The following is a 72,089-nucleotide window of genomic DNA, read 5'->3' as shown; positions in this document are numbered from 1 at the left end:
TTTTTGACTTGGCAAGGCTTGGAGAAGCTCTTCAGGCAGAGTTTATCTGCTGGGCGCTGGCAGTCGGCCGACACTGCTGGTGTGCCGAGGGCTACAGGGAGGTTGAATACTGCATCCTCAGTCAACGACGGACCTGTCACTTACAGTGAGCTATCTGCAGGGATTTAGAGAGGGGGAGAGAGAAAAATGGAGAGAGAAAGAGAGGAGGAGAGAGTGCACCAACTATTTATAGCCTCTCAAAGGCTTCCTGTTACTGTTCAGCAAAGCAGGAAGGAGGGGCAACCTCCCAGAGAGGGAGAGCAAGGCATAGAAGGGTAATGAGAAATAGAAAGAGACTCACCCTTCCACTTTCATCCGCACAGGAAAACATGCCTACCCATCATCAGTCAGCAATAGTCTTCTACTAAAGGGGTTTATTGTACGCAGCCACAGTGTACAACTTCAACTATCATCTCTCAAAGAAAACATCAATATATTTAGCAATACGGCAAAATTCGTAATAAGTCAAATCAAAGGAACCCATTTCAGACAAGGCCAGGTCAGCAAAATGAACCTATGATTCTACCACAGAACCTACCCCGTGAATCTGACACTGGCTAATGCTTTGCATGCATTCAAATGTTTAGAGGAGTGAAGTGAGGTCTAAATACTTTTATCAGGCAAGGACAAACCCTGAGCGTACTGTGTTCAGAGGAACAAAGAGAGAGAAAGCAAGGGGAAGGGAGATTAAGGGCCGAAGGGCCCCTGCAAAGCTGTGACAAGCTGCGATGCTCGCAATCACCATTATGCAAATCCTAGCAGCCCATCAAGTCCAAGGATGATTCTCCCCTCCGAGTGACAGGTAAGATCAGGTGTAAAGAGACACTGGGAGTGAGGTAATGTCTCATTAAAGATCACCATGAGCATCCTTCAACAAAGAGCCATCCACAACACCCTTGCGTAGACTGTGCCCAAAATGCTCTTGGGTAAACAGTATCCACAACATCCACAACATACTCTGAAACCAGAAAATCTCTTCCACACTCTCGCTCTGCCTTTCTCAGAAAGAAGCCTTAGTTTGATGACCTCGTTAGTTCAAGCACTTAATCCGCTAATGCCCAGATAAAACTAAATGAGAGAGGATGGGAGGAGGGTAGCGGGAGGAAGGGAGGGGTGAGAATGCGAGTAGAGTAGGAGGGAAGAGACAGAAGATGGCTAACACACTGCAGAGCCATGAGGAAATTCTGGCCACACGCTTGAGCCCAGATTCAACAGCCCATGGAATATGAGATGGCATTGCATACAGTAAACCCCCCGACCACAAATTCTTAAAAAATTTAAAAAAAAAAACTACCAGTGGGGTTAACAATCACAAGATGTTTGGTAATTTGATCTAACATCAAGTTATTACAGAGGATTTCAAATTCCAAGAGGAGATCCCAAATGTTAGGCCTAAATACAAGGCCCATACTCAAGTCAAGAAATTGCGAATTACCTAGCTCAAGTATGGTTACTCTTGGTTTCCCTAAAACCTCTGCCAGGTTGAGCTGATAACCATTCCATAGCCTCTGATGTTTGACTGCAAGCTCTGAAATTCTGGTTAAGGTCATAATCACCTGTGAACTCCAGAAGTAATTCTAGAGCTTAGCCATGAAATACTGCAATCTGCAAGCACTCTCTTGGCTCAGAACAAAACCCAATTTCCTCCTGTGAGGCAGATCCTTAAAAGGAAAAGGGGTTTAATCAGAGAATTCGGCAACTGCACCATTTCATCCCGAGCCAAGGGATCAATTTGCAGGGCAGAGAGACAAAAGGAAAAGAACCCAGAGTGCCTTCTTGCACTCAGAGAAGAGGTGAACCACAGATTACAGAGAGGGGGAGAGAGAAAGAGTGAGAGAGTCTGGCTCGCCTCCAGAACAGGCTTGAGGACTTTGATGTGGCCTTTCCTAAGCTAAGGGGTCAGTATTTGTTGCACCCCCTGTTGTTACTTCAAAAACAGTCACACATTGTGCTATGAAAAACGTCTGTTCCTTCTGAGGCTGATCACATCACTGTTTAAGTTGTCAGCTGTGCTAAGTGCTAAACAGTAACCAAGAGATAAAGATATGGACTTCGCTAATAATGGCAGGTCTATCACTTATCAAGGAAATTGTCTGTTCCTTAATTTCTGTAAGGTTTTAGCTCATTCACTACTTGGCTCATTACTACTACTCCCTTAAGAGAAAGAGCTTCACCAATCTGAACTGCATAAACTTCCAACCTTCCTTCCGGATCAGGCATTAGGGCAAGAAATGGAAAGCATCTTATTCCATCCCTCAGACATTTTCTTGCTCATTATCTCTTTCCTAACTGCAAAGATGTCAGTGCATATCCGGTAAAAGTCTTTAATATCTCTCTCATCTGTGTGATTAACAAAGAAGAGCTACTACTTTGGCCTGCCACTCCAGATGAGGGCTGATAAAATATTCACACATTCAAGCATTTCTCTTACCGCACAATGAACAGAATTTGAGCAGCCGAATGTATCAGGTGTATATGTGTCTAAACATCTCCATTTTCACCAAGCTGAGACAGGCAGATCTACAGGACTTTGATGAATAGCTGGATTTATTCTGACAGTTCCTCAGAGAAGGGTGCAGCACGAGGACAGTTTCGAATATGAATTACCAGCATGCTGATCCGATCTCAGCGGCAGCCAGAGAGAGACAGCAGAGACAGCAGGGCCTGAATACCAACACACGCTTCCTGGATCAGGACAAGGACTTGATTACTGATGCCTGTCAGAAGGAGTGGAAAAGTCCTTAAGTGTACTCTGGAGGGAAGCCTGCAGGCAAGCACTCCAGGAGCGAGAGAGAGAGCTGCTTTCAATCAATTCTGACTCTCAGAGAGAGAGAGGGGGAGAGAAAGAGGGCAAGAGAGTGAAGACTTCAATCAATCTGGATTGAAAAAAAAAAACCAAGAGCTGGCCAAAAACACTCAGGGAATGCAAACGTTGCTGGGGTTCAGCATCCAAACAGCGCTGACCTACAGGACCACAAATAAGACAAGTTAATTCAGGCACAAATGATGACAGGTGGCCCATCTTTTGGGGCTCAGCACCTTTACAGTGCCAGGAATGGTAGGAAAAACGATTATGGTTTTAACCACAAGGCTCTCTGGGTATCTAATAAGGACAAATCCTCCTCAAACCAACCAGCAGAGCCCGATGACATGTAAGAATGTCAAAAATGATGTGGGAGGCAGTGCCTCTGGTTTATCAGAACACATGAGGGGTAAAGATGTGGGAATATTTGCTTTCCAACCCAAGGTGGAAGCAGCTTTGTGGTGATTTGTGGGGTCAAACCCTCCCCTCTTCTGCCAGGCGTGAAACCTTTGCTGAGTGCTGGAAACTCTTCTCTGCAGCTCTGCAGAATTCTGGAGAAAACCTGAGGTTGTTCATTTGAAACTTTTAAAGGATAGAGTAAGAATTCATTAGTGCTTTTTGTTCCGTTATGAGGGGAATAAATTGGGCCAAATGCAGTTGACCCTGATGCACAATGTGAGAAGGCCACATAAAACCTTTTCAAGTCAAGTTACTTAAAGAATGTCTACATTTCTTAGCAGAAATATGGAATACATTATGCAGGTTCTTCTGGTTCAGTTCAGCATAACTGCAAAGTGCATCCTCTTTGTTCACCTTCACTCCTTTCAGAATCTCGTCTCCGTCTACTGGTAACCATAGTTACAAATGCCCGGCAGACATTTGATATAAAGCTCTCATCCGTGGCTCTTCTGGCACTCCTTTTACTGTGGTACTTTTTGGAATTAAACATTGAGCAGATACCCGGTTGAGAACAGGGTCCTCTTCACAAAGACCCAATAGAGCGTCTACAGATGGATGGCCGAGCATGTGACAAGGTACCGCTGGCGGAGCCCGTCTGGCTCGCCGCTTCCAGGAAGCCAGATTCCAGGGCGCTAATCCAGAGAGACTCAGAGGCCCAGAAATGCCATCAGGTCCCTTGGCAGAGAACACATGCCCGCTTTGTGTCCCAGGCTGCTGTCGATGGAGGGCTGCAGGAACGCAAGCCCCTGAACAGTTCCCCAAGTGGGAACCAAAGCACTCCTTGTTTAATCCTCAGCGTAAAAGCCGTCAAGTAGGTGGAGTGGAGAGGTTGAGGAATCAGAATGCAGAGACGCCGGCCGAGTTGGGAAAAGAGAGGGGAGGTTGACGGCAATCACACGGGTCTCTGAATAGTTCCGAGGGGTTCAGGGTGAGGCTTTTCATAGCCGTTCAGTTCTTGAGCTCAAATTCTGAATCAATCACACATTCTGCTTTTCTCAAACTCACTTGGGCTGTAACAAATCTTCTTTTCAAAGCGGTGGCTTCTGTCACACCGCATTTTGTTGCGACTGTTCACAATGGATGTGTTTTCTTCAGAAACAGGCAAAGACTATCGCTTTGTTTCACAGTTAGGGTGTAAGCCAAGGAACTACACGGACACGCAGGTTTGGGAGATAAACCGTGAACTGAAAACACATTCCTCAGTTGAGCAGTCACTGCGTGCAACGGCTCTCACAGCGACGCAGTTCACAGAACGCTTGACATTCTCTAACACACAGTGCGCAGGAGGCCAGGGGGCCCCTTCATGCTAACACCTCATAAATCCCTTCATTCCTCCCCTCGACTGCACCTTCAGGGCCCTACGGACACAAGGACAATTAAGTAAGAGAGAGAGGAACAGATAGCATTGAGGAACAGCCAGAACTTTCAGATTTGTGCAACGCAGTCATACTGAAAGTTCTTTTTCCACCTTTCAATAGACAAACTCATGCATTTCATAAGAACAGCACTTTCAGCTGCACGGCTGCAAAATGCAGAGCAGCAAACAGGTTAACCAAAGGTCTGGCAGAAATGACATGCAAACCTAAAACCAAAAACAGGTCACTGACATAAATGAGGAGTTCAAAGATGGGTTAAAAACCAAAAGGTTGAAACAGTACTTCAGCAGTGATGACAGGACTGTGGTGCATTACCATATTCAGCATTTCCAAGAACAGCAAGGTACTATATGGTACACGTTCAAAAAATGTGATGCTATGGTACATTTTGACACTCAGTGTAGAAATATAACATGAAATAGGGGGAGGACAATGGTTCTCAACACAAAATGTGTATCTGGCCTTTGAGAGAAAAAGAGAATGCAACTAAAATGGATTTACCCTACTGTTTGCAGTCTCTTAAACGCACAAGGAAGAGAAAAAAACAAGAACTTTAAAGATTTAAATAAAAACTAAATGAAATCTAAAAGCAACCAGGGTTTAAAAAAGAAAAAAACAACTCAGACAAAGAAGAACAATGGTTTTAGACAAAGCTCTTCCACATCCCTCGAGAATTCAAATAGCATTTCTCAAAACTTTTAGTTTGTCTGCCGGTAAAGTTTGGGTCCTGTCAGGAGAGATGAGGTGAGAGCAGCAACAAACTCTCCGAGAGCCTGAACCGAACTGGCACCTGCCTTTAAACATTTATGCCTGATGCATTTTTAAAACGCAACATAAAAAAGGCATGACTCTGTTGTTTTCTCTGCACCATCCTTCGCAGCTTGCTCACACACACAACCGTCTGCATTCTAGAGCAGTGACAAAAAAAAACCCACCACACACTTGGATAAATGGTGTCTTGTCTTACTAAAACCAAAACTCTTTAGCAACAGGGACATTCAGACTGACAGAAATTAAATCTCTGTTGGTTGGTTAATACTCAAAACACAACTCTAAGGCAACTCTAATAGAAAATGAATGCCTTTACATTGCTTTGTGGCTGCAAATTGTGCAAACGCCCTTTAGAAGACCCTGTTTCCTAGAAAAAAAACACATTATTCCTTCCTTTTCAGAGACCCGGTAGCGGTAGACTTTGAGACCAATGTTGTAATCTCATTAAAGCAGCCTTCTCTCCAAGTCCAACCTCATCAGGCCGAGACAGACACCGGTGTAGCGGCGCCTCGCCGGACGGCTGTTAACCTGACAGCGCACCTGTCAGTGTAGCTGTCGGAGAGAAAGCAAAGTTTTTCCACAGTCAATCACCGGACCGGGCAGATACATCAGAACCAGAGGGAAATATGACACCAGCCGAGCTCATTACCAGTGCGAGGTGTGTGCGTGTTGTAAATGAGAACATGGGCAGTGGCAGCCAGAGCTTTTTAGCCATGAGTTCACCAGACACTTTTTAATGCCGAAAACGGGGTTCAATTCAGACGCTTATTAGCAGGCAATTAGCATAGTGTCTGTTAGCAAACAATTGCTTAACACAATGGCGAGTGATAATCTTAAATTAAATTTGAGTTCTTAAAGAGAGAATTAAAAAAATAAATAAATAAAAAAGTGTGTGATCTCAGGCTCTGAGAATGAATTGGCTTATAAAAAGATGACTACCCACAAACCCCTAGCGGTTTTCAGAGCTCTTACACAGCTGTGAATTTATTTAAAAATAGCTCAGATTTGAGCAGGGCATTAAGTGTGATATCCTCCTCCTAAAAGGCACCGATTGTTCTCTGATAAATAATCTGATGTCAGATTCAGTTTGTAGACCAAACACAAAGGGGGCGGAAGTAAATTCAAGCAAATCTGCACAACAAGGCTCGCCGTTCATGAAGACACGGATAAATGGAATTTTTACAGAGCATGAGAGATGGATTTTCTTAATGCTTTTCAGATGTTTGTATGGAGAATAAACAGAGCTGAAGGAACCGTAAACAAAAATATGTTTCTGCTGAATGAAGTAACAAAAGATGAAGTTAGGTAAACATGACTTTTCACACTAAGAGCAATGCAGCAAAAAAATAGACTTTCACATTTCAGGGTAAAAAAGCAAAAGGCAAGAAAAAAAAAAAAACACATGAAGCCAATGCATCTGGCTTCTCTTTTTGTTCACTCAAAAAAAAGCAAGCAAGCAGGGGGGCCAGTCTGGACTTATCCAATAGGCTTGCATGCAATGCAATGGCCTCCTCGGTCTGAGCGTGTGACAGCCTGCGGTGAAGCTGGATCGGGCCTGCAGCGGCTGGATTGCAGAGGAAGGAGAGCGAGAGTGAGGTAAACAGATGAATAAAACATTGTGGTTTTGTGCAGTCCTGACCTCGGTTAACACCACGCTGTTTACACACAAGAGCAGTGTGAACCGGTGAGGGGAGTGGCACACATTCACACAAAAGCACAAAGACGTCGAGCATGAAACAGATATGCTCATGTTCTCCTTTCAGCGCACAATCAATGGATTGACTAACAAAGTTCCTCTGTCTTGACCCATTTATAGACCGTCGCCTGTTCTAATACGAGCGTGCAAACCGGAGCCCATGAGAAAAGACATTTCACGGGGTTATCGGGGACACGAGATTGCTTAAACCCTGAGAAGTCAGTACGAGTAAAATCAGGACATGTTCTCCAACATTTTATTACAAGGAAACATCTGAAGAGGTAGGAAAATGTGAGGATTACAAAAAAAATTAAAACTGCAACTCAGTGAAATAGTAGTTTAAAACTTTGCACTCTGGAATGGTTTTTAAAAAAGCGCAGCATTGCCGTCAAATACAAAAGCTGCCATGCCAACCTACTACTGTAAACAAAAGCTTGCAACGCTTGCCCCGCCTCTGTGGCCTTCTGATTCATCCACTGTTTTGGAATTGACATTGACGTGAGACGCTGTGTGTCAAAGTTTAAATTCCGTTAACTTGACACGGCGTCTTAAACGTGCCACTCACGTGCAAAACGCTGCAAAAAAAAAAAAAAAAAAAAAAAAAAAAAAAAAAAAAATGCGAGCGATACGGTCATACACATCCGTATAGCGCTGACTATACATGCTGTTAATTGGAAAATATAAACAGGATTAAAAAAACTGAATAACCAACATGGTAAAATTACGCTGTTTCTGAATCAGTGTCTGCTAGGACTGCGACGATAAATCGATGCGTCGCAATTCGTGGATTGATTCTGAGAGTTTCCGAATGCATCGTGATTCTCTCTGGAATCGATTCCGAGCTTAGTTTTTAATAGCAGATGGCACTCTAATCTAGTTTTTAACCGTACACTCAAATGTTCACGAATATGTAACAAAACTGGACTGTCAGAAATATGGTTAACTTAGAATATATTTATTTTTACATTTTGTGACAATTTCTTCATTTAGTGTCTGCTAGGGCTGTGACGATAAAATGATGCTTCACAATTCGTGGACCAATTCTGAGATTTTCCAAATGTGTCGTGATTCTCTCTGGAATAAATTCTGAGCTTAGTTTTTAAAGGAGAAGTCCACTTCTAGAACAACAACTCTCAAATAATTCACTCAACCCCTTTTCATCCAAGATGTTCATGTCTTGCTGTCTTCAGTCGTAAAGAAATTATGGTTTTTGAGGAAAACATTTCAGGATTTTTTTTTTTTTTCATATAATGGACTTTAATTGTGCCCCGATTTTGAACTTCCAAAATATAGTTTAAATGCAGCTTCAAAGGTCTCTAAACGATCCCAGCCGAGGAAGAAGGGTCTTATCTAGCGAAACGATCGGTCATTTTTTTTGGAAAATAAAAATGTGTAAACTTTTTAAGCAGGTTCTGGTATGCACATTCACGATGCTACGCATTGAATCATGTCGAAAGGTCAGGCCGAATGTAGGCGGAACTACAGACCCAGTATTTACAAAGCGAACTCGCAAAGACTAAGAAAGTGCAAGTAAGTCAAACGCTGTTTACAAACAAAAAGGTACAACGTGTTGGACGATTCTGAAGTTGCAGGAGAAAATAAGATGGAGTTTTTCACCATACTCTACCTTTTTTGAGCTGGAGGTCACAGACAATGAACTTAGATGTGATTCGTAGTAGTGATGAGGAGTTCAGATCATTTTACCGTCTCGTTCAGCAAAATGAACAAATCTTTTTTCGAGTCATTTTGTTCATTTTAGCAAGATCAGCATCACGTGACAGCCCCATAAGATGAACGAACGACTCGAAAAACCTGAAGACTCGAAACAGGTGAACTAATTCCAGTACAGAACCTAATAGGATGTTGCGCATATGCAACTGAACTAATCACTCCCCAAGATGACTCGTTCTTCACGAGTCACATTAAAGATTCGCTCAAAATGAATGAATCGTTCAAGAACGACCCGTGGACGCACATCTGAGAGCCTATGCTACGCAAGCTTTTGTGCTTAAAAAGTATACAAATGTTTTTTTTTTTTTGAAGACCCTTCTTCCTCGTCTGGGATCGTTTAGAGCCTTTGAAGCTGCATTTTGGAAATTCAAATCAGGGGCACAATTTAAGTCCATTATATGGAGAAAAATCCCAAAATGTTTTCCTCAAAAACCATAATTTCTTTACGACTGAAGACGACAGAAAGACATGAACATCTTTATGTCAAGGGGGTGAGTAAATTATTTGTAAATTGTTGTTCTGAAAGTGGACTTCTCCTTTAACAGCAGATGCCGCCCTAATCTAATTTTTAAACTACAAACTCAAACGTTTTTTTACAATTTTTTTTTACAAATGTAACAATGTCTCAGTAAAAAATAGATAAATATGCAGTTGTAAGTGTTATTGTCTAAGGTTAAAGGTTTACATTTTCTTATTTTCTTTTTTGTTTTCATGGTGTGACTTTTGGTGAATTATATTAAATTGTATCTATCAATATCTTTGGTCGCAGTGAACATCTCACACCATTAACGTTATTTTAAAATATAAGATATTTTCCTTTTACAATCAGATGTGAAGGGCCGCTCACCAGATAATAATCAATAAACCCAATCTACACCGGAAGAGATATTCTATCAACAAAGCTATCTCTGCCATCACAAAGCTTGTAATGTAGATATGTTCACTGATAAGAACTGCACCACATGCACTGTTCATTTCTGGCATATAACCACATGTTTCTTGGAAAAACAAACACAACAAACAAAGATCAGCCTGTTGTTGTGGTTTGCGTTCAATCAAAGGATGTCTGGCTGGTTCGAGCAGAACTAGTGCACTGAGAGAAAACAATGAAAATTTAAGTACGTTTTAGCACTGCCGTTCAATTGAAAGTTTAAATGCCTTCGACGTGGATGCAAGTCAGTTCGTTTTCTGAACGCTACAGTTTTGCCTCCTGAGTTCTTACCCTCCTAGCTGGCGGTGTTTGTTGTCTGGATGTCCTTTGCTTTCATAACTGCAGCTCAGACGAGTCTTTCTGTTTGAGCCGTAGACGGGACAGCATGGGCGTTTCCTGGCTCGCTAACCCAGGGGCCTAAAATACCCAGGGGCAGCGTTCACAAATTGTGCGGTGAGAGAGTTTAACAGCCTCTCCGTTCAAGAGCCGAGACGCTGTGCCAAAGTTACATGAGGGGTGAGAGAAAGGGGAGGAACTACAGGAGGGGGAGAAAAAAAAAAACGCCAATGTGAGAGACAGGGAAAGAAATGAGATGAGAAAAGGTCACTGCCGACACTCATGTAAACACCAGCAAAGGATTTACAGTGTGGCAAGAAAGCTCTCGTTGCGGAAAAGACACAAAGAGACTTGGAGCCTCGGCCCAGGAGGAGCAAGAGACCCAAAACGAGGAGACATTCCAGGAAAAGACAGACCTCCCCTCCTTTCTCAACTGGAAAAGCTTTGTTTTAATGGAGTACAGGCTTCCTGGCCACTGTCAACTCGGGAACGGACGGGGATGAGAAAAGGGAGGTTGCTGATCTCAGAAACAAGCCGTGAATGGGTGTCTTTCACACTGTCCTGCTCTCTTTTTAGCCATGTTTCAACACATTCAGCTTATAATTTGCCATATTTCTGGGCCAACTTGCGTGCAAGAAATGACATTTTATGTAAAATGTAAAATAGGCTATAATGTCATTGCCCCGCCCACACGGTCTTGCTGACATCATCAAGAGAAAAAAGTTGTTGCAGAGTAGGAGAAAGTGAATTTATTTTGCCAAATATTATGCCCAATTTTTATTCTTCAGATCGGAGTTGCTCAAACTAGGGTTTGCAAACCCCTGGTGGTTCAGGAGGGAACTGCAAGTGGTTCACAAGTTGATGCAAAGCTAATTCATTAAATCGTCAAAATGTAAAACTGAAATGAATCATTTTACAATAAAAACTTTTGCAGAAGTGGAAAAAGTGAGTTTATTTAATGAAATATTATGAAAACACATTTTTATTCTTCAGATCAGGGTTTCTGAAACTAGGGTTCGCAAACCCTAGTGGTTCATGAGGGAACTGCAAGTGGTCGCGATTTGATGAATAGGTAATTAAATTATCGTAAAATTGAATACTATAACACAAAATGGCTTTTGACATTTAACTTTAATATTTTGGCATATGTCTGAGTCTAACAGAATAGTAAACAAAAAATAACGAAAAATGTGAAAAGATGTCACTGCCCCGCCCACGTGGCCTTGCTTACATCAGGAGAGAAAAACTGTTAAAGAAGCGGAGAAAGTGAATTTATTTTGTGAAATATTATGAAAACAAACATTATTATTCAGATCAGGGTTTCCAAAACTAGGGTTCACACACCCCTAGTGGTTCATGAGGGAACTGCAAGTGGTCGCGATTTGATGAATAGGTAATTAAATTATCGTAAAATTGAATACGATAACACAAAATGGCTTTTGACATATTTAACTTCAACGTTTTGGCATATTTCTGAGCCTAACAGAATAGTAAACAAAAAATAACGAAAAATGTGGAAAGATGTCACTGCCCCGCCCACACGGCCTTTTATCCAATGTTGTTAAAAGTAGGAAGCATTTTGACACATTTAACAAATAATTAGGCAAATTCTTTCGTCAAATTAAATATTTAGCAAGAAATAATGACAAGAGGGTTACGAGTTATTAAATGCAGGAAATGAAATCACTGCTCCGCCCACACGGCCTTGCTTACATCATCAGGAGAGAAAAGCTGTTGCAGAGGCTGAGAAAGTGAACTTATTTCGTAAAAACAAACAGTTTTATTCTTTAGATCAGGGTTTCTGAACATAGGGTTCGCAAAACCCTAGCGGTTCAGGAGGGAACTGCAAGTGGTTCGCGAGTTGATTAATAGGTAATTAATGAAATCGTCAAATTGTAAAATTGCATACGATAACACAAAATGGTCTGACACATTTAACGTCAATATTTTGGCATATTTCTAAATCTAACTGAATACTAAACAAAAAATAATGAAAAATAGGGAAAGATGTCACTGCCCCGCCCACAAGGCCTTGCTTACATTAACAGGAGAGAAAAGCTGTTTCAGAGGCTTAAAAAGTGAATTTATTTCATAAAAACTAAGTTTTATTCGTTAAATCAGGGTTTCTGAAAATTGGGTTCGCAAACCCCTAGTGGTTCAGGAGGGAACTGCAAGGGGTGTGTGAGTTGATGTAAAGCTAATTAATTAAATACCAAAAATGTAGTAATAAATACATTTTAAAATAAAATTAACTTGCACTAAATAACTTTCGTTGTTTATAACTTTCGCATGTCATGTGACTGATTAGATAACTGAATGTCTTTCTAAATTATTGAAATATTAATTTAAATGAATATATTTTAGGCCAAAAGGGTTCGGCTAACAGAAAAAAAGTTTGGGAATCCCTGCGCACTAATGTATCGTTCACAACACCATATTTATAATGTTCTATTCAAACGAGATAACTCAAAGTGATGAAAAATACAAATAAAACCTCCAAAACTTAGCCTACTTGTGTCTTGATCCTCTCATGAGCCCTCTTCAAACATCAAACATGGCCGCCACCCTGGCTGAAGGCGCACGTGCAACAGCGCGCACACACAGATGCACACGCTAAAACACTGTCAACGGCAAAGAACAGAAAACTGAACGGCGTCCCTGTACTGAAAACCGCATTTCCTCGCGGCAGCATGGATCTTACCCTCCCCATGCGCGTTTGCTCCTCTGCCTGCGCCGGTGCTGCGCGTCTCTCCCCTCCCCCTCCGCTCTCCTCTCACTACTCACGCACAGAGACACGGAACGAGGCGCGTTGGAAATGCACTGGCTGACAGCGAAGGACAGCTGCTCTCTCTCGCTCGCTCGCTCGCTCTTCCCTTCCCCCACGGTGAGCCGCGCACACACACTCGTTCTTACGGCGCGCTAAGAGACAGAGCGAGCACATGAGGACGGGAGGGAGAGAAAGAAAGATGGAGAAAAACAGGAGGGAGGGGAGAGGCGGCCATGAAAGGGCTTTGTTTCACCATTTCTCTGATGGCTTTCGCAGGCCTCGCCACCATAGCATTCAAACGCTTGAGAACAAATTCAATAGATCGGAATGTGACAATGTGTTTATGTAATTTCAATATTGATATGAATAAACTAATTAAATGAAAACTCAAATCTCAAGGAAGCGAATGATTCTGGGTTCGCAATTCTGGTTCTTCTAGTACTTTTCAATGAGCAGTAATTGTATTATTAAGCATAGGTCTGTGACGGCGGCAGATTTTTTCCACCACGGTGATAATGGACCAACTACCGTCAGTGCTGCGGTGCTGAGATAGATAGATAGATAGATAGATAGGTAATTTTGAAACAAAAAATGAGGCTCAAAAATTAACAAGTCGGCACCCATAGCTTTGTGGTTAGTGTGACGACATGGCGCGACTGCGCTCACGGCGACCCGAGTTCGAATCCCGCCTCGAGGTCCTTTGCCGATCCTCCTCCCCTCTCTCCTCCCAGTACTTTCCTGTCAGTTCTTCACTGTCCTTTCACAATAAATATGTAAAAAGCCTATAAAAATAACTTTAAAAAAAATTATTAACAAACATGCGTATTTATTTCAGCCTACAAAACACTAAATATCAAAGAAATCATACCGTTAAATAAGAAAGTAGCCAAAATAAGAACGATAAATATTAAACAAACATTTGTTGCATAAATTCGTAACAACCTCGTCCAACCCTTGTCCGACGGCTCATCAAAATTACCGGCCCGAGTCCGACTGGAGCCCGAGTCTTTTCTCTCTCTTTCCCATTACACTGTTGCATCCACTGTTGAGGAAAGTTACCTTGAAAAGTAATGCATTACAATTTTGCGTTACTCCCTGAAAAAGTAACTAATTATGTTACTTTTTATGGAAAGTAATGTGTTACATTACTTTTGTGTTACTTGTTAAATCTGGGCAGGGCTTGCTTCTTTGATTTTAATATAAAACAATTCTAATGTAAAAGCCTTTTTACACCAAAAGTGAAATGAATTCACCTCAGGCTGAAAGAAAACATTTTTACATTTATGCAGATCACCACTCTTCAGCTATAAAAAAAAAATGAAGCACAAATGTTAGTTTATCTAAAGTAATTTTTGCTTATTAGTATGGTTGAATTGCATCATCGAAGGTCAGCAGCAAAGACACTGGGTAATAAAATGGGACTGTATACAAAGTATATTTGAATACAGTACCATCATGTTTACTCCCAATTTCCCGACAGGAGACTTGTCAATCAGTAAATGGGGGAAAAAGTAACAGGAGTAACTTATTTGAAAAAGTAACTATTTTCTTAAAAAAATCAAAAGTAATGTGTTACTTTACTAGTTACTTGAAAAAAAGTAATATTATTACTTAACTTGCGTTACTGGTTGCATCCATTAAAATAGCTCAGTTTTGTTTTTAACAGGAATGTGGTTATATTTCTTTTCGTTTCTTTATAAAGTCCATTTACAAATATGTTTGGAACATTTTTTGTTTGTAAATTAAGATTTTTGCTTTTTAAAGTAACGACCAAGCGGCCAGAGGCAGACAGTGAGTTGATCACAGCCTATGTTTGATCAATTTTGCCTTCTCAAATCATCACGACTTGCCTAAAATAAAATCTTCATATATCAAGCATATCACAATGTTATTTTAAATGTTTAACTTAGATAAATCCACGCTATACAATCGTTTGTTGGAGAATGAAAGCTAAATGCGCATTGCAGGACATGGAGGCGCCAGCGCAATCGCTTGCAAAAAATTAAAATACGCCATAATCTTTGCTGATAAAGGTAAGCGTAATATGTCATCTGGAACTATAAAGGGTCTAATTTTATTTGCATGCACTCACGATATCAACAAAATGTTGTGCTTTTGTAAAAATAAAGAAAAACAAGTTGCGCTTTCTGATGTCTCGGTGTTGAACAGAGACAAAAATGAAACGAAACTCAGTGAAAACTTGCCCTACAGTCAGGATAAATATATCTATAGAAAGCTTTAAATTATTACTTTACTACTTTAAAACAAAAAAATTAAAATCGCAAAACAAAAACTCTTTCATTATAATATTCGTAGAGATGCATTTCTCTCTAAAGGCACATCAAATGAGCAGATGGCGAGTCAGGATCGTCATCTTTGTGACACTGGTTTAGAAAACACTAGTTTATTAATAATTCATTCAAGTAACTCCTTATTTCTCCCCAACACATTCATGGTAATTACTTTTCCTGGAGTTTTGCAAGCTTTAGCCTATTGTGTGCTGATGTAAACAAATATCACAATCATTCACTAGCTGTATTTATGAAGTAAATTAAAGGCGACTTGATTTAGATGGTCAAAGAAATGACGGAATTATAAATATAATAGCATTAAACCAAAATTGCAAATTAATAAATAAAACAATAAAACAAAAATGCTAAAACAATTCCATATGATTTTGTTTAAATAAAGATAAGCATGAAAACTAATAACACATTTCATTTTTCATGCATTTTTTTCATTTAAACAAAACAATCAATGATAATCTATGGTTTAAAATGCAACATTTTATCTATTCTTATATATTTTTTATATTTTATATTTTTCATTGAACAAATCTCGTTCAGAGTAAGACCAGTTCTCAATTCGAAAAGGAATTTTACAACTATTACTCATAATTCCAGTTCCTTAAAAGATTAAGGAAATTACTAAATTTATGATTATTTTAGTATTTCTGAAGGAGCAATCATCTATAGTCAGCATTACACAAAACAACACTTTTTGTTAAATTCAATTAAAAGTACCATTTAAAAAAAAAAAAAAAAAAAAAAAAAAAAAAAAAAAACTCTAAAACTGAAGATTCAGTGATTCTTTTGGACTGACTTTTAACAAAATGCCAAGCTGTCATTGAAAACAAATAAAAAAAAAAATCATTTTAAAAGTGTGATTTGGTCATGTATAAGCCAGTGGCTGTGCTGTTGGATTAATGGTTGACAAAAACCAAAGTTATTAAAAAATAATTCACTAGCTGTTTTTATTAAATTATTTAAAGGTGACTTGGTTCAGATGGTGAAAAGAAATAACATTTCTAAAATAAATAAATAAATGATAAAACTAAAACAAAAATGCAAGGTAATAATTAAAACAATAAAATAAAAATACTAAAACAATTCTATGCTATTTTGTTGTTTTTTTTTAAAAAAAGAAAAAAAACCTACGATATTTAAAATGATTTCATTTTTCGTGCATTTTTTAAATTTAAACAAAAGTCATATGTAATAAATGGTAATCTATTGTTTTAAATGCAACAATTTATACATTTTTCTATATTTTTCATATTTAAATAAATAAAAATAATAAAATTAAATTTAAAAAAAGTAGTAAAAGTAATAATTAAAACCATAAAATAAAAATACAAAAACAATTCTATACTATTTTTCACATTTATTTTTTTAAAAATTAAACTTTTTTAATTTAATTTTTTTAATTTAAAAGGAATTTTACAATTACTCACAATTCTAGTTCTTTAAATGATTAAACAGTACTAAAATTATTATTTTACTACTTTTGAATGAACAATTGGCTATATAATTAGCATCACACAAAACACTTTCTGTCTGTAAAATTTGAGAAAAAAAAAATAATAATAAAATAAAATCAAAAATGTAGTAAAAGTAATTATTAAAACAATAAAATAAAAATACAAAAACAATTCTATACTATTTTCACATTTAATTTTCCATGAATTTTTAAAAATTTAAACTTTTTAATTTAAAAGAAATTTTACAATTATTACTCAATTCCAATTCCTTAAATAATTAAACAAAGTACTAAAAATAATTGGCTATATAATTGGCATTACACAAAAACAACACTTTCTGTCCATAAAATCTGAAAAAGATTCACTTGAAAGTACCATTTATTAAAACAAAACTCTAAAACTAACAACTCTTGATAACATTTAAGCTTGAATCTTTTCTTTTGGATTGATTTTGGACAAAATGCATTGAAAAAAAAATTATAAACAGTCAAAACAAACAAACAGTAAACAAAACAAGTTATAAAACAAGTTATAAATAAGACTATTTCTCAACTCCTAACTCTACCTCTCTTATGCTGAACTGGAATCAGTGACGTGGTTCAAATCACTCAGCATGAGTAATAGCAACAGTGACTGTTGCCTTAGCAAACAGCGCTTAATTATAAAGAAAAAAAGATGACTTGACTGTCAGAGTTAAAGCAGTAAAACAGAGAGAGCGAGTGAGACAGAGGGGAAAGGCCATCACGATTCAGCGGTTCCCTCCTCCCCGTCTTTATCTCCCGCTGGATTTATTGGTGAGGATGTAGCAATTACGCCCAGGCGAAACAAGCAGCCCAACGTGAATTTTTCAAAGGAGTGCAGAGAGTCTGCTAAAAAGAGACACGCCATCGCATAACGATAAACCTAATCCTGCCGTCGGCAGGATTACGCCAAAACTACAGCCTCACGAACCAGCGATACAGAGATCGCCTCCGGGAACACGTTTCCACCAAATAATAAAACCTTAAGAAGTGTTAAGAGGGGGAAAAAATAACCTGGGTATTTACTAGCACAAGATCAGCCCTCAGACAGGGAGAAAAAGAGAAACTATAAATCAATCTGTGTTCCTGTCAGCATCCCTTAAAATGGAGCATGGCGTGCCAGAGCGCGTGGGTTGACGGATCGCTACCGAAATACTGTGACGCTTCTGTCGACGAGGTTTAAAATAGGTGCACGGCACGTCACGCTACGCTAATCATAACGCATCGGGCGTTTATGCCAAAAGCTGGTGTGTTTTGATAAGGTTCTAGGAAACAAAAACACCTGCCAAGAAGAGCTCGAAGAACAGCTTAATGCGTCTCCGGGGATTACGAATGTGCACTCCTGAACGCTTAAAACCCCGAGGGACAGGACTTAAAAAAAGTCACCTTTAAAGCAAACAATCAGAGAAAAGCTTGTATGGTTTTACAACATACCTAAGTTGAAAGCCTTAAATTAATTACAAGCACAACTAATCCGTCTAGCGCCGAGTAATAGAACCGTTGTGGTTTAACTAGATTTCATTACACTTCGTTATACAAAAAACACATCAACGTTAAATACTGATGTAAACGAGAAGAGTAAAATGCACTTGCATCACGTTGCGTCACACCCAGATCTTTAAATCTGGATTATCTTGAGATGGTTTATTCAGTGGTCGTCTAGCAAATCCAATAACATCGACCAGCGAGGGTGTGAACCCGCGGCCGGTCTGTTTTTGACTCAAGATGTTGTAAAATACAGTTTATGGGCAGCAAAGATCCCGATATTAAACATTCGCACTGCTGATGAAATCCTTAAGGATTTCCTGGACTGCCATCTGACGAAGCAATAAACTTAGCAAGAGTTACGACCGTGAGCTCTGGTCTCGCTGTCGTGCGGTCCGAGAGCGACTTCCATCTACGATGAGCGATCGGCTCTATATTTAGGGTCGGAATGCAGACTGCGGAATCAAAGCGGGTATAACGAATGACGCTGTGGGATGCAGACGAGCAAATGGTTTGGGTGTCAACAGTAGACATATGTTCTTTACAACATGTTCAACGTGAAACGGCATTCACAACTCATTTAACGGTTGTAATGTGAGACGCTTCTGAAACTGGATCTTCAATGAAGGGGAAAAACAGAGCATGACTTGATTTGTCAGATGATGAAAAATATATATACAGAAATAATAAATAAATTAATAATAATAATAATAATAATAATAATAATAAAAATAATACAACAACAAAACAACAACAATAATGCCAGGAATGCCATTCCAAAAAAACAACAACAAAAAAAACAAATGAATAAGATAAATAAATTGAAAAAATAAATAATGCCAGGAATGTCATTACACCATTAACTAATTAAAAAAATAAAATAATAATAATAATAATAATAATAATAATAATAATAATAATAATAATAATAATGATGCCAGGAATGCCATACCCCCCCGAGAAAAGGGGGAAAAAATGTATTAATATAAAAAAAAAAGAAAACAGCGAGGAATGCAAAAAAAAGAAAAGAAAAGAAAAACAAATACATAAAAAAATTAATACATATATATATATATATATATATATATATATATATATATATATATATATATATATATATATATATATATATATATATATATAAAAAAAAAATTAGGGATACACAAAATGTTATAGCAAATAACCGATAAATGTTACAAATCAAATTTAATTATGTACCATTTTGTCAAAATAAATAAAATAAAATAAAATAAATTAATAAAATAATTATTAGGGCTACACCAAATGTTATGGCAAATAACCGATAAATGTTACAAATTTAATTATGTACCATTTTGTCAAAATAAAATAAAATAAAATAAAATAAAATAATAAAAAAATAATTAGGGATAAACCAAATGTTTTGGCAAATAACCAATAAATGTTACAAATTAAATTCTGTACTATTCTGTCAATAAAATAAAATAAAATAAAACATAGGCATCACAATATTATAATATACTGAATGAAAATTTTACAATAATTTTTAGATGTGCTAAAGATTTAACTGGTATAAAATACTGTTAATATAATAATAATAATAATAATAATAATAATAATAAATTAAAAAAATATTTTTTGGCATTATATGATGGCAAATATTGGTTGGTATATTTAATATCAGCCATAGATAAATATATATTGGCTGATATCCAATTTGGCACCGATATATGTGACCCTGAAATCTAAATATTGAGAAAATCACCTTGGAAGTTGTCCAAATGAAGTTCTTAGCAATGCATATTACTAATCAAAAATTAGGCTTTGATATATTTGTGGAAGGAAATGTACAAAATATCTTCATGGAATATGATGTTTACTTAATAACCTAATGATTTTTGGCAGAAAAGAAAATTTGATAATTCCAACCCATACAGTGTATTTTTGGCTACTTCTACAAATATACCCGTGCTACTTGGCGACTGGTTTGTGGTACAGGGTCACATATTGTGCAACCGAAATATTATGAGAAGAGGAAAAAAACAAGTTACAAAAATCACAAGACTATTGAAACTAAATTATCTCCTTAAAGTTTAAATACAACAAATCATAACCTAGCATAACAAAAGTGTCATTCTGTTCGGTGTGCTGCACTTACGCAACCCATCATCATAGATTGCGGTTCAGTCCATGACTGGAAACGCCTTGTTAAAGGAGGTCGCTTCCCCTTGTCAAATGACTGCAGAGAGAGGTTAAATTAACCAGTGTTATTCTCAGGGTGATAACGACTGCATGCTCAGTGTTAGTGGATACACTAGTCTGGCAGGGGCACGCAGCAGGTACCGTCGCTCCTGCATTCCTGCACGGCCACACAAGGTGGGAAAACCAGCCTTGCCTGCCGTCGGACGGCTCGAGCCCACGGTGCCCCGCCTGCACCACGGGATGTGGAAACGTGAAACCACTTTAGAGACGGTTGAAAAGCTGGTCTGGTCCACCTCCCTGACACTCGATAGCATCCCCTCCTCACACCTCGAGATCTGGTTGTTAAGAGGAAAGAGGAAGAGGTATTTTGTGTTTTGTTTGAGCTGTTGTCGTCCCTCCTCCTGAGGCCCCAAGCGAACCCCCTGTGCTTGTTTAAGGAATGTACCAGAAGACAATAGTGGCAGTCAGAGGAAGTCATGAATGGGAGCCATTGGTCGCGGAGCACTGTAGGGCCAACAGAAAGCTTTCTACCAGCGACAAAGTTCAGCATGGCTCTTCTAACCACCAGTACAGAATCAAGCAGGAAAACTACCTTCGACACAACGTTTTCATTTCAACTTAAGAATTAGGCCAGAATTGCAATTCACTACTATGAATTTGCTTTATTCAAAAAGCTACTTGCATTGCATTCATATGTATTTTGTCAGTTACTGCAATCCCTGAGAATCAAACCTATGACCTACTCTGCTGTTTGAGCTACAGGAATACAATGCAAGTCAATGCAAAGGTCAATGCTTAGTGAACACAATGCAATTTATATTAAGAGCATGTGTTTCATCAGTTCATGTATTGCCTGGGAATCAAACCCATGACCTTGGCGTTTGCTCTACTCTTGAGCTAGAGGAACAGAGTGCAATTGTCAACGCTTAGCTAACACAATGCAATTTACTACTAAGCATTTGGGTGTCGCTTTTATCCAAAGCAATTCCTTGGGAGTCGAACCCATGACCTTGTCCTTGACCACAGAAACACAATGCAAATGTTAATGCGTGGCTAACACAATGCAATTTTCTACTAGGCATTTGGTTGATGCTTTTATCCAAAGCAACTTACTACATTCACAGCATATGTTTGATCAGTTCATGTATTCCCTGGGAATTGAACCCATGACCTTGGCTACAGGAACACAATGCAAATCAATGCAAATGTCAATGCTTAACTAACACAATGCAATTTACTACAATGCACATGGCTGATGCTTTTATCTGAAACGACTTCAAGGCATGTGTTAATTTATTCCTAGGGAATCAAACCCATAACCTCTTTACTGTTCGAGCTACAGGAACACAATGCAGATCAAAACATGTCCAAGCTTTGTGAACACAATGCAATTTACTACTAAGCATTTGGTTGATGCTTTTACCCAAAGCAATTCCCTGGGAATCGAACCCATGATTTTGCTACAGGAACACAATGCAAATGTTAATGCGTAGCTAACACAACGCAATTTACTACTATGCATATTGCTGATACTTTTATCCAAAGCATTTTAAGTTGCAGTCAAGACATATGTTCATGCATTCCCAGGGAATCAAACCCATGACCTTGGCATTGCTCTGCTGTTCAAGCTATAGGAATACGATGCAAGTCAATGCAAAATGTCAATGCAATATGTCAATGCAATTTACTACTACGCATTTGGTTGATGCTTTTATCCAAAGCAATTCCCTGGAAAACGAACCCATGATCTTGGCTACAGGAACACAATGCAAATCAATGCAAATGTTAATGCTTAACTAACACAATGCAATTTACTACAATGCATATGGCTGATGTTTTTATCCAAAGTGACTTAACTTGAATTCAAGGCATTTGTTCATGCATTCCCAGAGAATGGAACCCATGACCTTGGCATTGCTCTACTGTTCGAGCTACAGGAACACAATGCAAGTCAATGCAAAATGTCAATGCTCAACAAGAACAATGCAATTTACTACTACACATTTGGCTGATGCTTTTATCCAAAGCAATTCCCTGGGAATCGAACACATGACTTTGGCATTGCTCTACTGCTCGAGCTATAGGAACACAGTGCAAGTTAAATCGAAATATCAATGTTTAACGAGCACAATGCAATTTACTACTAAGCATTTGGCTTGGTCAAAGCATACGTTTCATCGGTTAATGCATCTCCTGGGAATTAAACCCATGACCTTGGCTTCAGAAACACAATGCAAGTAAATTCAAATGTCAGTGCTTAGTTAACACAATTTACAATACAATTTACTACTATCCATTTGGCAGGCGATTTTATCCAAAGTGACTCAACGTATGCATTTCATTGGTTTTCAGCATTACCTGGGAATCAAACCCATGACCTTGGGGTTGCACTACTGTTTGAGTTACAGAAACAATGCTTTTGACATTCAGCGGAAACTTATCCAAAGCACCTTGCATTCAAGGCAGAGGTTTCATTAGTTCATGCATTCCCTGTGAATCGAACCCATAACCTTTGCATTGCTCTAATGTGTGAATACAATTCAAGTCAATGCAAATGTCAATACTTAACTAACAAAATACAATTTACTACTATCCATTTGGCAGCCAATTTTATCCAAAGCGACTTGCATTGCATTTAAGGTATGCATTTAATCAGATTTCAGCATTCCCTGGGAATTTAACCCATGACCTTGGTGTTGCTAGTGGCATGCTCTACTGTACACAGGAACACAATGAAAGTAGACAGCACTGTTGTTAACCTACAAAGGAAATGGCGTTTGCTGAAATTAGTTTTTAATTAAAAACAAAAAACAAAAAAAAAAAAAAAAAAAAAAAAAAAAAACACAAAAACAAGGTCAAATGGTTTTAAAACACTCATCTTCATTAAACCGTAGTCAACCAAAAAATCCTTTTCAAGGACTTTACAAAGAGATCACTACTAGTTCTGTCTAAAGAAAACCCCTTGTTGCTCTTTCCAGTAGCCTATATTTGGCAGCCTGTCACAATTGAAAGTAAGCAAGGGGTCCAAGTGTTACATTTCAATGGCTCCCCGGAGGCCCACTATGTAGGGAACACAATGCTGTGAGTATGAACAACTACTGACTGAGTCACTCGCAAGGAATTTCACAGATCTGTTGTAAGCAGATACGCCGGTTTATCCTCAGTTTGTAATGCACAAGGCTTAGTCAATGTTCAACTAAAAGCAGTGCAATATAATAAGTTCTTGGAATTTAATGACTTCAAAGACTACTAACACATTAGTCTTCGCTGATCTTTGTATCTCATATTTGGAAATGAAAGCATGCGTTAGTAGATGCTCCTGTGGGGAATATGCTAAACTCTACATTCTCCTAAGAACAATCTGTCGAGGCATGGATTCTTGTTTTAACATGAGAGATCAAGCTACAAATTAGACCAGCTGCCAAAACTCCTTAGGAACTAGTAGGCTGAGAATTGAGTGCAATGAATAATCGAGAAAACCCCTACAATCAGCCAACAACTCAATTGAAACAAGACTGAGCAACAAGAACTTAAATCAGTTGGAAAATAGCATGTAAATATAAGATATCTCACACTTAACCTGAGCTCCGTAACAAAACTAAGGCTTAACCAGTTGGCAAGATGGTTATTTGGTTAACAATAATTGATACAGCTGTTCTTTACACAATTCTGGAAGTACATAAAATTCTGGGTTGATGGTCTTGTATCTCTGGTCATCTGGACTCTGTCCTAAATCTCTTTTGGCAGCGCTATACGCATTACTAAATGGACATCGAGACCACCAAGCTAAGCATGCCCTGTTTTCCGCTCTTTAAAATGGACTAGTGCCAAAGGAAATGCAGCCGGCAAATTGGCGCACCAGGATATGCCAGGTACTACTAAGTCATTGGTTCATCTCTAACAGTTTGAACAGGATTAGCTTCCAGTTTCTACTGGATAATACAAGCACTGTCAACCAGATACTGTATAAAACCAAACTGAACACCAGACAATGCAATGCTTGCGTCCTATTGGTAGAGCAATGAAAACACCAGTGTACTCACCTTTTCGCTTTTCACTTTCTTCATGGTCCTGCAGTCATTATTTTCCACTTCTTCTGGTTCGCTCTTGATAGCCAAAGGTGTGACTATTCCAGTGGTATCAAGGGTAATATTCCCTAGTTGCTCAGCACCAACAAGGTCCGAATTTTGCGTCCCCTCAAACGGAGTATTGCGTGCCTGGCCTAACGGCATAACCTGTGCCGATGGGTCCTTTTCCGAGGGCACGTTCCCAGCTTGTACCCCTTCGTTTTTCTCCTTCTTGCTTTTCCCAGAACCCTCCTTGTCCTTTTTTCCACTCGGAACATTACGGGAGGCTTTGTTACTTTTATCGGAACCTTTCCCAGAAGGTAAAGTCGTGGAACCACTTCCCACGGTTGGCCCAGTGCCCTCGTTTTGGGTCCGTCCCTGGGCGTCCTTCTTGGCCCCATCAGGGGTCAAGGACTTGCTACTGTCCTTGGAATTCTTGCTACGCTTAGCTTTGGATTTGCTGTCCTTGATTGGCGGAGGAGGCACCGGATTAATAAACTTGATGTTGTCTGGCAATGCCGCTACGGCGCTCGAGGCAGCAGCCATTCCGTCCCCGTCCTTGGTGCCAGACATCTCAAGCTTGTCTTTCTCTAAGTCAGCGTCGAGGTCAATAATCAGGTTGCCTACACCAATATCCCACTCATCCCCGCTGTCATAAGTGTCCACCGCATTCGAGTCCACACCTTTCCCGCCTGCAGTGCCACTACTGAGGGACATCTTAGTGCCAGCGGCCCAAGCGTGCCACAGGGAGGTCTGACCTTCTCAGACGACTGAGGCGGTCGGGAAGCACATTTACACAAGCCTCAGGGTCCTGTTGGTTTCCCCTTCCCAGTAACCCACATTGTTGCCCTAGGGGGTAAAAACAACAAGAAAACATGTAAGAAATGAGGAAATGTCGTAAAATACAATGCTATAAGACCATCTTACAAGCATACTGCTCTTATAACACAGGTTTAGAAATGCTGACTTTAATTTTCAGTTTTCAAAGTGATTATTGTATTTCAATAACATTGAAACCCTAGGCCCTAAATATAAAACAGCTTTGCAAGCTGTACCACTGCACATGAATTACAAATACATGCTGAGTGATCTTTTTAGACTAGAAATCATATTTTAGATGACTCAGGACAAAAAAAATACAACTGAATCATGGTCACCATCAGTTCACAGTCAGAAAACAGATGTTGCATAACAACAAATGGAAACACTGCCATTCGTTATGACAGATTGACATCAAAGCTCAACGAATGACTGCAGAATGACTCAAAGGTGCAACTCATTTTGAGACTAAACAACATTGCTATTAATTTTCTCACAAGTGAATATTTAAAGGATGTGCAAAACTACATATTTTCAAAAACAACTAGTCATGGGTTGTCTGAATGACTGGTTGGTTTTAAGGTAGCACTACTATTTTGACTATTGCAAGGTCCACCAGTCAAAGCGACATGATCCTACACCAATCAAGGGATTGTTTTTTGAAACCAGCTGGACAGAGCACAAAAGATTAAATCAGAAAACTAGTATCTTTAAAACTAGTTTTTAAAGTTGAACTCTTTTTAACTTGATATGTCGTCAGTAAAAATTGAATGCAATACAATGCTCATGGCATTGAAATTAAATCTTGAATTTGAAAAGCATGCTTTAACATGATTTTAGCCTGTTGACAATGCATTTACAATTACTGTTGTAAAATAAAGCACATCATGCTGTCATCATGCAAAACCCTCAGCGACTCAGCTTTAAAAGAAATGAAAGAAAAAAAAACTAAAAATTAGTCAACTAGTGTTGTTGCATGACAACTCAACTACTCAGTCTGTAGACTTATCCCTAAAGGTTAACCACAGTGTCACACAAATACTCAAAACACATAAACGTCAGATGTCCAGCCCAGTTGGATTAAGCACAAATGATTTGATCCAAAGCCAAAGCAAACAAACATGATGCAGCAAAAAGTACTGCAGAAAAAGGCAAAATGCAAACCAATTCGCCAAATTGTATGCCAATTTCTTGTAAAATTGTAATTTACAAAATTTAAACTTGCTGTGGTTTGCATTTTGCCTGAAAGATAATGAACTTGTAAATGCAACATCTCAGACAGGATTTTAGCATTGTACAGTATTAACATGCAAAACTTTCATCTCAATTAATCCTCTTAAAACAAGAAAAAAAAAATACACTCATTATTTAACTAGTTGTTGTTAAACACATGATGCTGGTAAGCTTTTAGTCAATTTTGTTAAATGTTCATCAATATGCAGTTTACAAATTACTAATGTCACTATAATCACTTTCTATGGACATGAATTGCACAATCAACACATTCCAAATATCGCAGATCTTTGGTACCTTAAAATAGAAACAATAACTTTTTAATGTCGAAGATGCTTATAATCTGTTTTCCATTACAAATGCAGATAACTAGTTCTGCTAAAAAACTCCACATTATTCCTTTAGTCTATAACAGAAATAGAACACACAGACGCCGATTAAAGGTCAAAGTCATTGCCCATAATACTCGAAAGAGGTCACATAAAAGACTGCACGAACCACAAACTGGTTTAACTGCGCTACTACAATTTGGCGGTTGTCTAATAAAACTAAGCGCTACTTAAGTTGAAAAGGATGAGTCCGGCTTTGAGCTGTGTCTTAAATAGCCGAAGAGACAGATGGTTGAATGAGAGGACACTAATCAGTGGTTTGCTGTAATCCGTCAGTCCACCAGGGAACATGGAGTGTGTCCTGCAGGAAGCTTTCCAAACGTCTGCCGTTGGAACCCAAGATAAGATGGACTTCCACTATCACAGTCATTCATCAGTCCCCTGCTTTTTTTCTGCACTTTGAAGACCTTTAAGAGTAGAACTTCAGAAGACGCCTTTTTTTTTTTTTAATTATCGGCATCAGACATACTTTTTTTTAAATTAGTGGTTCGACCGATATATCGGCCTTGCCGATAGTTGCCATTTTTTAATTATCGGCATCGGCCATTTTTTTCAGAAGTGGGATGTTTATTTTGACAGTGCTGAACAAACAAGGGCCTGAAAGCACAAGTGCTCCCATTCTTCGTCCATAGAAATTCTACTAATTTAAAAAAAAAAAAAAAGGGCAAATATCGGCAAGGCTGACATATACTAAATTGTACATCAAGTAGCTCCACCTTTACTGAGGTAAAATGCTGTTATGATAGCTCAGAAATCATATCTGTTGACCATTACTTCAAATACTTTCTACCATTGGAGCTTGACGTTTCGAGTCAACTGGAAGTTGCTCATTCATCGTTTGCCTTTCTGAAGAGTAAAACACTTAAAACACTGATCAAATTTTGGGACAGGACCTTGTTTTTCTGACCGATGCGTTGTTTGGGAAATCCGTTGGGAAATAGGTCATTCAATTAGACACTCTGAGAGTAATGATAAATGCAGACAACAATGAAGATGCCACAAAAATTCAATCCTACTTTTATTTCTGAGCTACCATAACAGCATTTTAACTCATTAAAGGTGGAGCTACTAGATGTTTAAATTAGCGGTTTGACTGATATCTCAGCCTTGCTGACATCTGGTACTTTTTAATTATCGGCATCAACCAATAATTGCCTTCCACTGGAGTTTGACGTTTTGAGTCAACTAGAAGTCTTTCATTGATTGTTTGACTTCCTGAAGAGTTAAACACTCTTTCAAACATTGATCTGCTTATTTGAATGTCCTGACACATCAGCTTCAATGATGTAAGTTTTGGGGAATTCATTTCTGTTTTTCTGACCAACGCAGTGTTTGGGAAATCAGATAGGAAACAGGTCATTCAATCACTCCCCGAGACACTTTCAGAGTAGAACTTCAAAAGATGTCATTTTTTAAGGCGATAAATGCAGACAACAATAAAATGGCCCAACACAATTTCAATGTTATTTTAAATTATTTCTGAGCTACCAAAACAGCATTTTACCTTAGTAAAGGTGGAGCTACTTGATGTACAATTTCAACTGATATGTTGGCCTTGCCGATATTTGCCATTTTTTTTAATTATCGGCGTCAGCCAATAATTTTTTGCAAGCACCTAAGAGCACAGAGCTCCTATTCTTCATCCATATCCGTCAACCATTACTTCAAGTACTTTCTTCTATTGGAGTTTGATTTTTAAAATCAACTAGAAGTAGTTGCTCATGGATTGTTTGATTTCCTGAGAAGTAAAACACTCTGTCCTGACACATCAACTTCTGACTCAACCAATGATGCATGTTTTGGGGTGGGATTTTTTTTCCAATGGAATGTTTGGGGGAATGTTTCTCGAGGTACTTCAGAGTAGAACTTCAAAAGAATTTCATTTTTGAGTGTGATTAATGCAAACAACAACACTGAGATGCCAATAGCAATTTTATTTCAAAAGATTTCTGAGCCACAATAACAACATTTCACGTCATTAAAAATGGAGCTACTTGATCTTTAAATGAGTGGTTTGAGGATATATCGGCCTTGCTTTTAATTATCGACATCAGCCAATAATTTTTTTTGTTTTAGCCAGCGTGTTATACAGTGAGATTTTTACAGTGTGCAGGACTTTTACTTTGACAGTGATGAACATGCAAGCACCTGAGCGCACAGAACTCAAATTCTTCATCAATATCGGTTGACCGTCACTTAAAAAAAAAATAAAAAATTCTACCATTGGAGTTTGATGTTTAGAAGTTGCTTATTGCTTGTTGACTTCCTCAAGAGTTTAACACTCTTTCAAAACATTGATACTGACACATCAGCTTCTGACTCAATAATGTAAGTTTTGGGTGGGACTTTCTGTTTTACTGACTATTGTGGTATTTGGAAAATCCATTGGAAAATTCATCAGCCCTCTGTGTTTCTCAAGACGCTTTCAGAGTAGAACTTCAAACTACACCATTTTTGCAGGTGATAAACGCAGACAATGCCAATAGCAATGTTATTTTAAAAGATTTCTGAGCTTCCATAATGACATTTTAACAAATACTTTCTACTACTAAAGTTTAGAGCGATGTTTAGAGTCAACTAGAAGTCACTCACTGGTTGCAGTCATAAACTGCTTGCGTTTATCTACTTGTTTAAGACATGTCAACTTTTGACTCAACTAGTGACATGAGTTGATGGGACTTTGTTTTTCTGACCAATGTTTGGCGCATAAGCGGCAGTAGGGTTGATTGGAAAATCAGTCAAAAGTTTGAACAGTAATATTTTTTTAATGTTTTTTTTTTAAAGAAGTTTCTTCTGCTCACCAAGCCTGCATTTATTTGATCCAAAATACAGTAAAAACAGTAAAATTGTGAAATATTTTTACTATTTAAAATAACTGTTTTCCATTTGAATATATTTTAAAATACAATTTATTCCTGTGATTTCAATGCAGAATTTTTAGCATCATTACTCCAGTCTTCAGTGTCACATGATCATTCAAACATCATTGTAATATTCTGATTTGCTGCTCAAAAAGCATTTATTATTATTATTTATTTATACAGCTGAGTAGAATTTTTTCAGGCTTCTTTAATGAATAGAACATTTAGAAGAACAGCATTTATCTGAAATCGAAATCTTTTGTAACATTATAAATGTCTTTATCATCACTTTTGATCAATTTAAATCATCCTTGCTAAATAAGTATATTAATTTCTATAATTTCTTTTCCAAAAAAAACCCTGAATTATACTGACTCAAAGCTTTTAAATAGTATGGTGTATAATGTTACAAAAGCTTTTAATCTCAGATAAATGCTGATCTTTTGATCTTTCTATTCGTCAAAGAATCCTGAAAAAAAAGTACTAAACTGTTTTACATATTGATAATAATAAAAATGTTTGTTGAGCAGCAAATCAGTATATTAAAATAATTTCTGAAAGATCATGTGACACTGAAGACTGGAGTAACGATGCTGAAAATTTAGTTTTGATACATTCAAACAGAAAGCAGTTTAAATAGTAAAAATATTTCACAATATTACTGCTGTTTTATCTTTTAGATCAAATAAATGTGAGCAGAAAAGACTTACTGGTAGTGTATATTTTTTTAAAAATTCCCTGTGACAATTGTCAAACATATATCATCTTAAAATAAACCTGAAAGTAGAAGTCTGGAAGAACAGAAACAGAATAAAACCACAAGCTGAATTCTATTTCTTGCAGTTAAATCGCATAATTGGCTACTAGTTAGAACATGCACACCAGTGAGCTGCTGCATTAGTGCAACTCGCCCCAGGTTTCTGACGTTGCCAATAAATGTGAAAAGCCAAGCTTTACAAAACTCATTCATATCCCAACACGGCTGATGATGCAAGCGACTGTCACGGTTCTCACACACAACCTAATTAGGAACCGAATGACGAAAGTGTGCTCGGCACTATTGCTATAAAAGGGGATAAAAAGAAACCTTTTGTCTGTTCCCCATTCACACACCGAAGGCAAAGAGACAAAGCTTTTGATTCGAGCCAGACAAGGACGTGCCGCACATGCTCGAGTTTTGTTTTTGATGTCGTTTGATGGATAACCGATCAATATGCCAGAAGAAAAGCTGTTTATTGAGATGTGTAATTAAATTGCGCTTCCCCTCGTCTTTGGCCGAAGGTAAAGCGAGAACCCGAAAGCACCACGTCGGAGCGGCTCTGGAACAGGTTGTCCTTTTCATTACCCGACGCACAGGTACTGGTGCCCTTCCAGGGGCCGTAAATAACGGCGCTAAACTAATTTAGCTTTCCCTGCCACATGCCAGCAAGCAGCGTGAGCGCTCGAGGGAGGCGAGACGCCTTTCCACGCTCCCAACCCCACCCGACACGACACGGGCCTAATTAACACAGGCATCCACTGCGGACGCCTCGGCTTGATGGAAAAACGTGAGCTGAAACTCAAACGGTCGCTTGTGCAAACGGCTCGCAGAGATGACTGGATCGAGGATCGATACCTGTCTCGCCCCTGTTTGATGATGAAAAACGGATAAAAGAGGGAATACAATCTTGAAGAAAAACAACAACAACGAGACAACAAAGATGAAATGCAAAATCAACAGCCGTTACTCAAGAGAACCCTCTGACCTGATTGAAAAGCACTTGTGCCTTCGGTGCCAGTTTTAATTCCCTCTCGGCGATTGAGTAATTGAGATTCTCGAATAAAAAAGCGGTTTCAAAGGCCGCTGGAACTGACAGGCTCTCCGTCAGACTAAATCACAGCTCTTTCTGAAGAGCCCGGGCTCGGTGAAAGGGAGGGAAGCACTTCCCGCGGTTAGATTACACGCCGCATCAGATGAAAGCGCCGCCGCTCGCGTTTTCATCTTCCCCTCTTGGAATTCTCCCTCGCCTTCTTGTCTTTTTCTTTCGAGATCTGTAAGTAGACAAGTGCAGGATTTTATCTCAGAGATGACAGCCGCCCTTTCTCTCCGTTCCTATTAGGCCCCCGATCGGTAGGTTCTCTGCCAACCTCATAAGCCAATTCAAACAGAGGCCATCTCCAGCAGCCCACGAAGGGAACATCTGATCCAACCCAGAACAGCTGTCCTGGGCCGGTCTGGAGGAGTTGGGTTGCCCCGTTTAACCGCACGGTAAAGAGGGTGAAATCCTATCCGCACTTGACCTACTGCACTGCCCTTAACGCTAACTCACAGTGAGGCGTTTCGGCCCCAGGCGAGCCAGTCCGACTGATCGCACCGTCAAACACAAAGGCGAGGCTTGCAACATATTAATCAGGGATAATCTGCGGTTAATGCACACGAGCCTTGTAGAAACACTGAACTGCAAAAGAAAACAAAAAGTGTGACCAGCATTAATTAACCAAACGATTATTAATAATTAACCAAACAATGTGACTAAGTAGTTACAAACACTACATCATCCAGGCACGTTAACTGGTTGATATTTACCCATTTTGCGAGTATACTTTAGGACAAAACAGATCAAGTTTTGGGGAAAAAAATACAATTAATATGAATACTGTGTAAAATAGTGTATTTTTTATATTGCATTTTATATTGTTTTTAGAATAAAATAAGAAATACTTTTACACAATATTTTACACAGTGAAACAGTTTCTTAATTTTATGTTAGTAAAATGTATAAATTATAAAAAAAAAAAATGTTTTTCTAAAAACTATTAAATTCAATTAGACACTATTTTACAGTATTCAGTCAATATACAATAAGTAAATAAAAATAAAAAATATAAAAAATTATTCTAAAAACTATTACATGTTAGTTACTAATTTGCACAGTATTCAGTCAATATACAATAAAACACAACTAAATAACTTTTAAAAAGTCTGTTGACAAAGCTGTAGCCTATTATTTTAAAATTTTATATATAAAATCATTAAAATACTTTCATGTTTTACCCAAATTTTATATATAAGAATGTACAGAAGAACATTTTTACAAGTATTGAGAAATTACAAATATACAGAGAGAGGCAGATGGACAGAATGACAGAACAAATGATACAACTAACTAACGAACGAACAAACGGCCACAGAACGACAGAACAACAACAAACAACAGAACAAAAGAACGATACAACGATAGACAGATACATAGAACGACGGAACAAAGTAATGAACAAACGATAGAACATCAGAATGAACGACTGAACAACAGAACAAATGACAGAACAAACGACAGAACGACTTAAATGACATGACAGAACGACAACGATACAACAACGATAGAGCGACAAACTGAGAACAATAGAATGACACAACAATAGAACGACACACAGACAGATAGATAGATAGATAGATAGATAGATAGAACGATAAAGAACAATCGTTAGACAACGATAAAACGATAAAATGATAGAATGATAGAACGACAGAACGATAAAACAATAGAATGATAGGACAATAGAACGATAGATAAATTATAGGATGAAAGAACGATAGAAGAATGACAATGACAGATAGATAGACAGACAGATAGATAGATAGATAGATACAAATGATAGAACAATACAACGATGGTCAGAACGAACGACAGAAAAAGAACAGAAACGGCAATGATACAATGATAGATAGGCAGATAGATGGATAGACAGATAGATGATAGAACAATAGAACGATAAATAGATAGAATGAATGATAGAACGATATATGGATAGATACAGATAGAGCGACAAACTGATCGAACAATAGAATGATACAACGACAGATAGATAGGCAGATAGATAAGAACGATAGATTGAATGATAGAATGATAAAACACCAATAGAACAATAGATAGAACGACAGAACAACAAAACAATAGAACGATAGTTAGAACGACAGATAGAACGACAGAACAATAGATTAAAAATATAGGATGACAGAACGAAAGAACGACATGACAGATAGAATGAATGATAGAACAATAAACTGAATGATCATTAGAACAATAAAATGATAAAATGATAGAATGATAGAAAGAACGACAAAGCAATAAAACAATAGAATGACAGATAGAACAACAGAACGGCAGATGAAAAATTATTGGATGATAGAACGACACATAGAACGACAACGATAGATAGATAGATAGATAGATAGATAGATAGACAGAACAAAAACACTTGCTTATGATTCATGATGCAGTTAAAATGGATAAAAGTTGTTAACAACTACCAAACTTCTTCATATCCTCCTCTGAAACACCACAAATATTTTAAACATGAACAAAGCTCAGATCTGCTGGATAATCATACCACTAACCACAACGAAGACGTATGTATCATTTAATGCCTCTATGACAAGCCACCAGATGTCGAAGAAGTTAAGCAGCACCTCAACCTATAAACATTTTCCAGCTCTGCCAAACACAGCCAAGCCAAATACTCAATTACAGGGGCAGGAAAGGGGGCTTCTTAACGAGCTATTTCTAAGAGTCTGCCTACGGGGCCCGAGCGCTCGTTCCGCGCTAGCTGCCACACCGAGGTTCCACCGTGTAATTGGATTGTGTGCTTGAACTGCTGACTGAAATAGAAAAGTGCAGGAAGCTTCAGGTGATGGGAATCAAGCGTCCTGCGGGGTCAGCCAGACTCCATCTCAGCGAAATGTCAGGAGCGGCATCCGGTCTGGAAGCGCAGCGGGACTTCAATTTGCGGTCGTACGCGATGTACCGTTCCGCATTGCCCCCGAGCAGCCCGTGTGGGTTCAGACGTCTGCCAGGTCGTCGATTACGGTAAGCCGAGTGTATGTAGATGCGTGCCCCGACGACCCTGGCTGCAACAGACCTTTTGCTTGGGCGGCTCTCCAATCACAAACTCTTTTTGTCAGATAGCAAAGCTTTGATGCCGCTCTTGTGTGTGAAAAAGAAACATCTCTGGCCTTTCATCTCAATTCCCCTGTGCTCCAATAAAGCAGAGAGATGTTTCACTCCAAACTCACTCCAAAAGCCTGCGTGAACGGATAACTGATTTGGCACCTCGAATGACAGGTCCAGCAGTACATGAAATCTCTGGAAGAGAGCGCGGGGGCTTCGCGAGGGTTTACAGTCTTCATGTCACAGATAATTTCCAGCCTATTCAAAGAGAGGACAGAAATACTGTTTGCAGGGCACACAGAGTACCCGGGCTGAGGAGGCTGACAAGCTCCCAGATGGATTGAACAGGCTGCTGGAGGAGCGAGATCACGGTGCTACTATTCACAAGCGTGGTTTCCTGGCAAATTTAACAGCTTTCTCGTCCCAGAGAAAATCAAGAACAGTTCACGCAAACTTTCTGTCATCACCCTTAGGCCAGTTCAAACCCGGACGGACTTTCTTCCGTGGAACGTAAAAGGAGAAACTCTGATAAATGTTCACGCTGCTCTTTTCAGCACAATGCATTTCCTAAATTAAAAAAGGTTTTTTAGGAGTAAATAAAAAAAAAAAAAAAAAAAAAAAATTATATTCTCTCTCTCGCTCTCTCTCTCTATATATATATATAGAGAGAGAGAGAGAGAGAGAGAGAGAATATAGAATTTATTTTTTATTTTTATATATATGCCATATTATATAAAATATTTCCTTCTTTCCCTCACTCTAACATTAAAATAATAGTATTATTAAGTATTATTTTAGACTTTGTTGATATGGCATAAAATAAGCAAAATGATAAAACTAAAAGTACAATAATAAAAAAAAATAACATTTAAAAAAAATAACATTTAAAAAAAATATATATATATATATATATATATATATATATATATATATATATATATATATATATATATATATATATATATATATATATATATATATATATATACACACACACACACATATATATACTTTAATCAATCATATTCAAAGTAACAACAAAAATACAGTATAAAATGAAAGGTGTAACAAAATTACAAAAACTACTAAAAAAAAATCTTTCAGTTTCATATTTCCTAAATTCAAAAAAGTTTTCTAGTAAAAAAAAAAAGTGTTTATTATTTTATCTTATCCTCGCTAATATGGCATAAAATACTGCTAAAATAAATTGCAATATTTAAAAAAAATAATAATAATAAAAATAAAAAATTCTAATACACTGACAATTATAAAATCCTTCAGTTTAATACTTATTGAAATTGTACCATAAAAAAATAATTTATGTCTGTTGATATGATTGCTTGATTGACATATGCAAGGCGACAATACAAAATACAGTGCAAAATTAAACTAACAAAATTATAAAAATCTTTCAGTTTATTATTTCCTAAATTTGAACATTTTCCGGGGGAGAGTTTAAAATATTGCCAAAATAAAGAACAATTTATAAATTAATAAATAAATAAATATTACAATATATAAACAAATATTACAAATATAAAATTCTTCTGTTTAATTTTATAGAAATTGTAACATTAAAAAAAAAAAAACATTCATTTGTTTGTTTGATGCCATATCAGATATATTTAACTTCTAATAAAATCACAAAAATAATTATAAAATCTTTATTTTTTCTGTCTTTTCTTCACTCTAACATTTAAAAAAAAAAAAAAAAAACTTTTTTAATATATTTACTTATATTATAAATAAAATATATATTTTTCAGTATTTTGTTTGTTTAATGTCATGTCATTATCAAATATTCAAGGTAGCAATAAAAAGTAAATAAAGGCAGTATACTATTAAACTTTTGACAAAAAAAAAAAAAAAAAAAAAAAAAAATCTAACTGAAAAAAAATATATATTATTTTAGCCTTTGCTGATATGGCATAAAATCAAAAATATTTTTAAAATATTGTTATATAATATTATAAAAAGCACAATAAATTTAAAAAATATATATTTTATACATCTATTTTATATACATCATAAAAACATTTTTTTTAATTATTGTGCTTTTTAAATGTTAATTTATTAATTTATATTTAAGACATTCATACAAACTTCATGCAACTTCATACAAAATTACTTTAACTATATAAATTCCTTCAATTAAATATTTGATAGAAATTAAAAATGTTTAAAAAAATGTTTTTTTTTTTGTTTTTTTTAAATGAATACAAACATCTATTAATACACTGTTGCTTACCGTAACAACTGTACCATCAAAAGCAACGCCTTAGAAAATGATAAAATGACTTTCAAAAGTCAAAACCAATACACTACTAAGTCATCTGCCATAACTTAATGTACAGGACAGATGAAGTGCACAAACGTGTGGGAAGTTAAAGTGTGCAATCAATGCGTGACAATGGTCTATTGAAGTTGGAAACAAAACAATGATTTCATACCAAAGACGCCCCCGTTGGCAAAGTCCGAGTGTGCAGGCGTCACATTTGCAGTTCAGAGACAAAATAATGCACATCATAAGAGACCGTCTGTGTTTAAGCCCTTCACTCCACATTGAAAACCGTTAAGATATGGAACAAAAAGTGTTTCAAATTACAGAACAACACTTGTCACAACTTTGTTGTGGTAGCTGTTCATACCAACACGTTTAACGTGTTCATAAATAATGGTTGCATCTTTCATCGTGTGCAAAAAGTGACGACGCAAAGCTAATTTGAAGTCCCGTGTAGGTCCTAATTTGAAGTAATTTGAGAAAGGTGTAAAGTGCCAGAATTGATACAAAGGTAATTGCTGCAAAATAACCTCCGGCGAACTCAAGCCATTTGTTGCCAAGATGGCAATTAAAGACAGTTCACCAGCGGAGGTCTTAAGACAGCACGTCGACAGAAACCTACACCAAACACCACAGGAGAAGACTTGCGTAGACAGGCAACACAAATACACAAGCCTCGTCTGACTCAGACTTTCCAATCAGTCTTTGTTTTCTGAACACACATCATCAATCAATTCATTACCGCAATCAAGATGAGATCAGCTCAGGCCTTCAGGGTCAGATGCTTTCGCTATCAGCTAATTTCCAAATAAGGGTAGTTCACTGTAAAAACTCGCTGTAATTTAGCTTAATAGCAACCCTCATGCCCCAAACGTGCATTTGTGCTAGGATGAGTCAGGATGGTGGACTGGTGATGCTGACTTGTTTATAGCGTGCTGTAACAAGTGAAATGCTTGAAATGCAACATGCATTTTTACAGGTTATAATTAAGGTAGATTTTAACATTGGTTCGCAAATGCAACTCCTTAAAGCTGCAACCACCAAAAGCATTGACCAATTTGACAAGTTTTAAAGGACAAGTCCACTTCCAGATCAAAAATTGACAGGTAATGTACTCACCCCCTTGTCATCCAAGATGTTCATGTCTTTTTTTTTCTTCAGTTGAAAAGAAATTATGTTTTTTGAGTTAAACGTTTCAGGATTTTTCTCCATATAATGGACTGATATGGTGCCCCGATTTTGAACTTCCAAAATGCAGTTTAAATGTGGCTTCAAACAATCCCAAATGCGGTTGTAAACGATTCCAGCCGAGGAAGAAGGGTCTTATCTAGTGAAACGATCGAATATTTTAATTAAAAAAAAAAAAATAAATACAATTTAAATACTACTTAATCTCAAATGCACGTCCTGCCTTTCTCTTCCTGAAATCGGTGTATTCTGACTCAAGACAGTTAGGGTATGTCGAAAAACTGATCATATTTTCTCCCTCAACTTCAAAAATCATTTCAAAATCATCCTACAGCGCTGCACAGTCTTTGCAAAGTGAACATGCAAAAAAGATCAAACACCCTTAACAAAAAAGGTAAAACAGTGATATAGGACGATTTTGAAGTTGAGGGAGAACAGAAGTTTTTCGACATACCCTAACTGTCATGAACCGTCAATTGTTTTGCTAGATAAGACCCTTATTCCTCGGCTGGGATCGTGTATAGCCCCTTGAAGCTGCACTGAAACTGGAATTTTGACATTCAACCTCTTGATCCCCATTGAAGTCCACTATGTGGAGAAAAATTCTGGAATGTTTTCCTTAAAAACCTTAATTTCTTTGCACATTTGCTTTGTTGACCATGGGATAGTACTTCCGACTGTGTCATGCATGACCTTTCCAACTTGATTACGTAATGCGTGAAGTCCAGCTAGTGCAAGACGAGCATTTGTGGCTAACAAGCATATAAACATTTTTTCGTTTTTTTTTTTAGAAAATGGCCAATCGTTTCATTAGATAAGACGCTTATTTCTCGGCTGGGATTGTGCAGAGCCCTTCGAAGCTACATTGAAACTGCAGTTTGAACCTTAAAACCCATTGGCTACCATTTAAATCCACTATATGGAGAGAAATTCTGGAATGTTTTCCTCAAATCTCAAAAATTTCTTTGCACGCTCGCTTTGTAAACACTGGGTCAGTACTTCCACCTACGTCACGCGTGACCTTTCCAATGCAACTATGTAAAGCGTGTTTTAGTTCAGCTAGTGCAAGATGAGAATTTGTGGTTAAAAAGAATAGTTTTTTTTTAATGTTTTAGAAAATAATCAATCGTTTTGCTAGATTAGACGCTTATTCTTCGGCTGGGATCGTGTGGAGCCCTTTGAAGCTGCACTGAAACTGACGAAAGACATGAACATTTTGAGTGACATAGGGATGAGTAAACTATCAGGAAACTTTAATTCTGGAGTGAACTAATCCTTTAAGAGTTGTAGGATCCATTAGATCAGAGTATTTGGCTTTAAAAGCTGGCAAAATTGGTGAATTTAACTGCGCTTCAAAGTTAAAGCTCTTTATTGGCATTGATGGTTTTTATGGAGAACATCCATGGAATATTTCCATTGGAACAAAAGATCCTTCAGAGTGGAAAAATGTGGTTTAGATTATTAAAATGTTCTTTACTTCAAGAAAAAATGGCTCTTTTAAGAACTGTTCACTGAAAGGTTCTTTGGGGGACCCAGAATGATTCTTCTATGGCATCATTGCTCCAGCAACCCAAGAATAATCTAAAGAACATTTTTCTACTATGTAGAACCATTTGTGATTCAACTGATGTTAAAGGTTCTTCAAGGAACCACTGATACCAATAAAGAACCTGTTTTTAAGAGTGCAGTCTAAACCATACAAGATCAACTGGTTGTTGAAACAATCCACCGACTGGCAGATTTCAAAAATATGCAGTTTTGCATATGCCTAGCAGTTACTGTAAGGAAGCAATTGGGATTTGCCATGTGGGTCACGCCCAGTGTGGGGGCTGGGATGTGGAGTTGGGTTCAGATGTGGTTTCCAGAAGAATCTCAGGCACACAAAATCAGCACAAAACCAAAACCACAACAGACTGCCATCTGTTTTGATTAGGAGAATGTGTTATTTATGCAGGCTTTCCAGAGTCACGCATGTTTGAGTTCTGAAATACAGCCGCCAGACTTGTCGTGCATGGGCTACGATGGGCATTTGAGCTAAGGTAGACCAATGCTTCTTTGCATGCTCTAAAATAACCATAATCATCACACAATTAGAGACAAGAACTCTTTAACACATTTAGCTCCAACAAATTTGCTTTCAAAACGCGCCTGTGCAAAGCCACAATATGGGCGGCAGCTGTGTGTTCAATTGTGTTTGTCCAAGCCAATAAATTTATGATGAACACATGCTACAACTCAAGCCAAGGTTCCCCCAAGCAATTTCAACCCCTTCCACACACCGATTCGGCGGATCATGAGCAGAGCCCATTCCAAACTTCTCTCGTCATGCCTTCAAAAATTAAAACTACACTAATATCACGGGGGAAACTCCAAAAAGTGAGTTGTGAGGAACACACAAGCACCAGCTGCAAGGGTTTCAGCACTGCAGGTGCTGTGAAGCGTTACCTTTACAAGGTCATGTTTAATTCATGCCGCAGCTAAAGCAAGCACTTGAAGAAAGAGCACAAGGTTGGAAAAGAAACTGAGCATTTCCTGTGCGGTTCAGTGCAAACCAATGGAAAAACGGGTAGCGTGAATGTAATTTCAAATCTTGATAAATGTCAATTACAAACCACAAAAACTTATGTAATGCATTTTGTGCAAAGGTTTTGCCACAATTTGAGGTGTTATTTGGATTAATTCACAAAAATAAAGAAATAAATACTGCATGAAGATAATTAAGATTATCTTTAAGATACTGCAGTTACTTTACAGTTTAGCATTACGTTCATGTACACTGCTAGGGTAAGATTTATGTTTTTTAAAGGTCTCTTTTGATCACCAAGCCTGCAATTATTTGATCCAAATTACAACAAAAACTGTAAAATTTTAAAATATTTTTAATAGCTGGTTTCTATTTGAATATATTTTAAAATGTAATTTATTCCTGTGATTTCAAAGCTGAATTTTTAGCATCATTACTCCAGTCACATGATCCTTCAGAAATAATTCTAATATTCTGCTTTGCTGGTAAAAAAAAAAAAAAAAAAAAAAAAAAAAAAAACATTGTTATTATTATGTTGAAAACAGATGAGCAGAATTTTTTCAGGTTTCTTTGATGAATAGACAGTTCAGAAGAACAGCATTTGAAATAGAATTTTTAATAAAATTATTAAATGTCTTTATCATCACTTTTGTTCATTTTAAAGCATCCTTGCTAAAAAGTATTTCTATAATTTCTTAAAAAAAAAAAAAGCTTTTGAATGGTATAGTGTATAATGTTACAAAAGCTTTTTATTTCAGATAAATGCTGATCTTTGGATCTTTCTATCAATCAGAGAATCCTGAAAAGAATTTATTCAACTGTTTTAAATTTTGAAAATAATAATAATAATAATAATAATAATAATAATAATAATAATAATAATAATAATAAATAGCATATTAGAATGATTTCTGAAGAATCATGTGACACTAAAGACTGGAGTAATGATGCTGAAAATTCAGCTTTGATCACAGGAATAAATTACATTTTAAAATATATTAAAATAGAAAGCAGTTATTTTAAATAGCAAAAATATTTCACAATATTTCTGGTTTTGCCATATGTTGGATCAAATAAATGCAGGCTTGGTGAGCAGAAGAGATTTCTTTAAAAAACAAAAAATCTTTCGACTGGCATTGTACATTTTTCCTCTAAATTGTCATTACACTTAAGTGAAATATAATTTAGTCTACATAACATGGTAATCAAAATCAACATGTTTGAACTATTAAAGGAATAGTGCACCTAAAATGAAATTTGTCCATACTATGGAAATCAACGGCTATTGTCAACATTCTTAAAAATATGTAACAGAATTTTTATTTTTGGGTGAACTATCCCTTTAAATAATAAATTATAAATTATTATAAATTAAATTAAATTCAGTAGAACAAATAGTATTTGTTTTACTGAAAAATAAACCATTAATTAAGAATAATTTAGATCTATTAAGCAAAATACTACACTTCTTTTGATCTGCAGGTGAAATGTGAGCCAGATGTGTCATTGGATCAACAAGAAATGCCACTATGGTGAAACTCAAGAATAAGGGCTTGAAAACCGCATTCATGTTTGGAGCGATTAAGGAGCCGCGGGGCCCCAGCAGGAGTCAGGGGTCCACTGAGGAATGTCTTACACCAACATCCACCAAAAGAAACGCTCAAACAACCAATGAAAGTGTTTCCCCATCAAACAACACATCTACTGAACAATCTGGTTACACATGATTCACTTATGACAAACAACCAGTCTGTTAGCGAGAATGAGTTTTCTGTCTATTTTAGCTTGAATGTTTTTAGCGGCAGCATTTTGAAGGAGATGAACTTCTCTAAAACAGATTTAGTTACGGTTAGTGCATTTCTAAATGAATCCTTTTAAATTACAACAATATACACAATAAAACCGATTCAATAAGTAATTCAACAATAGCTTTTTTTTTTTTTTTTTTTTTTTTTTAAGATATCATGTTTTGATGTTTAAAATACAAATAACAACAAATGTATTTTAAAGACACCGAAATGCAACAGAAACACATGTTGTAAGAGTAGTCATTAAGTTCTGGTATAGTGGTTTCCATAAATGCTAACGCCAACCACAATTGCCAGTGTTTATATATTCATATTCTGAAGCTCTGATATTTTTAAAAAACCCTTTTCGCAGTAACACGAGGCAACCGCGCTGTAATAAATGGAGTTATCACCACAATCTTGCGAACTGTGCAATTCTTTCTGCCAATCGCCCACCCAAGGTCTCTAGTCTGAACAAAAGAAAAGAGACATTCTGGCTGACGGTTTATTAACCGGCTGGCACGGAGAGTGAAAACTGTTTTTCTGCAGTCGAACGAGGATATGTGAAAGGCTGGCAAACTAAATCCCAGCTGGATGGTGACAGGGGGCAATGAACCCAACAAAACAATGACTGCAGCTGCGCCGTGACGGATGTCTACCACCATCCCACTGACACCAGAATGGAAATATTATAAAAATGGCACCAAAAAAAAAATACATGACTTTCCTACGATCCATCCAGACGGGAGAATGAATCATCTATGAGAGCTGCATCGACTTGGCCCATCCACCAAGAGTCAGTAAAATGATCAAAACGGTGCCAATTTAAGTCATAAAGAAACTTGTGTTAAGTGGTTACAAACCTGTATGTTGTTAATTACCCTCTGCAAAACTAAAGATAACTTAAGAATCTTTACACACACCAATTTTCATACACCAATACCTCATTCAATCATCTAAATGAACAGAAACGTCATAAAAAGGTAATAAAACTGGCACATGCAACTTTCTCCAAGTCGTATTCGCAAATTGAGGGTGATTAAATAACATAAAACTGATTCTGGGTGTGCTAGCTCTTTAAAAGTAGTTGCATAAGAGTCTTCAACAGGAATATCAACAGTAAAAACAATTGCAGATGTACTTTCCAAGAATTGAAAGTGAGAAAACAGGAAGCACAGCTTGTTAGCCACAAACATTGAACTTGCACTGCTTGCTAAAGTTGAGAAAAGTCTGAAAAGCTCTTTTCGGTTTGGCGTATTTGGACCTGAAGCCAAAGCTGTTATAACTAATCAAAAGAACCCTTAGTCTTTATGCTGGAAATGCAAAATGAAATCCGTCAAAGCCTGTTTTCTAGCATGAGCCTGACTGGCATTTCAGAAGTAATTCCACAACCACGACTGATTTACATTCCAACCAATCTACGGGCCGGTCACGCGTAACTGAGATGGACAAGCCGATCTGGACACGGGCTGCTGCTGAGATGATCCTCTCAAAACAAGCTTCCTGTCCCTTTCATAACTGATAATGATATCATTTCTATACTTTTCATACACTCGTCATTTGCTGTTGATAAAAGACAAGTCTGAACTAATCAAAGTGATTCAGCTAACCACAAGGGCCAGGCCGGGCCTGAAAAAGCCATTCACAAAAAAAAAAAAAAACCCCACCATGCTTTACTTCCTGTCCATTCTAGAAGAAATATGGCACGACATCTGAGAAATACGGCGAGGGGAAAAGGAGGATTAGCCGTATTGAGCTGTTAGATGTCATCAAAGCTCCAACAAAAGTGCTGAGTGAATCCAAGGAACGTCTTTTTCAGAAAAGTCTCTCGTGAAGGACTGCTGTTCATTATCTCGCTCCCGGCAAGAAAGTCTCTGACCTTCTGCTGCCAGCGCTGGAGTTTCTCATCTGTTTGTGTTCTATCATGCCACTACAAAGAGATCTGCTCCTTAAAGCTGCTCTGTCAAGATACTCTGACAAACCGACAACAGATGACACATCCACTGTGAAAACACCACAAAGACAAATCACCAAGACATGCATAAAATACATTTCATACTGTAACCTTCATCTTTCATACTGAAAACTTCAACTGTTTCTAAAACACTTCTCTTTACGCCAGGGAATGAAAGGAAGAGGAATTTACTGAATTTAACACTAAGAAATTCAATATAGACAATGCATTCTGGGTAATTACATTTTCTTCCACCAAGTCATTTATTAAAAAGGATTAAATGCATATTTACATAGGTGGAATTTCATCTAGCAGCCTATCTGAATCATCTAGCTTCCAGCTTCTGAAGTTTTTTTCTTCACTTTCCTACACTGTTACAGTTGCTATCTGAAACTTCTCAGCTTAAGTTTAAATTTTCAAAAAAATTCAAAGTTTTTCCAAGACAAACGTAGCTTTTCTAAATGAAAAAAAAATACATATATGGTTCTGTACAACTATATAAAATACAGTAAAATTACTACCTGAAACGTTCAAGGTTTATTCAAGGTTTTTCAGGAAACATTTTGCTCTTCTAGATAAAAATAGCTGTTCTTAAATTCAGTAAAACTACCATCTAAAACTTCTAGGCCTCTTAAGTTTGTACATTCAAACTTTCAAACAAATTCAAATGTTTTCCCAAGACAATTTTTGATTTCTTAGATTAAAAAAAATAATAATAATACAGCTCTGTAAACTACAGTAATATTACTACCTGAAACCTCTAGGCTTGGTAATTTTTCTTCTTTAAAACTTTTAAACATACTCAAAGCTATTCAAGTCAAACTTTGCTTTTCTAGATAAAAATGACAGTTCTTAAATTCAGTAAAATACAGTAAACTTACTATCTAAAACTTTTAGGCATCTTACGTTTTTACATTAAAACAAATTCAAGGTTTTCCAAAGACAAATTTTGCTTTACTACTAAAAAAAAAAAAAAAAAGAGAAAGTTCTGTAAAATACGGTAAAACTACTATCAATATAGAAAACTTTGGGGCTTTTTCAGTTTTTACATGTAAACTTTCAAACAAATTCGAAGTTTTCCCAACACCTTTCCCACCTTTCCTAGAAAAAAAAAAAAAAATTACAGTTCTGTAAAATACAGTAAAACTATTAAAAAAAGCAGAGTTTTGTAAAATTCTGTACAATACAGTAAAATTACTATCTAAAACCTCTAGGCTTCTTAAGTTTTTTCTTTAAAACTTTCTAACTTATTCAAAGCTATGCAATACACACTTTGGTTTTCTAGATAAAAATGTCAGTTCTTATATTAAGTAAAAAAGAAAAAAAAAAAAAAAAAAAAAAAAAAAAACTATAAAATTAGTCTAAAACTTCTAGTCCTCTTAAGTTTGTACATTAAAACTTTCAATTTTGCTGTCCTAAATGAAAATTACAGTTCTGTAAAATACAGTAAAATTATCTGAAACTTCTGGGCTTCGTAACTAACATAACTAATCAAAATTTTCCCAGGACAAACTTCTAGAATCTAAAAAAATCTAGAAAAGCAAAGTTTGTCTTGGAAAAACTTTAAATTAGTTTGAAAGTTAGTTTGAAAGTCATATTTCAGTAATTTTATTGTATTTTACAACATTCTAATTTTAATCTAGAAGAAGAGTCCAGAGTTTTGTAAAATTCTGTAAAATACAATACAATAACATAATTTACAAATTACAATAACGCTTTCAAACAAATTCAAAGTTTTCCCAAAACAAATTTTGCTTTCCTAGATAAAAATTACAGTTCTGTGAAATACAGTAAAATTACTATTTGAAACCTCTGGGCTTCTTCATTTTTTTTCTTAACTTTCAAACTAATTAAAAGTTTTTCAAGACAAAGTTTGGTTTTCTAGGCAAAAATATAAATTTATATTTTATAGTTACAGTTAATTTGAAATTCCTTTAAATTTGAATTGCAATTCTGCATCTGGTTTGGAACATCAATTTAAATGAAGGAACTGAATTGGAATTTTAACGACACTGTCAATAAAACTGTAAATGGTGCACAAGCTCAGTGTAAAACACCCAGCACAAATACAGCTTCACCATATGAAAAACTTTTTAACACTCAAAACTGAAATAGATTATAGTCTTATTCTTGATGAAGTCTCTATAAACAAATCACAGATATACCATGGTAAACACTTACATTTATGCATGTAACAGACACATGCAAAGGGTCTAAGAAGAACAATACTCAAAAATCTTTACTGGTCGACAGATTTCTATCATTGTGCTTTTTATACAGTGATGCAAACCAGCCTTATTGGCTTTTATTGTTTTTGAATTTTTGAAAATTGGAATGTTAGCCAGTTATTCACAACAACAGAACATTTGGGGCATTCTTGAAACTAGCCATATGGAACAATTATGTTAAAGTTCTTGGAATGCTTTTACATTTTTGAACTTTGGAATGTTAGCCAGTTATCAAGTTAACAACAGAACTCTGGTGCATTCCTCAAACCAACCCTATGCAACAATAATTGAAACTTTTTTGAATTTTTTAACACTGGAATGTTAGTCAGTTGTCTACGACAATAGAAACGCTTCTTCAAAACAATCAAGTGTTTCTGTAACTCCACACAAAGTCCTGAAGGCAAGTCGACTAAAGAGGTTCCCACCAGCCGACCAGCTGTCCTCTGGATCTATTGGAGTCATCCCTTCAGAGACGACAGACACAAACAGGAAGATTCCTGTGTTCAACCAACAAGCTCCCAGCAGGCTTTGTTCAGTAGCCTCCACCCTCGCCTCTGCGTGACCCAGCTCAGAGGAAGCATATAATTGTCTTCCCCCCACAGGGGAATGTGCCAGGAGCTCATAACAATGACTGAGAGGGCATTTCACTCACACGTCTAATCTGACGCTAAAACAGCTTCAGATTCATGATGGAGAGTTGAGGTGGAAGGAAATTACAGGGCCAGACTGAGGACTGAGATGTTTTACATAATTTAAAATCAAGAACATTAAATGCAGAGACTTCATATCATAACTTTTATAGTTTGAGGTCCTGGAGCAAACAGGAAAAGAAATGAATGGATCATTTGTTGCCAAATCAGAAATAAATGCAGTAACGTTAATCAATGCAAAGGGTTCTGGGAAATCTGGTACCATTACAGAGCGGAAGGATTCATCAATTTCCACATGACCACAAGACATGCATATGCGCTCAACATCTGAAAACAAACCCTCAACACAGAGACAGCAGATAGATAAATCAAATATTCATGATATATTCACAAAGATTGTGCCTGTGATATTAAATTAACCCAAAAATATTGCAAATGTTTTATATAGACTTTTTTTTAAATGACTGGTTTAAATGCCTTTAAAGACAAATATGATTTGACTTGTGAAAAATGTGCCTTGAATTACTTTGTTTTGAAAATAAACACTATCTTTTGACGTAAACAAATTTAAATAGTTAATTTCAGTAAAAAATAAAATTCCCCTTAAAGGTTTGTTATATGCCTGTTTGTTATATGACATTTTACACTTTAAAATGTTTATATTTAATAAATATTTTAAAATTATTTGGAACAAAAGCAGAGGTTTTTTTTTTATTCTGTTAAATAGGCCTCTTAAGTTTTTATATTAAAAATTTCAAACAAATTTAATGTTTTCCCCACAACAATGTTTGTTTTCCTGGATAAAAATTACAGTTCTGTAAAATACATTAAAAATCACTACTTGAAACTTCTGGACTTCTTAAGTTTTTTTTTTTTTTTTTTTTTTTTATTTTTTTTTTTTTTCAGGACAAACTTTGCTTTTCTAGATAAAGTTCTGTAAAATTTTGTAAAATACAGTAAAATTACTATCTGAAACTTCTGGGCTTCTTAAGTGTTTTTTTATTTTAAATGTATAAACTAATTGAAAGTTTTTTTTTAGGACAAACTTTCTTTTCTAATTAAAAAATAGTTTAAAATAGTTTAAAATAAAAAACACTTAAGAAGCCCAGAAATTTCAGATAGTATTTTTACTGTATTTTACAAAATTTTTAGCTAGAAAAGCAAAGTTCGTCCTGAAAAGCTTTTAATTAATTTGAAAGCTAAAAAAAATAAAGTAAAAAAATAAAGTAAAATGATTAAAAAAAAAAAAAAAAAAAAAAAAAAAAAAAAAACTTAAGAACCCCAGACGTTTAAGGTAGTAATTTTACTGTATTTTACAGAACTGTAATTTTTATCTAGGAAAGCAAAATTCGCCTTGGGAAAATATTAAATTTGTTTGCAATTTTTAATATAAAAACTTAAGAGGCCTATTTTACAGAATTAAAAAAAAACTCTGCATTTTGTTCCAAATCATTTTAGCATATTTATTACATATAAAACATTTTAAATGTATTTTACAAAACTAAAAAAAAAAAAGTTTTGTAAAATTCTGTAAAATAGGCCTGTTTTTACAAAACGTCACTTTAAAGGTTTGTTCCATAAGTTCCTGAGACATTTAACACTCAAAATGTTTTATATTTAATAATTAATTTACAATTATTGGAAAGTAAATATAGTAATATTGTTGCAATTCAAATCAGTGATGCAGCAAAACCTCTGCAAATGAAAATTTTCGGTTTTCAGCTAAATGAAAATATAATTTTCGGATACCATTTGGGATTCTGTACTTTGGTAAAAAAAAAAGAATAATTTTTTTATAAATAAAAATAATAATTTCAGTGTACCACTAAAAAAAAAAAAAAAAAAAAAAAAAAAAAAAAACTGCTTACTGCTTGATTTCTTGCATTATCACCAAAAACAGATGTTATTATTGCCCAACTCTGTTCTGCTAAATATAATGTCATATTAAAAACGTCATCCAGAAATTAACATCAAGAATTTCTAGAAAGCTGCTTAAAAACAATGTGAAAGCACCAAAAAAAAAACTTGTGAAACATGTTTCTTAAACAACTTAATACTGTGAGGTAAACACATATTTTGAGATTTATAATGTTGTCAAAGGCTAAAAGCATAGATAAATAAATCATAGCTGCCTTAACACCACGCAGCCTCAACAGACTGCGAAAGAGAAAATCTCATCATGTTTCGTCTCTGAGTCAGGCAGGACTGTGAGGCAGTGGGGGAGGAGATGGATAAAAGGATCTTTATGGCAGCTTTGAGAGAAACAGAGAGGAAGGCTGAGAGCCAAACACAGATCCGCTGGAGCAGATTCACTCACGACGACACAGAGCGCAATGATCACGACATCATATAACTGTAACTATTCAGACAATAAACAATATGCACAGTGCTAACCAGGAATCCAAACTAAGCTGATTTCTGTGGGAAAACGAGTAGCTGATATGAAAAACAATTTCACATGACAGTTTTCAAAACAAAATCTTGCATAATTATTATATGAGCAAGTGAATAGGGAGGTAGAAACGCAACTCACTAAAAACAAGCAATAAAATTTCCATGAAAGTCGTTTCAATTTGTTTACCTCAAAAAACATTGAATATTTAAAAATGTTTTACTAAAATAAAAGAAATCATAATCATAATATAAGTGCAGCGTAATTTCTTTCAAGTTTACGAATTTGTTTAAATTGTTTGATTCAGTGAATTGAAAACTCACTTTAACGATTAATTTGTGTCATAACTCAAAAACATTTAACAATTAAAGGAGAAGTCCACTTCCAGAACAACAATTCACTAATAATTTACTCACCCCCTTGTCATCCAAGATGTTCATGCCTTTCTGTCTTCAGTCGTAAAGAAATTATGGTTTTTAAGGAAAACATTTCAGGATTTTTTTCTATATAATGGACTTCATTGGTGCCCTGATTTTCAGCTTCCAAAATGTAGTTTAAATGCAGCTTCAAAGGCTCTAAATGATCCCAGCCAAGGAAGAAGGGTCTTATCTAGCGAAACGATCGGTTATTTTTTTCTGAAAATAAAAATGTGTATACTTTTTAAGCACAAAAGCTTGTGTAGAACAGGTTCTGGCATGCGCATTCACAACGTTACGTACTATTGAATCATGTCGAAAGGTCACGAGGAACTACAGACCCAGTGTTTACAAAGTGAACGTGCAAAGACTAAGAAAGTGCAAGTAAGTCAAACGCTGTTTACAAACAGAGGTACAACAATGTCGGACGATTCTGAAGTTGTAGGAGAAAATAAGATGGATTTTTTCGCCATACTCTACCTGTTTGAGCCGGAGTACACAGACGATGAACTTAGACATGATTTGTAGCAGTGATGGGATGTTCGGATCATTTTACCGACTCGGACCTTTGAGTCTCGTTCAGCAAAATGAACTAATCTTTCCCCAAGTCATTTAGTTAATTTTAGCAAAATCAGCATCACGTGACAGCCCCATAAGATGAAGGAACAACTCGAAAAACCTGAAGACTCAAAACAGGTGAATTCCAGTACAGAACCTAATAGGATGTTGCGCATGTGCAACTTCAAAATATACTAATCGTTCAAGAACGACCCGTGAACGTGCATCCGAGAGCCTGTGCTACACAAGCTTTTGTGCTTAAAAAGTATACACATTTTTATTTTCTGAAAAAAAATGAGCGATTGTTTCATTAGATAACACCCTTCTTCCTCGGCTGGGATCATTTAGAGCCTTTGAAGCTGCATTTAAACTACATTTTGGAAGTTCAAAATTGGGGGCACAATTGAAGTCCACTATATGGAGAAAAATCCTGAAATGTTTTCCTCAAAAACCATAATTTCTTTACGACTGCAGACAGAAAAACTGGATAACAAGGGGATGAGTAAATTATTTGTGAATGGTTGTTCTGGAAGTGGACTTCTCCTTTAAAATGTTTTACTAAAATAAACAAAGGTAAATATTCTGAGTACGCCAGAATGCTCATACAAAACCAGCACAAAAACAAGAAAACACCATGACTACATGAATCACATAAATGTATGCATGTTGGTCATTTTGACTGAGTACTGGACCGATAAATCAACCAAGTACTCCAGCAATCAGAGGAGCCGGTGCGAGCACTGAGCGACAGAGTACCAAAGAAATGCAAACATCCTTTCAAGCCTTATAAAACAAGGTTGTATAATGTCATCCCTGAAGTAAAACCACCACAAACGTTGACGCAACCCAAAACCTAGTGAGCTGCCTACCTAAACAGCATTTAAAATGTGACATGCTATTTCAAAAACTGCAAATACACTTTATTTTGATACTAAGGTACCAAGGTACTAAGGTAAGATCACATATCTGTGAATGCAATCCCAGAATGCATTGCAACAAATGGTAAGTCCAAAATGGTGGAGAATGTTTACATGTGTTTATGTTAGTAATTGAAAACCTTGATTAAAAAAAAGTGCAATTTAATTAAAACAGATTATGTTGCCAAATGTATGTTCCATTATTTGTTTTTTGTCCTATGTATTTTTGTTTTTAATTAGATTACATGCAAAGTCAATGCATAGACACAAACAGACACAAATTATGCAAATTGGGCGACGCAAATGCCGTAAATGAGAAATATATATCTGCTGCGTCTTCTGTGCAAGTTAAAAAAATTCAACTCAAGCAGAAAATACACATGTAAAGAACTTATTGACAGTTCAGCTGTACCAGAAATTTTTTTTTATTGTTTTTGTTTTTATTTGCACGTGTGATGCTAAACACACACGTCCACTTCATTTAACATCCTAATGATTTTTGGCATAAACGAAATTGATGATTAATGATTTAATTAATAATGATATTTTCAAAATATTATATTTTAAAAAATATGTATAAAAAAAATCTAATATTAAATCACAGATCTCTGTCATTTTATTCAGTTTTTAATAATATTTTAGTGCATATTTATATATTTTTTATTCTTTTGCAAGCTCCATTTGTTACATTTATTTTCATTAATGAGTATAACTTTATTTCAGTTTTTGTTCTTTGATCATCCAATATCAATTTAAAATATCTATAAAGATTATTAATATTAAATAATTACTAAAAATATTTTAAATTAATATTAATTTTTTTTGTCATTTTATTTATTCTCTAATCATATTTTAATGCACATTCGCAGTTTCAGCTCCATATTTTAATCATTTGAATTTTATTATTTTTATCTTTACCCACAGTGTATTTTTGGCTATTGCTACAAATATACCCGTACTACTTAAGACTGGTTTTGTGGTCCAGGGTCATTTATTTATTTATATATATATAAAAAATATATATATGGTAAATCACTGGATAAAATATTCAACTTACAAAAAAGGCACATTTTTGTTTTTAAAACATATTGAAGTGGCTATCTGAAAGACGTCTTGATCATTCAGACGCTGCCTTAGAAGTCAGCTCTCTAGGTTTAGGAACAGAACTAACATGTCATCAGCATTCACAAGCAGCTGTGCACGATTCATGAAGTGCAGATGAAGTCCACGTTAAACTGTTTAGTCTAGTCCAGGAGGAAAGTCCTGCGAGGCCGCTAAAGTGATCCGAAATCTGTTCCTTCCATCCCTCGCTTCACCTCCGCACCTTTCCTTTCCACTTCCTCTCCCTCGCTGTCACTTTCCTGTCAGTCATCGGGTTCAGTTGGCGGTCAGTAGATGCGGCAGCAGAAACCCTCTCAATCTAATTTCCTCCAGCAGTCGCTCTCCGCTTCACCTAAATTACTCTCCGCTGAAAGCCAAATGAGAGTCTGAAGGGGGACGACATCATCTGGGTCCTTCTCGCTGCTCAAACATCCTTCTTTTCCATCTCATTTGCATGCCGCTCGAATTTCCTAAAAGCGACGCTCGGTATCCGCGCGTCGTGTTGTGGAAAGTCTTACGGTCGCAGAGGGAGTTCAGAAAACGTTCGCTCACAGGAACATATGCCAGATCACAACCGGTTTATTTACACTCTAATTAGAACGATCCCTCGAGGATGGAAGAAATCAGAAAACTCTTTGAGGAATGCTGTGAGTTTCGGATAAATCCCTCCAGCGAAAACATGCAACTTTGATAAAGTTTCTGTTCTGAAACAAGTGTTATTTTAGTGTCACTGATGTACTGTAGTAGTTTGTTAAAATCTTGAAAACACAATATTTAAAAAAATAATTTTAGTTACAGTTTTAGCAACTTTCTAGTTATTTAAAAATTTTTAAACGTCTATATGGTTAAGTTTTATTTTGGAGCTGCAAAACGATAAGTCATGATTAATCGTTTCAAAATAAAAGTTTATGTTTGCACACTATATGTGTGTGTACTGTGTATTACTTTATGTATTGTATGTAGACACATATATAATTTATATTATATACAAATATAAATATTTTATATAATATAAATCTAACATTTTTCCTTAATATATACATGTATGTTTGTATATTTACATATACATAATATATATATATACACAGAACACACACATATAGAAACTTATTTAGAATCGATTAATCGCGACTAATCGTTTTGCAGCTATTTTAGTTTACTTAGGACTTCTAGTTCATTTAGGACTTCAACTTATACTATACAAAAATAAAAAAAAAAAGTTGCTTTTTACTGTTTGTTTTATTTCAAGTAAGTTTTAACTGCTGAGCAATGAAAAAGAAAGAAAGAAAATAAATCTGTTTAATTAGTCAACCCAACATGATTTTTTGCATATATATATATATATATATATATATATATATATATATATATATATATATATACACACACACACATATATATGCATACAATACATGCAAATATTTGTGTGTATTTATATATACATAAGAAATATACACAGTACACACACATGTAGTATCCAAACATAAACTTATTTTGAATCGATTAATCACAAGTAATCATTTCTCAGCTCTATACGATAGTGCTGTCAAGCAATTAATTGCATCCAAAATAAAAGTTTCAGTATATATTTTAAAATATTTACATGCATATTCATATTCATATATTTGATATTACATATACATATTTTTAATACATAAACATAACATTTTTCTTAAATATATACTGTATGTTTGTATATTTATATATACACATAATAAATATATACAGTACACATACACAATGTAAACAAAACTTTTATTTCGGATGCAATTAATCGTGATTAATCGGTTGACAGCATTACTATACGAAAATTAGAAATGTTGCCTAGGTAAATATGAAACAAAATAAGTTGCTTTTTACTATTTGTTTTATATTAAGTAAGGACATTTTTTTAAGGTTTATTTTTAGTTAACAATACAGCTGGGCGATATAACGAAAAAAAAGGTATGAAAATAAAAAATAAAAGTTTCCGTGCAACCTAAAAACTTAACTAGGACATGCTTTACATATAATTCTCTTTATTAATCATCTGGTTAAAGAAAATTCTATAAAGCGCAAAAGTCGTTTTTTTTAAGTAAAAACTCCATTTCCGGTTGTTAATTGACGGTATATTTTTTGTTGAACTCATCTGTTTACATGAATTCACAGTATTTTTAAAATAAATGTTTAATAGCGAAAAGTGGTAATAAACTACATTACCCATAATGCCATACAGAAATTCCACCAATCAGAGCGTGGCAGTGAGCACAGAGCGCTACAGACTTTTAGCCCCGCCCACTCCTATGAAGCACTGTGAATAGAGTTGCTCACAAAATACTTAATATTTGAATATATTTTGCAACATAATATATTACTTCAATAACAACTTTAATAGTTTTATTTCTCTGTTTTGCAGTGCTTCAAGGGATTATAGTTCTTTCCCTCACTAAAACCGTTAAGTATCTTTGTCTTTGTCATATTTAAAAAAAAAAAACTTTCTGCTTTAAATTAAAGTTTGTAATGTTGTAATTCTCTCTGTAACTGTTGGGTTTGATTCATTGTTTATAATGTTTTAACGAAGAGTTTAAAATCCCTATTGGAAAAATGAATGGAAAAATACGGAACCAGAGCCGCTGAAAAAGTGCATTCTTTTCCAAGTACATCACATGAATTACTCAACACGGTGTAAAACATACAACAAACGACTTGCTGAATATTGTACAAACCTGACTTCAACATCCCATGTTCAGAAATGCCTAATACCTAATATGTAGACGTTTAGTTTTAGAGGTAAAAGACTAAGAATAACACCAGTAGTATGCCATTATTAACAGTAAACAAAAATACCAGCAGCTTCCAGTCTGTCAGCGTCATGCAAACATGAAATATCAGACATGCAGTAGTAGTTCTTCACAGGTTTTTGCATTCCACCGCTTTGCTTTTCTTTAGTTTTTCTAAGTAAACAAGCGTTTGACTGAACTGATGTGCAACCTCATCTTGCCCACACTTGTTGAGTTGAGCATGTGCTTCTCTAAGGTCCTGATCCCGGGCAGATAAGATCCAGACGAGGCCTATCTCAACATCAGTGCGGGAAAGAAAATAAACTATTTAGTCGAGCTGCCGCGGTGACTACTAAGTGCACGGTATGTCAGCGCGTGACAGCTTGAGTTAACATTTAAATTCAGCTCGCCGGTTCAATGACAGCTTGCGGCCTCGCTGGCCAAGCTGGCCTGATCGCGCCAGAGGCAAATCACGCCAACGTCTTGAGTCCTGCATACAAACGTGGCAGTCATCTGAAATCAAAGCACTTTAAGTGCTCCTGGCTCATTCCTGATCAGCAGTGCATTTTCAGCTCTAACTCTGACTAAATTAATATGCCATATTTTGCAATTTAGAAAAGTTTTTCCCTGAAGGAAAGTTCTGGAGTGACAAACAAACAGAACAAATCATCTGCTGATTTCATTATCGTTATCTTTTATCGTTATCTATCATTTTTAAGGATGACGTCATTGAACATTTGGCTTTTGTTAGTTAAAAAAAATAACAGTTCAATTTAAAAGAAATGGGAAAATTGAACATTCAAAAATATTCCAAATTGAACAAAATTTCAAAACATTCAAAAATTGAACATCCAAAATTCCAAAACATTTAAAATTCAAAAACATTCTAAATTTAAAAATTCAAAATTCAAAAACATTCTAATTTGAATGTTCAAAATTCAAAAACATTCAAAATTGAAATTATTTTAAAAATAAGTTCAGAAATCACAAGTTTAGTATTTTATCCAAAATATTAAGAATGTTTTCCCTGCAAAATTGTTTTTTGTTTTGTTTTTTTTATGAAGGATGATGCAATTAAGCATTAAATCGTCTTATTGCAACATTTACATTTTTTAAAAAAATGAGGAAAAAATTTGAAACAGCTGGAATTTAATAAATTGCCAGTTTTATGAGAAGTTTGACATGACAAATGAAAATTAATTCAAACAAAAGCAGTAAAATTATTTTAAAAGCAATTCACTTAATTGTGGTAAAAAAAAAAAACAACACCAACAAAAAAACCTTTTATTTTATCCAAGTTTAATATTTTATCCAAAATATTAAGGTAAAGACATAAGAATGTTCTCCATGCAAAAAAAGATTAGCAATTAATTCATTGGAAACTAAAACATGTTTTAGTGAAACATTTCAATAACAAAAATCTTTAAAAATACAAACATTATTAAAACATTCTATTAAAAATGTTTTAAAAATTAGAAATATTTATAATAAGTTTCCAAGTTTGACATGTCAAAAATGAACATTCATTCAAACAAAAGTAGTGAAATTATTTTAAATCAATTTGCTTAATTGTGGTTTAAAAAAAAAAATAAAGAAAAAAAATTATTTTATCCAAGTTTATATTTTATCCAAAATATTAAGATGAAGACATGAGAATGTTTCCCATGCAAAATAAAAGATTAGCAAATAATTAGTAACCAAAACATGTTTTAGTGAAACATTAATTAAAAAAAAAATTTAATTACAAACATCATTAAAACATTCTATTAAAAAAAATTAAAAATTTGAAATATTTGTAATAAGTTTCCATTCCATTCCAAATGAACATTCATTCAAACAAAAGTAGTGAAATTAAAAGGATCATTTTAAAAGACTGGCGATTAATTTAGTGACTAAAACTATTTCAATTAAACATAAAAAAAAAACTATTACAAATAGAAAAATAGAAAACAACTGTAATAAATTTCCATTTTTTTATATAAGTTTGACATGACAAAAATGAACATTAATTTAAACAAAAGTGATATTATGAAACTGTAATTTAAAAATAAAAAGGATCATTTAAAAAAAAACTGGCAATTAATTTAGTGACCAAAACAATTTCAATTTTTAAAAAAATAGAAACATTATTAAAGATAAAAATATCTGTAATTAATTTCCATTTTTTAATAAGTTTGACATGAAAAAAAAATGAACATTAAAAATCAAATTAAAACCAATTTGATTGTGGTTGGAAAAAAACAACAAAAAAAGTACATTACAAGTTTATTATTTTACCCAATATATTAAAATGAAGACATGAAAATATTTTCCATGCAAAACAAATGATTAGCAATTCATTTGTAATTTAGCAATTAAAGCATTTCAAAACATCAAAAACAAAATGGAAAAAAATAGAAACATCATAAAAACATTCTATTAAAATAGGAACATTTTTAAACATTTTAAAAATGAGCATACATTCAAACTGTAGTAAAATGATTTTAAATAATTTCACTTAACTGGTTTAAAAAAGCAAACATTTGTAAAGATTTAAAGATTTCTAAAGATTAAACAGATTTCTCTTTAAAAATATGCAAAATGTTAAGATTAAGATGAATGTACTGCACACAGAAATAACTATCATATAATCTCTCTTTCAACAAATCCCATAATAGTTTCCTTTCATCATTTTTAGAGACGATTTTTCCCAGTCATTCACTGCTAATCCATCGTTCAGATTTCTTCAAACAAACAGCACTTTTAGCCACCAAACAGCGCTGAGGTCTGAACGAGGATGAAAAGGCAGCAGAAAAACGCAGTACCTGACATGTTTTGACATCTCATGAATGCAGACGCAGTCATCTGTCACAGCGCTGGAAACCTCTGACAAACACACCCGCTGTCTACCGGCTAAATATTCCTGCACTTAGCAGGTGGCAGGTGCTCATTTCACATCTTGATTGGTTGACGGGCGTCCCGGGCGGCACCATCACACGAGCGTGAGATGTGTTAGTCTAGTGATTATGAACGGTGCACAGGGCCAACGGTGATCGCGTTCGGCAAGCAGAAATGCTGCTCTACCACAAATAAATTTCATCTACGAATAAATGTCAATAAAGATTAACACCGTCAAGTCAGACTCCAGTTGCTTGGAGAAAGAAAACAAGCGTGCAGCCGTGCAGAAATAGCGGCGTAATTAAATAAAGACGAAGCCGCTGCTGATGTTTGCGCGTCCCACACGTTCACACCGTATTTACAGCCCTGATTTTAGCACATTAACAGAACAACATCTCGGCACATCTGCCTGCAACTCAATATCTGCAACTGACGGAGGTACAATGAAAACAAACACAGGGCCACAAATTAGCACCATCTGCAAATGACAAGAAGACAAAACATCTCAGCGTACAAATTAAACACTCGTCAAGTGCCAAATGAGAATAAAACAAGCATAAAATGAGCTTTGGCCAATGCCAAAACCGATACCTAGAGATAAGGGTGGACGATGGCAGATTTTAATGCAATTTCAGCATCAAACGCATCATAAATTGCTGACATAAACACTTACATTGGACCGTATTTACTCAATTTACTACAAATTATTCAAAATCTGAAAATGTGCACTTTTAAGTCGCTTTGCATAAAAGCATCTGCTAAACGAATATTTGTAAATCAATAAATTTGGCAAAACACACAAAACAATCATATTTGAAACAGTAGCTGAAGAAACTCTGTAAGGCAAACATGACATTCTGGTCAAATATATTTATATTTATATGAAGATTTAGAGTCGATCTGAAGTAGGGTTGCCAGGTCTTCACAACAACTCGCCCAATTGCTATTCAAAACTATCCCCAAAAAAACAAATTGCATTCTGGGAGGTAAAATACAAGTTACAGTTCGCATTCCAGAGGATAAACAATGTTATTAGGTTCACTTCAACCCACGGTACCAGTGTTAAAGTAAAAGGACTTGGCAACACTGACTTGAAGCCTCTTCATTTATGGAGTTTAGCAAGAACTCAAGTGTCGTAAAGATCAACTGATACGTTGCAGTTAAACCCTAAAATCAATTCAAAATTAAATAACATGAAACCAAGAGCAACACAATAAAATACGCTTTTGTTTAAAAATAATTACATTTATTTGATTATACTAGTACAAACAATTTTTCTGATGGCGATAATCTCAAAACGATCACCTGAAAAGTTCTGCACAAGAGTTCTGTCATTTCATACACAGTAAAAATTTATGTTAAAATGCAAGCTGTCGAAATAATTGACATGTATAATTAAAATACAACAACATAACTTAAGTATTTTAAGCTAAGCAATACATAATGCCATCTGGTCAAACACATCTATTAGGGGGTCACCGATATGTGTTTTCAGGGCCAATGGCGATACCAATTATTACAGATCAAGTAGACAGATAACTGATATTTTGAAACGATATATATGTCTGGTGTAAAAATGAAAATGAATGTCAATATCAAGAATAACAAGGGCTCTGACAAAAACTCTTTAAATGCTTTTCAATTTTATTGGCAAATGAACGATAACCATAAAAATGCTTAATATCGGCACCGATAATCAGTCAAATCTTAATATCTAGTAACTTTGAAGCCTCTTCATTCCAGGAGGTTTAGCAAGAACTTAAGTGTCGTAAAGACCAAATGATACGTTGGAGCTTAACCCCAAAATTAATTAAAAATGGGCTTGAGAGATTCATCCCTTAAATAAAATGAAACCAAGAGCAATACGATAAAATACGCCAATGTTCAACAACTAATTACATTTATTTGATTATAACAGTACTTGCAACTAAATTTTTTACGATGGAGAAAATCTCAGAATAACCACATGAAAAGTTATTTTCAAGAGTTTCACCATTTTATTCAGTGATACACAAACGCTAATTAAGATTATGGGGGATTTTTTGCAGCATTACAATTTACAAGCTGAATTTCAAGAACATCTGTCAAAATAATTGACGTATAATTAAAATACAATGACAAAACTTAAGCATTTGAAGCTAAGCAATACTAAGCAATAATGCCATCTGTTCAATAATGCCATCTGTTCAAACATATCTATAGCTGGACATATCTGTTAGGGGTATACCGATAACCAATATTTTGAAGCTATATGCCTTGTGTAAAAATGAAAATTAATGTCAAAATTTAGAATAACAAAGGCTCTGACAAAAACATTCTTTAAATGCTTTTAAAAAAATTCTGCAAATCAGTTTTGAAAATGAACGATAACCATAAAAACACTTAATATCGGCACCGATAATCGGTCGACTCTTATTATCTATAATTATAACTTTGAAGCATTTTCATTCCAGGAGGTTTAGCAAGAACTCATGTGTCGTAAAGACCAACTGAAATGTTGGAACTTAACCCCAAAAATCGATAAAAGTTTGGGCTTGAGAGACATTACTTAAATAAAATGAAACCAAGAGCAATACGATAAAATACGCCAATGTTCAACTAATAAATAAATGTATTATTTGATTCTGATAGTATTTGCAACAAACATTTTTTCCGATGGCAAAAATCTCAAAATGACCACCTGAAAAGTTCTGCACAAGAGTTTTGTAATTTTATACACACTGATAAATAAATGTAAATTAAAATTTGGGTGGATTTTTTGTAGCATTACAAGGTATAAGGTAAATTTCAAGAATATCTGTCAAAAAAAAACAAAAAAAAAACGACATGTATAATTAAAATACAACAACAAAACGTAAGTAGCTGAAGAAACCATGTAAGCCAAGCAATATATCTATATCTCTAACTGGACATAGCTATTAGGGGTCAACTGATGTGTTTTTGAGTGCCGAAAATTACAGATCAAGTAGACTGGTAACTGATATTTTGAACCGATAAACATGTCTGGTAAAAAAAAAAAAAAAATAGAAATTTGTGTCAAAATTAAGAATAACAAGGGCTCTGACAAAAACTATTTAAATGTTTTTACATTTTATCAGCAAATCAGTTTTGAAAGTGAACATTAACCATAAAAACACTTAATATCGACACCGATAATCGGTCGACTCTTATTATCTATATCTATAACTTTGAAGCCTTTTCATTCCAGGAGGTTTAGCAAGAACTCATGTGTCGTAAAGACCAACTGATATGTTGGAGCTTAACCCCAAAAATCTATAAAAGTTTGGGCTTGAGAGACATATCACTTAAATAAAATGAAAACAAGAGCAATACGATAAAATACGCCAATGTTCAACAACTAATAAATAAATGTATTATTTGATTCTAATAGTATTTGCAACAAACAATTTTTCAGATGGCAAAAATCACTAAAAAAAAAAAAAAAAAAAAGACCACCTGAAAAGTTCTGCACAAGTGTTTTGCCATTTTATACAGACTGATAATTAAATGTAAATTAAAATTTGGGTGGATTTTGGGGCATTACAAGTTATAAGGTGAATTTCAAGAATATCCGTCAAAATAATTGACATGTATAATTAAAAACGTAAAACGTAAAGTTACAGATCAAGCAGACTGGTAACTGATATTTTGAACCGATAAACATGTCTGGTGAAAAATAAAAATTTATGTCAAAATTAAGAATAACAATGGCTCTGACAAAAACTCTTTAAATGTTTTTACATTTTATCTGCAAATCTGTTTTCAAAATGACCGATAACCATAAAAATGCTTAATATCGGTACCGATAATCAGTCAACCCCTAATATCTGTAACTTTGAAGCATCTTTGTTCAAAATGGTTTAGCAAAAACTCAAAAGTCTCATAAAAGATCCACTGATGCATTGTAACTTCAACATTAATCTCAGACAGAACACTCAAAGGCTCAAAAACAGAAGAAAACTTTTAAAAACTACCAGCAAACTGGTAACAGAAAAAGAAAACTCTCAACTGTACCCAAAATGCAAAACTTCAAAAAACATCCATCAGTTATGATGGAATATTCAAGTAAAAGTCAATCTGCAATGAATAAAGTCCAATATGACTCCAGATTGACCAAAAACAGACTGACTCAAGTTAAAATCCCCCTTATTCACTAGAAATGAAAATGAAAACAAAACAGCAGCACTAAAAACTGCCCCCAACGGCGAGTTGAAGGCGAGGCCGTAACTCACATCCTTTCAAGACAGTTACAAAGCTTTATGAGGGGTGTAAAATCCTGAACGGCATCCCACTCTAGAGTGTACATAAGGACTCGTACCGCACCCCTGTCATTCAACACGCTCCGGATCCGATGAGCAAAGCGTTCGTCTTTCACTGCGCTAGAATCCACTTGGGTTCCGGCCAAATGGCAGCACGATAACAAAATGTCAGAGCAAGGGAGAGAGTGACTTAGCAGACGTTATCCTGAGCTCACCTCGCCGCACTCGGCGCAGGAACAGAAATCCCCAGCAAGCCATTTATCTCCAGGAGGCTTTGTTGTGGATCAGGACAACTCAGACCGCAACAGCACCTGATGCCAAAAAGGCTTCTGCTGGATACTGAGCATGAATCAAACTGTACTGACTGCAGGTTACATATCCAACCGCAGCATAGTCACCTGGGTTTTTCCTCAAAATCAATTAAAAAATTGGGTTAAATCACTGTCATACTTGGCCTCAGGAGACATACTTTAATAAAATGCCCAAATAGTCTCATTAATTGGTATGGCTGATGTATTGGTACTCTACTATCTGAATTGTTTTTGCTGTAGTGCTCAACATTGGCACAAAGGCACTAAACGGATAAATGAATAGATGTAAATCTACATTAATTAAGATTTGCAACATTACAAACTGTAACTCAGATTTTAAAACCAGCCATTGACAGTGTTGGGCAAATGTTACTTATATGTTGTGTTACTTTAGCATTACTTTTTACCCCCAACACTGGTGTGCATCAGTCGTTAAAGAAACATTATTATGCCACCTGGTCAAATATATGTCTATCTGAATATTTAGAGAGCTGAAGTTTCGTCGTTCATGGAGGTTTAAGTCATAAAGATCTGTTTGTACGTTAAAGCCGCAGTGCAAAATCAATTCAAAATTGAGTTTCAGAGATGTACTGCTTTAATAAAACGTAACCAAGTGCAATGCAATAAAAGCCAGCACTGTTCAATAACTAATTACATTTATTTTATAATAATAAACTACTGTCGATAATTTCAAAACAGCTAAATGAAAGAGCTCAATGAAGATCATAAACGACCCACATTAACGCAGAAGGCGGTGCCTAGGACAAAATAAAAATCCTGTGTAAATCTTAAATAAAGGCAGGTTGTACAGCTCAGATTTCAGGTGCTTTTCAGCTTATCCGCACAAAGCCAGAAGCAATCCAAGCAATGAAACCACCAGAGTCAAACAACACACAGTTTCGCTCTCTCAAATAGGGAACTAAGATGAAAACAACCTAAGCCATGACTCTGAAACGCACACAGCATAAATCAGAGCGCCACCGCAATGATGCACCTATGCACAAATCATAAAGAGAACCATAAACCCCTAAAAACGTGCCAAAAAGTCAGGTACTTTCCGAACACGCATTGCTGGAGCTGAATTCTCATTTCTGGAACTGTAAGAGGTTTGAGGCAACAAAGCAAAATGCATCCACTCGCTCAAACATTAGCACAACATTAGGTTTGTTTTATACTCCATTAATGCTAAACTACCACACTGAACTAACAAGAAGCAATTCCATCAAGAACACAGACATCAACTATTGATTAGCGCATTTGAAAGGATATACTCAAGTTCGTGCAATCCGTTTACAGTCTTGGAGCCCCGGCAGAACATCAGACCGTCTTTGGCAATGCAATGTGATATTTTGGCAGAAACTGTTGTTTTGGACTCAATGGAAACAGACGCTGCCAAATGTCAAGAGACAGTCATTTGCGTGAATTGAACTTGATGATGTTACATTAGTCGTAATGACTTGAAGTCTTTGAACCTGCCGAAAAGCACCTTGGACCACTCCATCGACGCCAAGAGCGCTGGCGGACCTTGAATTATTAATGCAAAGTGTAAATTTTCATGGCTTCGGTGCACACGCGGCTGAATCTCTGATCATTAACGGAGCAAATGTCAGCGCTGGCTCACGTTAAGGAAAAGGACGGGTTTTTCCCGTCAAGATTTTGAGAAGACTTGTGCGGTTTGAGGGCAGGAATGAGGAAAGACACTCGAGGGATGATTCTGCCCTTCAGCAAACTAAACAGGACACAATAATTACTGCGGTAGGAAGACAAACTGACACCAAAACAAATCAAGCTGCTGTTCTTTCTTGATAAATCACCCTCGTTCTACCAAGCTGCTGCTGCTGAGAGCAAAGTTTTCGATCTGTCAGTGTGTGTTCTCTATTCACCCAACAAAGACAATTCTGTCATTATTTACTCAAACAAAACAAGTATGACTTTTCTGAGAAATTTTGAATCGAGTCCAATCCCATTCATTTTCTCCAAAGGTGGAAATGGTTTTAACAATAACTTCTAAACCATTAAAGACAGAGCTGCTGTGAGGTACATGGTTGTTAATCAATGGTATGTGTTTTTGTTAAAGCCACCAGCCAACAATATTTCAACTTCTTTTGTAAAAAAAAACTTTAACTTCAAAATTCAGAGTGAAAAACTACATAACCTATGATTCCACAAAGAAATCTCCAGTCATGGAATAGCAACAAGCAAATTGCACCAAAACAACCTCCCAAGAAGCACTACTTAAAAATATGCATTTTTTGCAATAAATAAAGTATATTGGTTCTATATACTTAAACAGCATCTTTAAACCAATAGTTTTAAATTATCCATTTTTATTAATTTTAACATAGACTTTTTAAAAATCGCTATTGGAAAAAAATGAACCACGGCAGCTGTAAAAATTAGACGGCTCTTTTGTGCTCTATAGGAGATTAATGGAGATTTTATGCTCAAAAAGGATGCAAAACACCTTAAGAGTGTTAAAAGCATCATAAGATTTGTCCATATGACTTGTGGGATAGTAAAACACAACGCTGGCAATGCCAAGGTCATGGGTTTAATTCCCAGAGAATGCATGAACTGATAAAATGTAGACTTTGAAAAATATGCATATTTTGCAATAAACATAAAAAATGTTGGTTCTATATACTTAAACCGCATCTTTAAACCAATAGTCTTAATTTATCCACCAGTTTAATTTGATTATATCTATGTTCTTAGTTTTTTCACTCTTAAAGCTCAGTCTTTTGTCCAATTTTGGTTTGGTTCATGGATTATAAGACTTTTTAAATATCCTTATTGAAAAAAAAATGAACCAACGCAGGTGAAAAATTAGACAGCGCTGTTGCGTTCCATAGGAACTGGAAATTTTACCCTTCAAAAAGGATGCAAAACCCAGCGTTAAAAGCATTTGTCCATATAACTTGTATAATAGTAGTGCACAGCACCTGCAATGCCAAGGTCATGGGTTTAATTCCCAGAGAATGCATGAACTGATAAAATGTAGACTTTGAAAAATATGCATATTTAGCAATAAACAAAATATATTGGTTTTATATACCTAAACCGCATCTTTAAACCAATAGTCTTAATTTATCCACCAGTTTAATTTAATTATATCAACGCTTTATAGGAATGCAGTTCGTTCTTTCTTAAAACTCAATCTTTTTGTCCAAATTTGGTTTGGTTCATGGATTATAAGACTTTTTAAAAATCCCTATTGGAAAAAAATGAACCAAGGCCGGTGAAAAATTAGACAGCGCTGTTGTGCTGTATAGGGACTGGAGATTTTATGCTTCAAAAAGGTTGCAAAAACACCTTAAGAGTGTTAAAAGCATCATAAGATTTGTCCATATGACTTGTGGGATAGTAAAACACAGCGCCTCCAGCGCCAAGGTCATGGGTTTAATTCCCAGACAATGCATGAACTGATAAAACGTAGACTTTGAAAAATATGCATACTTAGAAATAAACATAAAATATATTGGTTCTATATACATATACAACACCTTTAAACCAGTAATTTTAATTTATCCACCATTTTAATTTGATTATATCTATGCTTTATAGCACTGTAGTACTTTCACTCTTAAAGCTCAGCCTTTGTCCAATTTGGTTTGGTTCATGCATTATAAGACTTTTTAAAAATCCCTATTGAACAAAAATAAACCAACGATGGTGAAAAGTTAGACAGCGCTGTTGCGTTCCATAGGAACTGGAGATTTTACCCTTCAAAAAGGATGCAAAACCGAGTGTTAAAAGCATCATAACATGTGTCCATACACAGCACCGCAATGCCAAAGTCATGGGTTCAATTCCCAGAGAATGCATGAACTGATAAAATGCAGAACTTAAATGCAACGTTAGCTGATTTAGATAAAAGCATCTGCAAAACGCACTAACATTTAATGTTATATAACGTGCACTATATTTCAAGTCTATAAAGTCAAAGAAAAAAACCTGGGTCTGTTTCGTCATACACAGTGTTTGAGTCGTATGCACTACTGCTCTGATGCATTTTGTCATTTTAGAGGCCAAAAGCCAAAATATTCACCTTTTTGTGTTCAAGTCATGGTTGTAACAATGAGGGTGAGTAAATAATGGTGTTGAAAGCATGCGTGCATGACAAAAAATAGTTCCACCTAACTTCAAACCTAAACTGCATGGACAGCACTGCCATGGTTGTAACAGATTTTAGTGAATTGAGCGAATATTGCAGCAAAAATTGTGCATTAAACAGATCAACCACCTGCTCCCTAGACATCAGCCATTAAAACCCATACAAGTCAGTAATGATTAGAGCAAGCTGGTGCAAAATAGGTATGGTGCACCATGGTATTTTGATGTACATGGCATTAAAATGTATATATCATAGTATTTTTAAACAGTACTCCAAAGTACTTCCAAGAATACCATAGCACTACACTGTGTGCAGAATTATTAGGCATGTTGATATTCTGGTCATATTTTTTTTTTTTCAAACACATTTTACCAATTCCAAACCACATCAGTCTTAGTAACTACTGTTAATTTTGTATTTAATCATTTATATGTGATATATAATTGTCTGTGAAGGCTGGAAGTGAAAAACTCCTTATATGGCATGTTTTCTTTTACAGATAAAATGAGCCAAAAAAGATATTTAACCCAGACTGAAAAGTCCAAATTATTAAATGCCCATGAGAAGAATGCAATACTAATGCATTACAAGAATTTGCAAAGTTAAGGCTTGACCATTGGACGGCGAAATGCTTGTTGAGTCTGCATGGTCAGAAAAAACAGGTGGAGAAGAAAAGATGCATGTTAACTGCAAAAGAATTAGGAATTAAGGTGAAGAATTAGGTGTGACACCATCAGGAACCGTTTAGTCTCCAGCACCACCATTTTCCAGAACTGCAACCTACCTGGAGTCTTCAGAAGTGCAATGTGTCAGGTTCTCAGAGACTTTGCTTGGTAAAAAATCCTAAAAAATGCCCGACTTAATAAGAATAACAAGCTGACGTGTTGTGAAATACATGAAGACAGTTGTTTTTTTATAGGCTTTATAGACAGATAAGTTGAGAGTGACTCTTGAAGGACAAGCATCACATCCTCTTGTACCTCTGATTCAAGAATTTATCTTCCAAAATCTGGCAGTAAGTTTTAGGAGTTCGTTTCAGGATAGGAGACTAAACGTGAACTCCCAAAATGTGCTGCTAGATTCTGGAAGATAAATTCTTGAATCAGAGGTACAAGAGGATGTGATGCTTGTCCTTCAAGAGTCACTCTCAACTTATCTGTCTATAAAGCCTATAAAAACAACTGTCTTCATGTATTTCACAACACGTCAGCTTGTTATTCTTATTTAGTCAGGGGCATTTTTTAGGATTTTTTACCAAGCGAAGTCTCTGAGAACCTGACACATTGTACTTCTGAAGACTCCAGGTAGGTTGCAGTTCTGGAAAATGGTGGCGCTGGAGACTAAACGGTTCCTGATGGTGTCACACCTAATTCTTCACCTTAATTCCTAATTCTTTTGCAGTTAACATGCATCTTTTCTTCTCCACCTGTTTTTTCTGACCACGCAGACTCAACAAGCATTTCGCCGTCCAATGGTCAAGCCTTAACTTTGCAAATTCTTGTAATGCATTAGTATTGCATTCTTCTCATGGGCATTTAATAATTTGGACTTTTCAGTCTGGGTTAAATATCTTTTTTGGCTCATTTTATCTGTAAAAGAAAACATGCCTAATAATTACGCACATTTGAATATAATAAGTTTTTCACTTCCAGCCTTCACAGACAGTTATATATCACTCACAAATGATTAAATACAAAATTAATAGTAGTTATTAAGATTGTTGTGGTTTGGAATGGGTAAAATGTGCTTGGGAAAAAAATATGACCAGATTATCAACATGCACACAGTGTATTATTGTACATGTTCAAAAACATGGTAATACCATAGTACTTGTCCTACTATACGTAATAATTTCCATACACGTACGAATTTCGAATGCACCTCAAGAATACCGTGTTATCATCATATTATTTTAAGAAATACAGTGAGTGTGTGAATCTTGTGTCTTTCTGTTCAACACACACACGTTGTTTAGCCGCTTTAGCTTTTGTAAGCACGAGTTCATCACACACACACTCGACCAACTGATCAAACCAGCATAAATCAACCCCCACAGATCAATCACGACCTTCTTATCAATAAAAACACAAATGTCACCTCTGTCGCTGTCAAAAATGATGATTACAGCCCTCAAAAACACTCGAGGTGCGCTAGCAGAGCTAACGGCGGATATGACAAAGAGCAGTAGCGTTAGCATTAGCATTCTACTTGAATAGAAATATTTAAACAAATACATAACAAACACCACAAGAATTAACATTTTTGACATATTGAACATCAAAAACACATCTGAGATAAAACGCACAAATAGCTTAAAATAGCAAATCCAGCTAAACGCATATTAGCCGTTTAGGATTCAAACAAACAAAACATATTTACATAGTAATAGCTGTTTAAATGAACGTAATAAAGTAAATCACAGTCTCAAAGCATTACTGTGACATTTCAGGCATGCAAACATGGAATAAAGCCATGAGGTCAATGCAGTGCTAATCCTGACGGCTAAAGCTAAAGAACCACAGCACAAAAATTCCTGCACAAAACACATGAAATGTAATAAACATGCAAACTCACCCCCCAGAGGATCCAGCCCGATCTAGACGCATCCCATAGATCCAAAAACAGCAAAATACCCCTCCAAGGAAATGTGCTGGGGTTACACACACACACATTCACACTCATACAGACTCACACACACACGTAGACCCATGCACACACACACACACACATTCATACACACACACACAAATCCAAAGACAGGCCGGTTTCACTGGACTGCAGCCATCGGAACAGTTCAGATCCACTCCAGATCCAGGACAACCAGCGAAAAAGGCAGCTGGAAAAACGACATTTCGCCTTCGGGTTCGAATACAGCTAGTGTCCTTAAATCTCAACGCAGTAGATTCCCAGCGATCAGAGTTACGTCCCAAACACACGCAGAGACAATCAGCTGCAGTCGCACAGTCCTTTGCTTTGCTTCCACTAGAGCTCTAATGGCTCTTTACGCTTGTTTGCATCTCTCACTGCGAGACATTGAAGCAACGCAACCCAACATGAGCTCATGCACGGCCCGGATGAGCGAATCCACATGGAGCGGATCGGCTCAGAAGCGGCCGGCTCGAGAGGAAAACCCGGAACTGGAGTTCAGCGCTCTGGATTGATAGTTTATTTATCGAATAAAGAAAAAAAAAGAATAAAAATACCAATGTATATAAGTCAAACACACAAAAATACTTTTTACAGCATTTTATATAGTTAGTTAGTTAGTTAGTTATTCATTCATAATAACTAAAATGATTCATACTACAGCAATATTTATTTAATCTTAAAAAATACCAACGTATGTTTACTCATCACAACGCATAAAAATTTCATACAGCAATATTTATTCAATCTTAAACAACAAAATACCAACAAATACCCATCAAAGGCATACAATTCAGCAAAATTTTTAAATTAATTAATAATTAATTAATTAATTAATTAATTAATTAATTAATTGAATCATAAAAAATACCAACATATGTTTACTCATCAAACGCATAAAATTCAGCAAAAAATGCATCAATTAATTAATAATAATTAATTAATTGAATCATAAAAAAATACCAACATATGTTTACTCATCAAACGCATAAAATTCAGCAACAATTTTTTTATTAATTAATAATAATTAATTAATTAATTAATTGAATCATAAAAAATACCAACATATGTTTACTCATCAAACGCATAAAATTCAGCAAAAAATGCATCAATTAATTAATAATAATTAATTAATTGAATCATAAAAAAATACCAACATATGTTTACACATCAAACGCATAAAATTCAGCAACAATTTTTTTATTAATTAATAATAATTAATTAATTAATTAATTGAATCATAAAAAATACCAACATATGTTTACTCATCAAACACATAAAATTCAGCAAAAAATGCATCAATTAATTAATAATAATTAATTAATTGAATCATAAAAAATACCAGCATGTTTACTCATCAAACGCATAAAATTCAGCAAAATTTTTTTTATTAATTAATAATAATTAATTAATTAATTAATTGAATCATAAAAATACAATTAATTAATAATAATTAATTAATTGAATCATAAAAAAATACCAACATATGTTTACTCATCAAACGCATAAAATTCAGCAACAAAAATGCATCAATTAATTAATAATTAATTAATTAATTGAATCATAAAAAATACCAGCATGTTTACTCATCAAACGCATAAAAAATAAAATTCAAACGCATAAAATTCAAAAATTTTTTTTATTAATTAATAATAATTAATTAATTAATTAATTGAATCATAAAAAATACCAGCATGTTTACACATCAAACGCATAAAATTCAGCAACAATTTTTTTATTAATTAATTAATTAATTAATTAATTAATTAATTGAATCATAAAAAATACCAGCATATGTTTACTCATCAAACGCATACAATTCAGCAACAATTTTTTTATTAATTAATAATAATTAATTAATTAATTAATTGAATCATAAAAAATACCAACATATGTTTACACATCAAACGCATAAAATTCAGCAACAATTTTTTTATTAATTAATAATAATTAATTAATTAATTAATTGAATCATAAAAAATACCAACATATGTTTACACATCAAACGCATAAAATTCAGCAAAAAAATTTAATTAATTAATAATAATTAATTAATTGAATCATAAAATACCAACATGAGTTTACTCATCAAACGCACAAAAATGTTCATGCAACAATGTTTATTTATTTATGAAAGCTCAATAAAAGGTTTTTTAAGCTAAAAAACAAAAAATACCAATATATATAGTCTACACACACACAAAAAATTCTTTATACAGAATTTTATTTATTTAGTTAGTTAGTTATTCATTCATAATAACTAAAATGCTTCATACTACAGCAATATTTATTTAATCTTAAAAAATACCAACATATGTTTACTCATCAAACGCATAAAATTCAGCAAAAAAAAATTATTAATTGATTAATTGAATCATAAAAAAATACCAACATACCAACAAGTTTACTCATCAAATGCACAAAAATGTTTATGCAACAATGTTTATTTATGAAAGCTCAATAAAAGGTTTTTTA

The 72,089-nt window shown here is 35.4% G+C and overlaps 1 protein-coding gene across 1 annotated transcript; it reads right to left on the bottom strand.

Moving 5' to 3' along the window:
* Positions 1–24,347: 24,347 nt before the first annotated feature.
* LOC127156430 (zinc finger protein 609) lies at positions 24,348–70,030 on the bottom strand. Its single transcript, XM_051099279.1, has 2 exons — positions 69,543–70,030; positions 24,348–25,271 (listed from the first exon to the last, which is right to left on the bottom strand). Exon 2 carries the CDS (start codon positions 25,137–25,139, stop codon positions 24,363–24,365), a length of 777 nt encoding a protein of 258 aa, XP_050955236.1. The 5' UTR covers positions 25,140–25,271; positions 69,543–70,030; the 3' UTR covers positions 24,348–24,362.
* Positions 70,031–72,089: the final 2,059 nt, after the last annotated feature.

The sequence above is a fragment of the Labeo rohita genome, chromosome 25 (genome assembly GCF_022985175.1).
Source record: "Labeo rohita strain BAU-BD-2019 chromosome 25, IGBB_LRoh.1.0, whole genome shotgun sequence".
In the NCBI taxonomy this organism is placed as follows: Eukaryota; Metazoa; Chordata; class Actinopteri; order Cypriniformes; family Cyprinidae; genus Labeo; species Labeo rohita.
The sequence above is the reverse complement of the archived record's forward strand: the minus strand, read 5'-3'. Positions and strand labels throughout refer to the sequence as shown.

Excerpts from the sequence above, each read along its gene's own strand:
- LOC127156430 (XM_051099279.1), bottom strand. The coding sequence starts at position 25,139 with ATGTCCCTCAGTAGTGGCACTGCAGGCGGGAAAGGTGTGGACTCGAAT.